General features: G+C 34.3%; 1 protein-coding gene across 1 annotated transcript; it reads right to left on the bottom strand.

The window, feature by feature from the left end:
* Positions 1–37,703: 37,703 nt before the first annotated feature.
* On the bottom strand, positions 37,704–51,735 carry LOC108768674 (uncharacterized). The gene is made up of 5 exons (XM_018519194.1): positions 51,291–51,735; positions 45,759–46,000; positions 40,284–40,424; positions 39,805–39,942; positions 37,704–39,165 (listed from the first exon to the last, which is right to left on the bottom strand). Exons 1-5 carry the CDS (start codon positions 51,610–51,612, stop codon positions 38,962–38,964), a joined length of 1,047 nt encoding a protein of 348 aa, XP_018374696.1. The 5' UTR covers positions 51,613–51,735; the 3' UTR covers positions 37,704–38,961.
* Between the last annotated feature and the right edge of the window lie 20,354 nt (positions 51,736–72,089).

Raw genomic sequence — 72,089 nt, 5'->3', positions numbered from 1 at the left:
CTTACTCATCCGCTTCACGATGGAAAGTCGATGTATCGCAATGTTATCAGCAGTGAAATGCAATAAGATGATAAATTCGACTGATATGATGGCCGAGGTGACGTTAATTCCGTGTGATTATCTCAGTGTTTACTTTAGTGCGACATGACGCGCAAATTTATATCCATTTACTACCTAATAATTTTGTTAATACATGCACATGTTTATCTTCCATGTGATATGGTTACGACAAAGGAGTTGTTCTCCGGCATAACAAAGAAAATCCTTCAACAAACTTAGATAATACAGACGAGATGACTTTATCTTATTTTTACACCTGTTCGACAACAACCGGATGTCGGATAGACTACAGTAAAGAGACTAAAAATAGAAATAAGGAAGTCTGCCGAATTTTGTATGGATTCGGAATTTATTTAGGTGTCGAATTTTTGTACATGTATTAAATTGTGTGCAATAATTTCCGTATACAACATACTGAATATTTTGAACCATTGTTCTTGATAAATATGTATATAATTTGAAAGACAATTGTGAAAGACAATTGTTTAGTCTCAGCAAATTAGACTTGCCATTTGATATATTTTTTATTGCATTTACTTAATAATATTAAATTAAAATTAAATATCAAATTAAAATTTATAAAATTAAGAGAATAAGAGAATTTTTTGAGCGTACGCATATGAAAGTATAAATGAACAGTTTTGTATCACTTCATGTTTAATACTAAGTACTCTTATGCATTAATAAGGTGAACTGATAGCATTCGTAAATCAGAGATAAATTAGGTCATCGAGCGGCACCTTTCGCGGCAGCAGATTATTTTCACCGATCATGCGGTGGCCTCGATTGAACCTTAGACCTTGGACCAGATGTTACCCTCCAGGATCTTGTGATTGATCCCTCCGACGGATACGACCTTGTTCGTAGGTGCTTCATAAGGTGTAAGGCGGCTTGAGCTAAAAGGGTCGATGACGAGAGAGTTCGGAAATGTACGTCCCACGTGGGTGAGTTAGTGCAAAGCCATCCTTCCTCGGCGAGTGCAGTCCTCACTCCGGTCTCGGTATCCAAAGTTGGAGGACTCGGTGCGATTCGATAGGCGTCGCTGGCTGGTGAGGGGTCAGGAGAGGTAAAAAGAAACGATGGTGAAGAGGTAAGGAAGAGGAAGGGTTAGGCTGGGACAGGACGAAAGCTCAGGTGTTCCGTTTCTCGTGCCCGACTTATCTGCGCGACGGTTTGGCGAACTCGTTGTCGGTGAACTGGCGGCTTACAGTACTCGTCCTCATCTTGCCCCACTACTGCATCTCACGTCCGTCTGCACGCCCACGTCTCAGGAGGAGTCCTTAAGGTCTTTCTCACAGTCGTACGTTGAACCATTCGCTGCGTCATACGTGTTTCTGAGATTGTATAAAGCGTGGAAGTATCTCAATTGTAGAAATTCCTGCATTGTTACAAAAACTCTTGCAAGTGTACAAAGTATTATAGATGGATATGGCTGATCTTCGAAATATTTATCTTTTTTATTTTATCTTATTTATTAAATTAAATACATTGGAACACAACTTAAATATGCGTAGATATAAAAACGAGTAGGTTTATCAATTCTGAATGATTTTGTAATATTTATTGTAAACAATTATCGTTGAAATATTGTGAGATTTAAGCTTTTAATAACGCATTACGATTGTTAATCGCACGGGGCTTTGTTATAATCCGCTATACGATCTCGAGAATATAAGTCTCCATAATAAGGAGTATAAAATAAGTAATTACAAAAACTGCTGATTGTGAGTAGAATAAATGAAAATAAATAGCAGACATGCCTTCGACCAGTTCTTGCAAAATCAATGCGCCAGGTAAAATCCCGATGGGATTTATTAAGTTTCAGTCCTCAATACTGGCACACGGTGCTTTCTCATTGATATGGGCAACCATATTTCTGCTTTGACAAACGATTCTAGTGGACGTACTAATTACTCCCCACCATCAATAACATCTTTCACGTTGTGTTCTATACCGGATATACCTGAGAACCGATTTCCTTGTTGGATCGAGCCTCTCCTTTGTCCGCGACTGTCGCTCGTTAATTTCTTAGCGCGCGCACTCTGCCGCGAGCCTTCCCGGGTGTGTAATGCAATAAAATATATCTCTTGATGTCGATCGGGCCTTAGCCTCCAACAAATTGTACATACGCCAACGTCGTCAACACAAACGCGATATGTAAGTACGCGTTCGTGGAGTATGGATTCATCGCGTAGAGCGTACAGTTCAATGCGGCCACGGGACGTCTTTGAGAAAGGCATGGGCGATTACAACGATGACTGCTCTACATCATCCAACTAATGCTGTATCCTCGCGTGATACGGCATAGTCCTGAACTAATACCGCAGGGGAACACGCATCGATAATATACACGTCTTGGTGAAGCTGACTGCCTTCGTATGCATAACTTATTGCCGCACGCTCGTGCTAGTGACAGATCTACTGAGGCAAACACCGTTCGAATATATCGTATATGAACAAGGTATGAAATATTAGTGAATAGGTGCTTAATGCTAACAAGGCGGCAAGCGAGATTGTGCCGCTCCATATACGTTGAAACTTCATAAAATAAATGCGTCATTTCAACGCGTCATGACTGGCGATCTGATAGAACGAAAGCGAAAGCGCCGTTGCGTTAATTTGTTCTGCATTGAATAGTCATTTGGATTACTATCTCTCTCAACTTTCCTTACGCTCGGCTCTCGTGTCATTTTCCCTAGTACTATATGTCAAGATGCGACGTAACCTTTAAATTATAATTTGTAAAAAATAAAATACATCTTTTTGAGTTTTTACGCATCCATTTTCTTAAGAAAAAGGAAACGTTTTTGAATCAATTAATTTGTAATTACTTTTTTATTATTAATTAAATCTTTGCTTATGTTTCTTTATTCTAATAATTTGAATCTTAAATACAATTATGTTGATAAAAAATTACTTTCTTATTTGTAACGCGCCCATTTTTTATTAACTCTTTTCCAAAGTTCTCAATAAATATTAACAAAAATATACGTCTTTCGTAATAATATCTTCCGAAAAGCGAGAGAGGAATTTGATCTCGCGTGGCATAACGTCGTATCCTTCTACGAATATTTCTTTTGGGACACTGTCAAACACGGGTCTTTGCGACCGCCCCTTTGTATGTACGCGCGATCATTACGCGTCGAAATGGTTGGTAGGTGCTTATCCTTGCAAATTGTAATACACACAAAAGTTTCGAGGCGGGTCTCTCGGGCGTAACCCGAAACCGTGCGCATCGAGAACGCTTAGAAGGCGTCCGTGAGTCGTCCGCATTTACGAGTTGTATGAATATAAGATGGTCGAGGTAGTTTGTTGGATGCATGCGACGAGGTATAATTTTTGTCCTGCACGCAAGGGGACTTTTGAAGGAATGAAAGGCGCGAGAGGTTCTGATGAGAGACGAGGCTTGTATATCCCGTGTCGCATATCTTGTGATCGATTCTGGACCACGTTTATCAACTCGTACGTGACTTATATAAACTCATACGAACGCATATAGCAACAATTTGTTTAGAGGGATTATAGATAAATTTGTACGAACTAAGAATATTATATTCTCTCTGTTTAAAAACTAAGAATATTTATATTTATACTTTTATTAATGCTTTTTACAATTCTAATTTATTGAATTACTTCATGAGTCGATGAGTTCATATATTCTCAGTTGACGCTCCCATAGCTATTTTGCGACTTTACTGACGTCGATAACGTCCACTTAAGGCAGTCGAGTCGTATATCATACCAACGTCCAAATAACATCTCGCTCAACTTTATGTTCGATTTTAATTTACGTTTATTATTTTGCGCGTATTTTCTGCTGACCAATTCATATCCACTACGTATGTTTAAACGCTAGCTTTTGGTTTTACGATCAATCGCGAGTTTATGTTGCCATTACAGCGATCATATTACGCGTACACGCGTCTCAATGCGCTACACAACCTGGTGAATCACAGTGTCCTATTAGCCCACGTTGCTGTCGCTGGAAAAGGTTTTGTCGCTTCTTCAAAAGATCTTCTGCATTGAGAAGATCTTCGCAATCGTGATTGGCGGGTCAATTTTAGCGCACCGGGAACATTATTAAGATGTCGATCGTTGATGCGAGTATTCCTCCTACAGGGTTAGGACGCAGGTTGTCTGCAATTTACATTGCTGTCCATTATGGTGTTCACTAGAGTGACAGAAGTAACACAGTTTCCCTGTGGTGCAAGGCTGAAGGCGGACGTAGATGTATCGCCGGCCGATGAAGATCGCCAACGTGCCGGGCGGTACCCCGCATTAGGGTGCATTGAAAGTTGTGTGAAAGGAACATCAATGAATTGATACAAAAGCCGACAAATAAATAAAATTTTCACACTGAGAAAAATGTCCGTTCAAAAAGTAACAAACAGATATTTTCGATTAATTTTGATCGGATTTATAGGACTATCCGATCAAATTTTAGGACTATCCGATCAAATTTATCGGATTTATAGGATTATCCGATAAATTTGATTGGATAGTCTTATAAATCCGATCAAAATCAATCGGAAATATCTGTTTGTTACTTTTTGAACGGATAAAGCCTGGAAATTTTTCTCAGTGCACTTTTGCATGGATATTTCTAGCAATAATATATAATTTAATATAACAATTGCAGTTTAATATAACTACACTATATTCCGGATAATTTGGAATATACTCTCTAAGTTCTTTGAAATGGAATCTCTAAAGAGTGAAAATTGAGCCAGTTCTAAAAAAGGAGTGGAGGACTTAATCTTCAACCTTTAAGAGTGAGATTTTACTCTTTAGAGTAAGATTCACTCTGACAGTTTTAGAGAGTAAAGTAATTTTATATATTACTTAATTAAAATACCGAAGAGTATCGCTAACGAGAGAAATATTACCGATGTTCCACAGTATCCGTTTATGAATGGGAAGAATTATAAAATGACGAAGAGGAAACTGTGAGAGGAGCAGCAAAAGGAAAAACGGAAGAGAGCGATCCGACCTCCGCGAAAGTTACAACGCCGCGAAGGTACGTGATATCATGTCGAGGGAAATTATAATACCCTCGTTTTTGCTGCGGATACTTTCTACGGCCGACGACGCGTCCGACTGAAGTACAGAAATCGCAGTTATATACGCCAATGTGATCCAGTAACAGAAACGTGAAAGTCCACCGCAATCGCGGCAGCGACTCTCTTAATTGCCGCTTTTCCCGAATAATGAGCGGCTGGTGCGTAACGCGTATCGCAGTAAGCGAGATAATTATTTGTCGTTATTAAGATGATGTGTGCTCGGGGTTGAGTGCGCTCTTGGCCGACGGACTGGCCCATATCCTCGGCGCCCACACGCTGGTCCCCGCTCTGGCATTGTCGTCGCCGAGTTTTACGTCGGGCCATTAACACTTCCCCGACAAATGAAGGCCCCTTCTCTTCCTGTTCGTGACGCGCACGCCATGCACCGGCACGAATGCAGTGAGCTGCGCTCGCTGCATCGCGAGAGGCAACCATAATGCGACGCCCCCGGAACGAGTAATTACGAGGACTCGCGTTCGCGGACACCTCGCCGCATGGCGAATTATGTCGCAGCAGCGTGGATACGTTACGCTCAAAATTCGCCGCGGTAATGAGCGACGCGGGCACGCGATAACTGCATCTTATGCGTATCTTATGACCCGATTTTATGGCTCGAGGGCCGTGCCCAAAGAGTGACGCTGCCCGTAGGTGGCGGTCTCGCACTATTGTATGCTTAAATGATGTTTAAAATTCCAGGGGGTTCGCTATACGCCAAAGTCATTTGTTGCTTGGAACGGTTCATGTAATAATATGCATATACTGGTAGCTTAGTAGTTATGGAATTATAAGTCTTCAGACATAAGCATATTTTCACACAGCTTAACTTTTTGTAAAGAAAATTATGTACTTAATTTTTAGAAAGAAATAATACATCTAGTTTAACACATAGAAATTTTATTTAAAATACCTACGATATCATATATTTTTTAAATATTTGTAATTTTTAATTTATTTCATCTTAGAAAGATAACATCTTGCGATCAAGATATCTTGCATTGCATCTGCAGATATGTAAAATATATTTCAATAACAAGATTATAGTTAGGCGGATTGTTCGATAACGATAGAATTTATTATTCTGTGAATATTTAATAGTGCTATTATAAGCAACGCAACTGATGACATTATCGTGGATAATAATTAATATCGCGGATATTAATTTGTAAATGAAGTCTAATCTCTAAAAAATATGGATGTAAATTTAATGAGTGTATTAAATTCATAATGTTATTGATGTAAACACATGAATTTTAAATCCATACCCACATTTTTTAGAGTGTAACAAAAGATCTTAGATTACGAAGAGGATCTACGCGGTAATAATCTGTTTACAAAATTAATTACTGCAATAACTTTTTTGCTATCCATCGCGACTTATAAAGGAAACTGAAATCATGTTCTCCAATTATGAACTACATTGAATTCATTAATCCATTACTTGAATTATTGCCCTTTCGTGTTCATTTGTAACGATAACACATTTATATGTACATTTAAATGTTTTTTATAACGTGCACATTGCATTTTCCACAATTATGATTTTCTGCGCGTTAATTTACAAGCGAAAGGAAAGGTTGTTCCATCTTTAGATAAACTACGTGATAATTTATCTATTGGATAAATAAAAGAATAAAAGAGTAACAAAGGAGTTGGATATTTTTTTCTCCTTGTATTCAACTATAATCGATCAATTCTTATAATTACAACTACGTTTACGCAATTGTACATAGATCGGGCTTAAAAGGATAATAACATAAAAGAGTAATATAGTGAACTGAACACGTAGAAAACGATTTTTTTTTTGCTCGTTTTGGTCGTTTTCTACGTGTTTTGCTTTGTCAAATTATCGAGCGTTTTATGTTATTGTTAACAGTGAGCTGAAGTTTACCGAAAGATGGAATCCAGCCAAAGAGTAATGAAAAGTTCTGATTTTACTTGAAATCATTTATAATTATATATTTAACGATATTTTGCACGAAAAGAAAAGATTATTATCATTTTTTATAGTAAATTTTTATAAACGACATTTCGATTGCTTTACAAGAAATTTTATTTTTGTGTATTATTTTAGTTACGTTTATAAAATTATTACATATCTCTTATCGTGTATCCTTATTCCAAGTACCAAATTTGGAGTGTTCGTATGAAGAGAAAGCGATACATTATTTGATGTATAAAAAAAATTTATTTGTGCATCGAACCGGAGCAGGAACTTATTTTGTTGTATGTTATAGCTTTCTGAGAGCAGAGGAAAATACTTTCATCACGTTTGTCGATAGTTGTGTAATGACAAGGCGCTCTGGATGCTGCAGTTGGTGCATACCTGCGTAATAAGTGATCCGTGTACATTTTCTGCGCCGGAGAAACGTTAATAACGCGATATAAAGGGGACCACCACGCCTTCACTCTCTACGAGATCGTTCGAACAGTCAATCCCACTGTGAGAAATTAAAGTCATGAATATTGCGTAATTTTATATTTAAAACAAATTTGTGAGTGAAAATACAGTACACAAAATAAGGATCTGTGAAGCACGACGTTCTATTAATATAAAAAAGACAGTTTCAGTAACGATTTTCATAGTCCTACAGTTTTATATAAAAATAAAAAAAAGTTCCGTATTTTTTATTTCCAAATATGAAAATATGGCGTGTTAACTTCGCGAATCTCGCATGACACTTTTTACTCTAAAATACAAGAAAACGAAAAATATATTATCACTTTTGACAAAAGGTTTCGTTAGTTATACTATAGTTCTAATAATATATACACGTTGAAAACAAAATTCCAACATTTATCAATTTTAAATATAGAAGACAGAACAACACTTGGAGAAAGTATCGTGCTGATTGCTTATAGCAGTTCTAGAGACAGTTCTGGTTAGTTCTAGCAGAGTTCTATGCTCTACAATCATTTTTAAACAGAGTTTCGGCCGCTATATATTTTTAATTAATTTTTTAATAACTGGATCTAACATGAGAAGTAGAAAAGTATAACACTAGAAGAAAAAACCAACCTTTATGTTTATTTGATTGGAATTAGAGTAGTAAAAAAATATCGATATTAAAAACATTTGCTTGAAGAAGAACGTAATTTAAAAATTATGTACATCGGTTCTAAGTAATATAGTATTTAAATACTGACTTTCAATGCTTAAGTGCTCTCGTAATCCTCATTATCTTATTAATGTACCGTTTGAAACACCTTATATGGAGTTCTTATACTATTCGATGAAAGACAGAGCCAGTTTTTGTAGCTATTATATAATTAGTTATAACTTTCACTGCAATTTATTAATTAGTAATTGCCACTAACTAGTAATAATAATCGAGTTTAGAAAAAAATAGAACATAGAGATTTAATTCCTATATTACTGTATATATAATATAGTAATGTTATTTATGAGCGGTGTTCGATTTAATCGAATTTCTGAAACTTTTATAGACATTTTTATGTTAGAACATACATTCGTGGATATACTTCTTTAAATTTAGTCTCGCTAATCTACAATTGTCATTTCGAAGTAAATTTATAAATCCCATTACAATTATCGATTGTAGCCGATTACATCGTTTATCTGCTTGCACTTGTATATAGAAGGTGTCAATTACCTGAAGCAATGGCTTAAAGCGTATACCTACGTATGATAGAATCAACGGTTTTTTGTTATTGAGGATCACGACCGGCGATCTGACCAGACAGGCTGGCAATGCATATTCCCCTAAGCAAGTGACGTCACTCCTTGTAAGCATACACTTTGAATTCTGCTTTTCTACGTACGGTCTCACTGTAACGATTATGCATTGCTTCGATGATCTTTGTACATCGTATTAGATCCTTTGATAATGAAAGATTACAGATTAATTTGGAAATAAGATGTAATTTGCATGGTTATCCTCTGCGATAATTTTATTTTTCAGCGAGGGCTATAATAGCGATAAAAACGTCAAGCGGGTTTCTCTCGAAAAATAAAAATAATGGAAGGAACCTGTCACACAAAATGCTTCATTATCGCAAGCTCGTAAAACGGAATTAGCGAGACGCGTGTCGAAAACAAAGTTTTATTTAATACACGAGTGTGCAAAGCATTCTTGATTATTACGAATGTATTTTAGATAAATGATTAAAATATGAAAATATAAAGTTAATAAGATAATAAAAATAAGAAGTACATAAAAAAAGCTAAATCTAATATACGTATTTTTTTTTATGTGAAAGTTTAACTCGCCATGATCGAAAAATCAGATCTTACATATTATTTATTGGTGATGTTTTTAATTTCTTAAAAAAGCTATTTTTTGAAATTAATTGAAAATTATTGAAAATATTTTTTGCTGTTCCATAACTCGATAATATATTAATCATTGTCGATTGATACAAGTTTAGAAGACAAATAATAATTGTTTGATAAAGGTTTTACATTTTTAAAAAATTTACATATAATATCTTAGTGCGAATAATTTAATTGATTTTGGACAATTTCTCGATTGAGATATATTATAGTAATAATTACTCAGTAGGAGATATTAATCTATAGTGACATGTCGAGACGGCTGCGACACAATGAATTGACAGGTCGAAATGAATCGTGCGGATACAATCGCGTGTGTCTGCTACCTTTGGTACCTCGTAAAATTAGAGCTGATCTAACCGAACAGGATCTCGGTGGCTCCGGTGTGCCTACGCACAACGGAATCCGTGGTCGATCGCGGTACGGTTATCGGGCATATTGAGTATCAATGATTCACTCTTGGAATCCTCGGCGCGGTGGTCTTGCGATGAATCAACCGGTTGCAAAGCTGATTTACACGTTCCTGAAAACGCGGTCGATATACTAATAAACTAATATTAGATTTTATTGTGAACATGCTAATATTAGATTTTATTGTGAATAAAATGCGCGCTATTCGCACAACGTTACCTTCTGCTTCTACGTAGATCTCGTTCGAATCCTTGTAGTCTACGAAGATTACTTTTTAACGGGACCGGGAAGTTATTACTTTTTCGATCCCATCGCCTATTAGTGCATATGTTGATGCTGTCTAGCACAACAATGTAGCCAAGTTTGTTTTGTCCGAAAGGATTCGTTTGGCTGAGAATTAATTTAAACTGTATGGAGATTTGTAGTTCCTAAAAAAGAAATTGATTAATAACGCCGAAGATGCAAGGTCAAAAGAGCCCAAAGGCCATTGAAAATATTGTAATGAGTACTATATTATGTAAGACATATATCAAATTGAAGAACTGTAAAAAGAAATATTTTCTACATCTATACATCTATATTGCAATAAAATTTTTTATATATCAATAACTATTTCTTTTAAATAAAATTTTTTATTTAAAAAAAGTTAAAATTAGTTTTATTCCAATGTGCGTATCTCTATTATTTTTAAAGATGTGAAAGAAATATTTTGAAGAAGCAAAGAAAACAATTTTATTTCGACAAGTGCTAAAAAATTCACGAATTTTGCAGTTTATTTTTAAATTCTCGTTTCTTTTAAAACGATAATCGCATATGCTCGCATATTATGATGAATCATTCGATTGTAATTATTGCGGCAAGATCAGATACGGCTTTCTGCGCCGTTATTTATCTACGAAAACAAGAATCTGGTGCAACATGTGTTTGCACGAAGCAAGTTGCGTCGAGTGTACCGTATTATATAGCTCCATGTCCTAATTGCAACGATCGTCTCGCCTTCTTGGCATTGACAGGTTACTGATACGGAAAATATCTATAGTGCTATCTATCTGGCGAGCGACGCGTGATGTGCTCAGCACGGTGAGAAATGAAAAACCTCAAGCCGGGTATCCTCGCCCGTTATTACTTGGAAAAGGGTCGACTTTTTGCCATGCATGCACTTGCGATGATAACAATCATGCAGGTGACATAGTTCGGACGTGCCGCGATTATGTCATCGGTCGCTCCAGGAACGTTGCTGCTATGGTTATACCGCATCAGACTTCCCGTGGATCAGCATCGAGACACCTGCAAGCGTTATCGTCTCAGTTTACCCCTCTTCTCGCTTCCTCCCACCCTTCGTGCATGAGCCCTTATCGGTGATGTTTACTTTAACTGCGTCATACATAACGTTGCACCTAGGCGTTTGCGAATAATCTCGCCAAGGGGATTCACTACATTCTCATCGTGTTCGTATATACAATGTTACTGAGAAATTAGTCTGATAACTTCGTGATTTAAAGTAGTTTATCGTTATTAACATCACTGAGAAATAAATAGTTCTATTATAACGTTTTATATATAAGATAATAGAAGATAAACACAATTTTCTAAACGTTTCGATTAAAATGTACTGAGCTTTTATACTACAACAGTAAAATGATAGATTTATGATTCGATGCTATCTAACTGTTACAAGCCATTGACATAATAATAAAACAAAGTGTCGATGGAAATAGATTTGATTAGTCATCTGTTTATTTCTTATAACTAGAATGAATTATGTTAGATTATTGTCAGTCTTATTTGTAACATCTTTATATTGTACGTTTTATTAGACTATCAGAATGTAATATTTTATATATTTTTTATAGCTTATTTTTAAATTATTTCAACTATTTTTGATATAAATTTTAATTTTTAAATTCTTAAGAAATGAAAGGTAATATCAAAATTCTCCTCTCTCTCTCTCTTCTCTTTCGTCAACGAAAATTTTATACTAAAAAAATATTTATGTTATTTGTTATATTTCGTAAAATGTACATATTGTACATATAGTGCATAATTATTACACAATCGCAACTGATACCATCAAAACATTTCAAAATACTCATAAACATGATCATAACTCATCGAATCTGTTCATCGATCTTATCAACATTTCTTATCAATGAGTATCAGGTGCTGTGTGATTATTATTTGTAATTCATCGAGCGAGGCTTATATCCGTCCTTCTGGTGAGTGTCTGTCAATCGCGGAGAATTTTCTTTATAAAGAGATGAGATATACTTGCAAACTCATTATTTGCTTAGTCCCGGTAAGGTTCACATTCGTAAGAGATCAAGCAGAGTTCGATGACAAGCAGCGGAAATCGCGACTTCTTTTTCTCAACTCACCGCGATGACGTCGATGCATCGCGAAAGTATAGACGGTAAAATCCATCCGGCATTAACGAGTTTATTCGCTCGCACCAAGAATAGGTAGAAATGTGAAGAAGGGAGCTTCTCGCCCTGTGTCACCTGGTAAGTTTACATGAAAGACACACCGTGGGCGGTTCACGAAAAGCCACCTGATATGACGTAGTGCTAGCTTGACGAACTGGTTATGCTCACGAAGCGATACTCAATGTCGCTCTTTGTTTACTCTTTAAACATCTTAATATCGTGCCTAGGTACTTCATCCTACCAGACTTTCTGTCTGTCTCCACATCTTGTCTTTTTCTATTTCTCTTACGCTATTTCTCTTATACTTGCAACAGAAGTTTATACTTCGTGATAGTAATCAGGGCATACTCTCTACCGACGATTACATATTTATTTGTTATTTAGGCATAAAATGCACACGTAGGATAAGAATATATCATGTAAATATTGTTTTAATTCGGCTATATCAGGTTCGATATAACTACATCAGATCTGATATAACCAAGTTAAAACATAGAAGCGATGCGAAAGAGTACTGAGGAAGCAATAAAATCTCGTTCTCCATCTACCCACACCCAACAATACGCTACCACAGTCGCAATGACGTCATTGTCGTGAATGCATGCACCCATCCCACATTCCTCGTGCTTCTCGTTCCTTTTGAGTTCCCCCGTGAGTGATTATCAATATAAAAATGCGGGCCGAATTTTGCACGATAAATCTGGGGGGAAAGTGAGGAGCCGCGTACCGTCAGGAATACCAATCAGCCGGTCGGACTAGATGTTTGCTCCCGATCTGCATAAAGATCGAGGCACGCCGAAAATTATGCCGAAACACACCGGTTACGATGCTCTCGCTGTAGCCTCGCGATCCATCTCGCTCGACTGTCTCGCCCCTTTTCTTTTTATCCGTCGAAGGGTGGGTCCATCGAAATCGTTTTCTCGAACAACGAAGTTGGCGCCCGAGCTTTGATATTTATATTTTCTCATTGCACAGAAGAAGGGAAAAATCAAATTTTTTTATATAGCTAAATATATCTGTAAATTTCCGTAATGTTTAGATTTATTTAACATGGTATTATTTAATAAGTAGGATATATTCATTCAAGATGTAATTAGCATGCAAATGATCATTTGTATGTAAAAAGATATTTAGCAAGTTTTATATAATGGCGATGACTAAGTTATATAATTGTTTAATACTTTTGCATATTCGACTGTTCGCATTAATGTGCGCATTCATGGGGCGGTACGCGCGAGACAGGCAACTGTAATCGCGAGTATTTGAAGGCGGTACCAAGCGGTTTGAACTCTTTCCTATATTCACCGATGTACAATTATCCAACAGTCATAGCATGCCGCCGAAGGCGAACATCTGGAGCTAGCTGTTCGGGTCTATTTGTCACTGAATAGTCATTAAGCAACGTCGCAAAAGAGAAGTCGATTTATAAGCAAGGTGGGAATAATTCTCAATCGGATAATCGTGCGAGGAAAGAGTAAGTTGCTACAAAAACATAACGTTCTTCGTAGAAAATACTTTTCCACTGCAGAATACCGATCATCATAAATAACTTTCGTTTCGCGATCACTTAATGATTGAAGAGAGAGATAGCGATCGTGACAAAGATAAACAATGTAGATTATTTAAGAACACTTGGTAAAATATCTTTTATTCAAGCAAAGTATTTGTTAATTATCTAATCTAATAGGATCTTGAAAAAAATGATAGGGCCCGAGGCAAAGTCATTAAAATGTATCAGATTGACATTATCGGATTGGAAAGGAACTCGTTGTAGGTGGAAAATTATCCTCTGCTCACTCCAGGAGTACAAAACATTAATTTATCTAGTTGACAAGAATTATTAACGTCTCACATGTTAGATCTCATCTAAGATCTAGGACAGATTTGACGTAATATAACGGAATGTATCAAATGCACTTTTTCGACTTCTTAAACTAAACATATTGTGGCATTAATCGAATAGCTAATTAAATAACATATAAATCAAGGTATAGGTATAGCTTACATCGAAATTATAACAGCTATTTTATTCAATGTTTTACCACGTAAAAGTTAGAATATAACTCTGATAGAAATAAGGAGTAATTATTGGTCAACAGTGTTTTTATGAATGTTGTTATGAAAAGCCTTTTCGAGATTTTATAAGCTAGTCGTAATGATGTTTTATCGTTTTCTGCATTTTAATTCTCTTTTTAATTTAATTTTTTAGATTTTATATGACAAATTTATTAGTTCCTTTTTGTAATTTTTCAAATTGAAAATGTTGTTTTGCAAATATATATAAGTGTCAGTTGCGAATAAATGTTTGCGTCGTCGTTGTAGAACGTGAAAAGTGCATTGTGAAGACGTTGAGTTAAAATCCCCGTAAATCATATGCTACATAAAGAAGTGATACTTTTATAACCCACTTGAGGAGACCATCGTCATCAACGTTCGAACGGATTAACTTGATCACCGAAGAATTCATCTACCTGCGGTTTTTGAAAGTCGACACGACCATTCGCTAAATCCTCACGATTGACGCAACCGTCAGGATATTTCTTCAATGGTGTAAATGTACAAGCGACAAGCCTGACGAGAAGTTGCCAGTCGCAAAATGCAAACCCGAATAACCCCAGCTGCTACAATATCGGTGTATTGCGTGCCATTTTCGGTAGTAAGCTGCATCATTTAAGTATCATGCGGCATGCAATGAAAGTGGATTAGCATTACGTGTACATTGTTATCCTGAAAAATGTACGATCGTACATTCGACTTTTCGACGCCTCAGAGATCGAGGCCGACTCAATGGTTCGCTGATTTTACCCTAATCTCTCTTTACGAAGTTCACTTACTCTTTGTATTGCGAATAATCTTAAGATCATCTTTTTTATAAACGTGCATTTTTTTGTGATTCCTATAAAGTCTATACGTGGTTGCATCGAGGATCCAGTTGTAAAAAATACGTAAAAAGGTACGTAGAATACCAATTAAATAATGCGAACGTTACAAATTTTTTATATCATTCATATAATATTTTTATTCTGCGTTTTAAGCAGATAAATCAATTTATTCTGTTAACCAACGTTAATAAAAACAGAGGACAATATATTTCTGAATAACTTCTTGTCATTAAATTTTGTTGCACGTGCTTTCGTTCGTTAAATACTAATTATAATTAATTTGTAATGCGTCGTCTATGAGAAGAAGAACTCAATCCCTGCTGCATTCTCTTCAAACTTGAGCGGACACGATAATCAGATTGGAAATTCATGTAAGTGTGTTAGTCACTAGCAGAAGCTAAAAGGACGACGTTGACCTGATTCTGGGGTAAAATTCGCTAAGCGGTAAAAAGTTGTTGATTAGAAAGCGGCATCTTATAGGGCCAATTCTGAGTTCGACCGGCGAGCTCTCGTTTCGATACGGGGAAGAGTCTCAGTTCCGCGGGAGACCAACCGCAAAAGAAGACAAGACCGGACGACTACCTTAGTCCAAGGACCAAGGACACGGCGGAGCATGGCGTAGACGGCCACCCATACTGATCCATCCGTGGTCCGGGGTTATGTTCCCACGTACGGCGCCCCGGGCAGCGGGTTCTGGCAAAACTTCCAGAGACCCAAATTAAAGCCATTGGCTGCCTCCTACGTTCGTGGCCAGTCCATCGATGCTGCATAATTAAAGGAACGTCATGTAATTGGAAGCTTTGCCTTTGTTCGCTATTCTTCTGCTCCCATTACGCGCTTTGCTCCGAATTACGCGCATTCCCGGTGCATGAGATCGATCTCGGTTTCAGCAGTACGTACAAGTCAAAATTAAATTACATGATCAAGATGAATTAAAACTTGCACGACATGAAATACATTGGCAAAATGACGAATCTATTTAAAGGCTTGTATAAACTTATAAACGTTCTCTGATCTTGCCGTTCCTTTGTCAAGTACGATTCGTGACTGTATAAGGTAGATGCGGTCATCGGGTGTCCCAACGATTAAAAAGAAGCACGAGGACATTCTACAAATCATAAAATATGAAATATATCGTCAGAAGACCATTGAGTTAGGAATCTATTTGGTTGCGGACCGCTGGAAGACTCATGGAAGAATTTGTGTCCGTTTGAGGGGGTTAGTACTGGCTGAAGCAGCAGAAAACGACAAGCGATCGCGGCTAGAAAAGGATCACCTAATATTTTTATTGGCCGTAAAAATCGCGCTGTAACCGAACATCGGACGCGCCATGAAACGGGATTGAAAATGGGGATATTCTCAATCGTTATCCGTAACAAAGAAGATAGCCCAGAAGTCGATGATCCCCTTATCAGTGAGATCAAGGTTACAGGCTGTAGAGTATTGACTAGTCATCCATTATGCTCTTTCTTATTATTTCGAAGATATGTCGAATTTATAATCGATTGCACTTTAATTGGAGGATCAACATTTATTTTGATGCTCCAAAAATCTTGAGATTAAGACAGAATCTTTTGTATGATAGATTTCTTTGCAGTGATGCGAAGAAATTATTAATGTATTATTTAAGCAAAGGATAAAATCTTATTCGCATAATCTTTAATGCATAAACCTATATTTTAATTGAAATAAACGAGTTTATATGTAAGTAATATGGTTAAACATTTTATTGATCAATTTATCTTAACGCTACTTAGATTCAACGCTGACATTTAATCGCCGAGCTAAACACACGTGATGGAACTGATGACTTGACGTTGGCATATTTGACTACATATATGTATATTACGCGTTGTATACATGCCGTCAACGCCAGTCGTTGAGCAACCGAGCACATTGAATCCGTATTAGTATGTAAATTATGCAGATTCATGAGACTGCATTAATCTTTGATGCATTCCTCGGGGGATTTGTCCTATTTTATTTGTTTTTGTTACACTTATATAAGAAAATAGAATTTTGCTTCCTTATCCACTTCAACTTATATTTTACAGTTACATTTTAGATTAATATGTAAAGTAATATTTAAATGTACTTATATATAATAAAGTTTTGATTTTAATTAATATTTGTACACAAATTTTTCATAAAATATTAGTTTTATAAAAAAAATACAAGTAATCACATTTTATACTTAGTGTGTTTCTAAATCGAGATATACTTTTAACAAGAAAATTAATAATGAATATATATAATCATATTGCACGACATAAATTAAGTGACTCCTTTAAAACTGTGTCTATACTTTATTTGAAAGAAATTCTAATTTATAAAAAACAGTAAAAGAAATTCTAATTTACAAAAAACAGAAAAAGAAATCTCGGGCATACTTTCCGTAAAGTCTATAACAACACAAAATACAAAATACTTTTAATCATTTATAATTAATACTGAAATGCAAAATATAAAATACATTTATACACTTCCATAAAATATAAAATGCAGAATATTTTCATGTACTCCGCTGAAATATAAAATACATGATACAATTGTCTTACAAATACTGATTTCAAATAAAAGTATTTTAAAAACATGCCCAGATCTGACCGGAGATTAATAAAATCAAAAATAAAAGCTAAAAATAACAGAAATATATGATAAATGAATTGTCAGGGAACAAAACAACTGAGCTTAGAAGCAGTGTTGTTAGATGAGCCTCCTTTTAGTGCATGCGCATTGGAGTATAACATCAACGCTGTACTAATGTCGAACTTATAAAGGCCCTATTTTGACGTTTCTGTAAAAATTATATCATTTTTTGTTTTTATTTATTATTGTTTTGCCAATATTGGCAAAACATATTTAGCCAATATTGGCAAAACAATATTTAGCCAATATTGGCAAAACAATTTTTAGCCAATATTGGAAAACAATTTAAAGAGGACACAATAATGACGTATAAATCATGAGCATAAATTACAGACGTTTCAACGTAATAATATATGACAGTTATTTCACGAAGGAACATCTTCTGTTGGCACATTGACAATTTTTCCTTAACTTATTTGTTAAATATTGAAAGAAGCTTTGATTTATTATTACCGTATAAATCATAAAAGGTCGTCGATGCACAAATCCACACCACAATCATCACCAATGTCATTGCGATCAACTAGTTTCGGATTAATTAGAAATTCTCTAACTAACCACCTTCTTTCTCCTTCCTTTTCGTTGCCTGTAAATTTAAAACAACAATGTTGACCATGATAATAGAAATCAATTAAGAGATAATTACCAATGTGAGCCAACACAAAATGTTTTTTGCAAATTATCATATATTATAAATCATAAGTATAAATTACAGACGTTTCGATATCATTATTTGTATTTGCTTCAAATGAATAAACCATATTCTAGATATAGTAAGCAACTTTACTTTATTTCATTGGGACGCTTACTATATCTAGAATATGTTATTCCTACATTTAATAGTGATGTTGAAACGTTTGTAATTTATGCTCATGATTTATAATATTGATAAAAAATACTATATACATATAATTATTATATGAATGTATAAGAAGTAAAAACAGTGTGTAACTGTCAATTAATGTAAGGCAAGATTGTTTAAAACTACTTAGGGCGACTGTTACCAACGCTGATTAACTTAATCGATTAACTCAATCAACAGTATAGCTAGCAGCACGTCTGTATATCGTTCTTATTATTATGTTCATGATATACTTTAATCTTTGCGTTCCTACTTAATTTTGTCTATAATAGAGTGACTGCTGATTGAGTATCGAGGTTGGTAACAGTTTCTCTTAGAATATTATAAGTAGTAATAATATATAATAATTACAGTAATATGAACCAACAGGAAGTCTATATATCGTTCTTATTATCTTCGTGAATCATACATAATAATAATTAAATAATTTGCGGAAGAAATGAAATATAATATTACTTGTGTTTGTTACATATTTGTAAATTCCATTTGAGAAAAATCTTATTGATATGCAATAGCTCCTGGCAGACTTGGGAAATTGTTCGTTGCAGATAAACAGATATCTAAACCATACGTGAATGAATTTGACAAAGTTCCAAATTTTGTTCCAAACATCTTCGTGTATATTGCACATTTGAGACAAACCTCGACAAGAAATGCATCATGAAACGTATCTTTAAATTACAAGTTACATAATAATGTACACGCAAGGTCGAACCTCCTCAAGGTTGATAAAATCATTCGACGCATTTTTGCACTACTGCGAACCGAGTTATTAATTGTTATTGTTATAATTAAAGTTGACAGATATCCAGAGGAAATCTGTTGCATCGATGGCATAAAGGAAAACAATTCTGCTTTACGTTCTGCTTTACAGACAAATATTTAACCAAACAAACACTCTGCTGTATAATCTATGCCATCGATATGACGGATATGTTTCCTAACCTGAATAATGATCAACTTTAACGATCTCGGTCCACTGAGTAAAACGATACATTTTTATTTTACTAGATTCGTTCATTTCGTGCAAATGTAGAAGCAGAAAATCACTTACGTGTCCTCTATACCATCGATGTGACAGCTTTCCTAACCTAATCATCAGCCACAGAAAACAAACACATGTGTGATGTGACCATGCAGTATGCACATTGCCAGCGCCATATTTGCCTCTAGCGCCGAAAAATCCAAAAGGACATTTCCCCCACCTCATAGCCCTGTCAACGACGACGACGTTTCTTAAAAATTAAAAGTTTCAATTCGGATTTTGCATCATTTTGCATCGCAATATCTCCGCTCGTAGAGCACGTAGAGAAAAAACAAAAACACTTTCATTATATATTCCGAGCGGATGCAATCGATTGAGCACACTTAGAACTCAATCGGGAGAGCCGTTATTGAGATCCCATAATCGCCATCTGGAAATCTTGACAGATTCGCGTAAAATAGCCACGGCAGTGTCGCTGCGCTTGGCTTAGCGCCAAGACACTACCAGTGTCTCCAGATGTGGCGGGTAATGCAAGCGGCATGAACGCAATACGTACTTAGTGATCACTTTTCGTGGAAGTGAGTCGGCAAGGACTATCGGCTTGCGACTCTGCGGCACGAGGAAACGATCGCCCATAAAAGTTCTAGGTAACGCGGACCTTTCCCACGATTTATTTAGGTGCTTGAACTGGCTTCGCCGTCGCGGGGAAGAGTTATATACATTGTACGACCTCCCAACGCCAGTCCGCGATCTTCTTTTATGAAATTTTAAATCATTCTATTCGGGAATCACGCACTATTTATTACCCATTCGAATGTGTGACGTGTCCTATGGAAGATCGCGCCCAATGGATAACTCTGCCTGCACAAACCAATGTAAAATATCGTCCCTGACAGGACGCAGCGAGACATTTACATGCATTCAACGCAATTTATTGTATTATCACGAAATCCAATTTATATGTCTCACACAATGATACTATAAAAATTTGATTAAAAGTAAATTTTGCAATTATATATCCTCTCAGTGTATACATTTTATCTTTTTTTGTAAATGGGTGATTGATTTATTGATTTGTTAAATGTTGGTACATTATATAGAATCGGTAACACACTTTCTTTTAATTTTCTGGCTTTTCAAAACTATTATACTTGAATTACGATGCTTCTACATTTTTAATTTAATTTTTTATTTCTTAAACAATAAATAAATTGCAACATAAAATTTGAAAGAGCTAAGAACACAGAAATCTTCATTATCGGTTAAGTATCTTCTGATAGTTACTGTAGTTGTCACGGTGGAGACTCTTCGTTGTATGAACTTTATTTTATATATCGAAAATTCAAAGAAAGAGAAAATTGAATACACTTATTTGTTACAAATTTTCCTTCCATTAAAATACAATTGTACCGAATAGAAAATATTTTAGAAAAATTATAATATTTTATTTTATATAAAGATTAAATTTTGTTGCTTTTGACTATACTTAATTGTATTTTATATAAGTAAAAATAAAATGGAGGTATATAATAAATTAAAATTAAATTAAACAAACTTAGCTTGAATTAGATTAAATACATCGATATATCGTAAAAAATTTTATTAAAAAATAATTAACAAATCAAATACGTGCAATATATGGCGCCTGGTAAATGCAACCGGATTCTCAGGACTGTTTTCTAGAAAACAAGTTTGAGGAGTAATTAAAATTTAAAGAATAACATGCCATATAAAAAATTAATTATATTTTATGTAGCTGCAAACAATTACATCTAGATAAAATTTTATACGTACATTGTATAATTTTAAAATACATTTTCTTATAAAAAAAATGATTGAAAAATTGATAACTCGAAAAAAAATTATAAATAATTTATCTTTATATTATTCTTAACCATTCTCAACAATACATCAAAATAATAATCGGTCATAATAATTTTATATTATTTGTATTTATTTAAGATTCTTCAATTTTTTCAACGATCTTTCCACGGTAATAAATGTGCACGAAGGTAGCCATCAGTTCTAAAATTTCTCACCGGTTACTATAAATCTGGTCGATTGTGTCGGGCGTCTTGGGAAAGTATGCCTTATCTATGTTCTTATTTGGTGTCCGGTGTGTGCTTCGAATGCAAAGCCGCCGCCGCTGTCGAGCTGTTATCGTCGCATAAGCATCTCCCACGAGGCGGTTTGTTTTATACGCAATTACTTGATGACTCATTTCTATAATTGGGGTATATTTTTCCGGAATTTATTGACGACGGGACCTAGCAGCCAGTGAGATTAGCATAAACCGAGGATGACTTACTCGGTCTGTCCACCAGCGACATTTTAACGAGCGTAAACTTGCTCGGCTTTATTTATCATCCGTGTTATCAGTCTTTTCTACCTCGCATTTTGCCCTGCGCTCCCACAAGCCTTTGTAACCAGAAGAAAACGCGGCGGTGCCTCCGTTTGACATTTGATCGCGCTTTTAACTGACCGAGGAGTTTATATCATAATCTTTCATTTATATCTAATGATCCAAGACTATAACGTATAATTTACAAATTGTATTAAATTTCTTTAAAAACGTAAAAATTAGAATAGGATAATATTGCCATGTATAAAACTTCTCTTTAAGTCTATCAATTTCTAAGTTGCTACAGTTAAAAAGTTATGGGGCTACAACAGTAATAATATATTTCTGAAATTAATCTTTCGTAATCATTCAGATGGACATTAGCAATCCATTAGCGATGATAGGCTGAGTATGGCGGATACTTACTAGAAAAAAATAAATTGAATAAGGGAAGAACTTGATCTCTTCCATTCGAAGAGATTTCAACTGTGGGAGTTTCAAGTCATTCGTAACAGCGACTGGTACTTAAGCACGGCACCTTTTCCTTTAGCAGAAGTGCTCATCGAATCTGGAGAGATAAATATTCATGTCTCGGGATCGTTTTCCGTTCGTCTTTTGCGGGGCGTGCATTAGCAAATGGTCAATCTAGTCTCAGGTCGGTCGATATAAACGGGGTATGAGCACCCAAATGCGTACAAGGTCGTTATCTTAACGCGGCACTACTAAAAACGGGAAGAAGCGGCAAGAGAGGCAAGGGAGACGGTGAGGAGTGGATGAAAAAAGAAGAAAAGAGAGAGGCAAATAAGAGGAGCGGAGGTTGTCGCGTTGGAGAGAAGAGGACTTGGGATTGAGTTGTCCCAAGGTGCCGGATGAATCCTCCATGAGCTTCTCGGGTAGGTTAGGTATGTTAACAAGTTAGGCGATACTAAGATAAGAATCCTTCGCGATCCTTTGTGGCCTCCACATGGTAACGCGACACCAGAACAACCCAGACCAAAACCAGACCGCTGCGTCGGCTTCTCTCCGGCTTCGCCCTCTTCCATCTTCGTTTCTTCTCCACCTTGCTGCCGCTCTCGCCCTTCTCTGTTACCTCCGACAACTCTCAAAGAGCAGAACGATGTAGGAGCTCAATGAACACGACGCTGGTAGCCGTAGGCAAGCGCCATTCCTCTCATTCATCCAACAAGATCGCGATCTGACCTCCACTTTTTCGCCACACTGCTTTCTCACGTCGAAATTTTATCTTTCCTTTGATTACCACCACGTAAGCGTGATATCATTATTACGGTAATACGAGGTAAACTCTTTTGGTGATAATAATTATTACACTTGATTTGCTATCGTTACTTAATTAAATTTAAAATATCTTGTTTTTGCTTCTGTTGCGTAATGGACAAGATTTTTGTTGGGCATTTAATTCTTCTACATGTTATCTTTTCTATATTAATTCCGATTTTGCATATTAGCCATTGATTTTCATGGATTTGCAATTGGAATTTGCGTAAGCACTTAAGCATTGAGTGTTTGGCATGTCATGAAATTTCTTTGTTAATGGCACGTGTATTTACATGCAGAACTTATGCATTAAGTGCGTTATGAACATAATGATTATAACTTTGTAAAGCTTTTCAAATTTTTTGTTTACCATAAACCATGTTAACGTATTTTTTAATTCTTCACGATTGTTAAATCACTCTTAACTGAGATATATGAGAAATACAGAGAATATACATGTCATGCTTAATACGTAAATTTATATAAATGTTGTATTAATAAAATAATAACTAAATATAATTATGCTTAATTAAAATAATAAAAATCTTGATTGATTATATACGTTTATATAATACATAAATTAAATGAGCCGATAAACAAATAATTTTTACCAATCATTCTTTAAACGATTGTTGCGTATGCTCTAAAATAATATAATCCAAGAAAATCAATTTTTCATTCCTTGTTAAAATTGACAAGCCATTAATTTCTGTATTGGCGGCACTTCTTTTGAAATTGAATGTGGCAAAGTAGTAAGGGAAAAAGGAAAACATGGCTCCAAAAACTTGTGATCTGAAGAATATATCGTACAAATCAGGTTTACGAGCTTTGTGGAAGTGTGATCTTTCATTGAATCGTTGAGCGTGAACATAGGGCGTTACCAACAAAAAAATATCAACGTATGTCAGAATGTTTCTCTATTAGCTTTGAGTAGAACCCCCGTGGTGTTGAACCTCGTATCCTTTTCTAAGGTGGTCAAAACTGCGGGAGTCTTGGCCATTTTAGAGAACTTTATAGGTCGCCGCATTCTAAAGCTAACAACATTATGATTTTTATTAATTTTCCTTTTTTTTCCTTTCTTTAACAGTCAGACGTTAAATTCAATTGTGTCAGTTTAAATGGTTTTTATGAAACTATATAAAAAAGTAAAAATTTTGTTTACTGTCGTTGTATTTATGCTTATTTTGAACAACACGCTTCGTCGAGAGCACGTGGAAAAAGGGGTGGGAAGACACCCACCCTCACAGGGAAACGACATAACTTCACGTCGCGCCCTAAACGTCTACCCCACCAGTGAGAGATTGTGTAGGACTTTTGAAGTTAAACCGGATCGAGATTATATGGCTCGATATCGTTCATGATGGAACGCAGCCTATTCTTTGGGGATTAACTGATTTTGACAGCCGCCATAGTTATCGTGCTTTTATACATACCGCTCTGTCATTGTCACTTCTACTTTTTCAGGTATACTTCTCTATCAATATCAAAATAGCACTGCGTAGTTTGTTTGCAACTAGCGCGACTAATTTTTAATTACACACACAAAAATTAATTCAATATTTTCTTTTTTTCTTTTATTTTTCTACAAAAAATGCAAACATTGGCTGCGTTCAGCAGAAAAAGCAGCTTTGCAACTGTTGTAAAATTCTTGAATATGATTGGTTTATACATTTAGATCCAATGAGGAATTAAGGGCAAGACCAATCATATTGAAGAATTTTACAACAGTTGCAAAGCTGTTTTCTCTGCTGAACGCAGCCATTGTATCGTAATCAAATAATTATTGATTTTAATTTTAAAAATATTAACAAACTAAGGATAAAGTACTAAAAACTGAGGGTTAAATATTGTAATTGCTTACTTAAAAAAGTAAGAAAGAAGAATGCAAGATAAAAAGCAGAGCGAGGAAGAAAGGAAGATAAAAAAGGAAAGAGATCAATCAGGGTGCTGTTGCATCCCTCTTCTCCTCCCCCATAAAAGAAGCCTAGTTCTGTTTCTTGCGTGCTCGTGTGCATCCGTGTCCGATCATGTTTCACGAGGTTTTAGTATGTGTCCCTCGCGGGCCCGACAACTCAATAGCCACACACAACACCGTGGAACAAGACGCTCTTGGATTCGTCGTGTTTGGTCCCGATGCTGAGTCCCTGGGGCTACTCAGGTAGGCCCCAACTAAATGACGAGGCTAGCCTCCAACGTTCGTTCCTTCCTTCTCTTTCTATCTCTTTCTAAAACATGGCTTTTTCGTCTCACCTGAGAGTTAGAATCTTCTGTCGGACACCCCCTAGCCTCACTGGCAGTCGACATTCTCACGCTAATTGGCCGGCAGTGCCCTCCCTGTAATTTCATTAAGGGGGTCTCGTGCCCACAGTGAGTTTAAGGCCCCGCCAACGCGCCTGCCTCCCCTTCGTCTCTCTCTTTTTCCTTTCCACTAGATCAAATATTTGCCAGGTTTGATGGCTTTACAGAGTCCAACAGAGTCGTGAACCGAAGAATGGGAAGCCGGTATATACCTTGAAGAGACTCCTCATATACTGCCGATCTGTCTAAGTTAGACAACCAATCCATCGTTTAGTTTCCTTTAGTTGCATTTATTTTTATCTATGTTGATCAATAGGCAAAACTTCCTACTTTATTGTATTAAAAAACCTTATTTTATTTTAAAAAAACAGAATCCAACGAAAAAGGTAAAAGTAATGCGGATTCGATCATTAATCAGGTCAACGCAATGTCTATTGACTATCTCTTCAACCGAAAAAAAGGTGCACTGTTTGCCTTGGCGCCTTACATCACCTCTTAGATAAATAATATACTGTGACAATGGAATCGGATTTCACAGAGATTCTCTTTAGTTTGAAATCTGTTTGGGACTTCGACTCCACGTGAGGTCCTGAATGCCACAAAGGCGGCAACAGCGAAACCTATTCGAGTAATTTACCAATTGTGTTGAAGTTCCTACCTTTATTTGTCACCCTATTATCTTTTTTGCTTATTTTTTGTTACGCATATTTTACTTTTACAACAATTCATCGTCAATACAAGACTATAAACCGGAATATAATTCACATTTTTCCTTTGGAAAACATTATCTTAATAAAGTGATATATTTAATCTGTACTATTTATTTCAGTCTTTCACGAATCAGTTTTTAATGAAATAACGCTGTTTATGATTTACTAATTATTCATTATTTATATCTTTGTATTTGTTCCGTTGTACGTACTTAGCTAAATGGTTTTAATTAATACGTACTATTTATTAAATAGTTTTTCTGAGCCATTATTAATATGTAACATTCTTTCTTATAAAAATAGCATCATACTTTCTGTTAATGTCTGATATTTTGTGCTGATTTCTTTATTTATTATAGAAAAGTCGCCAATACTAACATCAAGGTCTCCTTAAAAAATACCTTTTTATTTTTCGGAAATGTTGTACTTTATTAATACTCATAAAAAATATGATCTCTTTAGATGATTAAGGAAGTAAAAATCTATAATTTATATATTTGCGGCTTGTTTTTATACAACATTAGTTAAAAACGAATTCTAGAAATGCAAAAATATAATTTTTACGATTTTCTTTTATAAATTGCGTAGTTTAAATAATGATGGCTATATTATTGATAATATTAGATCTTTTTGAATGTCTGTAGTTTCTTAATCTGATTTATATTTGATTATTTCTTATTTTTCTCATAGTTTTAAAGATAATTTGTAAAAGGAAAAGAATAAAAATATATAGCATTACTGCTTACTATGTTAGTTTTAGAGCCCATTTATCAGATATTTATTTTTGCTTGTCTTACGAAAAAGTTAATAATTACAAAATTGTAAATAATGCTAATTAATTTAACATATTACTGATAAATTTTCTTATAACGATATTGAATTGCTGAACTTATTAGTTTTCGTGTAAAGATTGAATGGATCTTCATGTCGGATCGTGTGAACGAACGATGTGAATGTTGGTCGCCACGAAAGGTCTCGCGAATGGGCGATATACGACTTCCTATCGACTTGACTTTGCCAACAGTCAGCGTCATCGCCAGGCTCACGAACCTCTTTACGGTTTCCCAAGAGAAGAACCACCAGCAAGGTCTCATGGGCGGTCGTTTCGAATGCCTCTTGGTGAACAATGTGCCAGGGTGTGCATACAATTAACCGGCGCGTTGTCGACTTTGCACGTCCTGTGTAATTGCATCGCGTTTTGCTACGTTGTATGAGCCTCCTCCACGTTCTTTTTCACGGTCTATGTGGCCCAAACGTGCCTGAGCATACGATCTGCTTGCTAGCGGAATCGCGAGTGACCATATTCTCACCCCGACAACTGACGAACATGTATGGATAAGAACTCTTCGCTTAATCGTCGCGTTTCCTCTTTCAAGTGACAGGGTCATAATGTTTAATAAGTAACGTATTTTGTATCATGCATACTGCATGAATTATTACATTGTGCCATTAATACGTAATATATAAAATGCAAAAAAAGTGAATATGTTATTTGAATTAAATAAAAATGTATATTTTTAAAAATATATGATCAAATATTTTCAATGTCTTACTTTAATTTCAGATAGAATGCACAGGTATATTTAAAATTATGTTACATTAATAATCTTAATTATTTTAATTTTATTTGTGTTAGATATAAAAATGAGACGTAAATCCATTCATATTATACGAATATCTTCTTTCTACTTTATTATACACATGGGCGATTCTCATCCTCAATCTTATAAAAATCATCGCATTAGGATACTTGTAAAAACATTTATTAACGATAAATCTATTATGAGAACCTGAGATACCGAATTATTTTGATGATACAGAAGAAATCTTTTGGGGTATTAATTTCGTTCCATGTAATTTTATAAGTGGTTGGCGCCAGTGGACTGAAGCTTCTCAAATGACTGGTCGGCGTTTTTTTTTTTCAGATTGTCGGCACGTTAAAAATCGGGTACTGTTGTAGATCTCGTAGATCTCGGGAGAAGCATCCATAACTGACGAACCGTGAAATCACAATTTGCTCGCAGATTATGTTCGCTGATCGTCGAAGTTTGAGAAGCGTGAAACCGAGAGGGTGGAGCGTGACGCCACTTGATGCCGCTACTCAAGTAGCACGTGTATTTTCACACTATTGAGCTTGTTGTAAGTTAAAATATCTGAGAGCATCCAATTAAAAAGGATACAAGTGAACATATATAAGTGAATATTGTAATTTGATAATTAATGTGATACTATTACTATTATTGAATAAAACCGAAATTCTGATTATGTTTCAGTTATATAATTTGCTTAGATATGCATATAATAATAATTATTACAATCAAGATGTATACAATATTCATGAACCTTAAACGTATGGCATTACATTTTATCTCATATAAAACATTTATTGTATAAAAATAATCTACTTTAGTTTGTTTAGCATGGTTATTTTTGGATTATTTACATTAATCCTGATGTGAAATAATTTAAAGAATTTTTAAGACAGATCGCTTCGCGCATCGCTGATCATCGTTGGTGTCTCAAACTTATCATCACTTGTTGATCTTTAAATGCTCGGTGGTTTCAACCAATACAATAATAGTCGACCCTCTTACGAACTAACGAGAAACGAGATCCTCTCGCCACCCAAACACTACGATCGACTAAACTATTGCATGTTGCATCTGTTATTGTCGCGTATAGTATCGATCATTGCTGCTTAATCTTTATCAAAGTTATCCCTGCACGATTTAGTTTACTTATAATTTTATTTTAATTAACATTTAAGCAAAATAAATAATAGGACATAATTAAAAATAGTAACGAATTTGCCAATTTTTAGCACATATAATTTTTATTAAAATCATTATTACAATTTATTAGAAAGATTAGGGGAGAACGAAAAAGAGAAATAAATTTTTTTAAATTAATATTTTATGTTTTAAAATCCTTAAATTTTTTTATATTGATTAATAATGTTCACATATAATTTTAGAGTATCAACATCTTTTCAGTATAAAATATTAAATTAATTATTGCTATGTCTGCATATTTAATACGTTAAAAGGGTATATAAATAGACACTTGTACATGATAAAAAAATATTTAAACTGAAGACAAGAAACTGAGCACAAGAAATAGCGTTACAATTTTCGAAATCATATAATTTTTTCAGAAAAAACTGACAATAATTGGTCTTTAGTTGGTGTCAAAATTTCGAATGCATAACACGTTTGAATCTAGATAATATGGAAAGAAAGAAAAGACCTTAATCTTTTCTACTGGGCCGCTTTATACTTTACTACTCAGACCGCTAATATATTATCGCCGCAACTGTAATATATTTGACGTGAGTGTCGGGAAAATTAACGCAATCCTTCTGCTGGTACCGCCGGTGGTCCAAGATCGCGAGCCGAAAGCAGGTCTCTCTCATGGTAATCGGAGATGCTTGGATACAAATATGTGCGCATTAATAGAGAGCGGCTCCACAAGGAACAGGTCTCAGGTCAGTTGAGAAAAAAGTATCAATTCGCGCGGATCTAGTCTTTCTCACAAGTACGAGACGAATTAAAATTTGACTTAGATCAGAGAGATAATTTTGATCTACACAAACGTTAAATTTGTAAAAATCATGTATTACAGATTTATTAAAATGTACAGAAGAACTCAAAGAGCTCCATATTAAGTGAATCTTTTCGACGTAAGCCTACAGAGGATAATTTTGAACAAATATGTCATTGAAGAGCTATTTATTTCTTTTCAGTTTTTACAATCGGCGAATGTCTGACAGTTAACCGTCTTCGCTATTCATTCTTCTTTTTTTGGAGATATTCCCATTCCTTCAAGGGGACACTCATCGGTACAACATAGATCTCACCGACATGGCTTCTCAAAGTAAGCAGTGGGAGGATTGAAAAAAAGGGATGAGAGAGGGGTACAAGACGGGATAGGATAGAAGAGGACTTAAGACCCCCCACGGTAAAACCTCGCACTTTCCCACATGTGGGTGATCTCGTTTTATCCTGCCGACGAGGTTTCTTTTCACCTATGCATATTTTGTACCGTATTTTTGGACGATCAAACTATCAAGAATGTCCAAAAACTGAGCTCTCAAAGAAAATTTAAATATATATAGAGTACAAGTTTAAATTTTACAATATCTCTTTTCCATTATTTTATCTGTGTTAATTATGTAATAGAAAAATATATGAAGGAAAGTTATTAACAAAAGAAAGAAACTAAAATTGATGTTTATATCAATTATTCCAAAGTTTTTAACTAACACAGTAATCATACGATGATTCGTTTAAGTAATACATGTGTGATTCAGTCTCAATCAGGCCTCACGAATCTGCGTATACCTGTATACCTGTCCGAAATAGCTTTCCTCTTTCGACCGGATGTAATGTGACTGTTTGGAATTCCTGTCGGTCATTTCGCGGATGTTAACATCTGATGGTTGACCGTCGACAAGATTAAAAATTAGATCGATTTATAACTCAGAACAAAAAAAAATGTTCAAAGATATTAGATGAGTGATATATAGTTATCTTCCTTGCTGGTTTTATTGTTTTCACCTTGAAAAGTTTTCGAGTGTTATTTTACTGTTTTTAAAGAATTTATTTTCTGCAGTGGCCTTTCTCTCTCTCTCTCTCTCTCTCTCTCTCTCTCTCTCTCTTCCAATTGTGACAGTTAAGTAGAGTGCACCTTACAATATTTTTTCATGTGCTGTTCTGCCATTCTTTGAGTGTTGTCAAGACAATAATAATTCATTCTTTATGTATCATTGTACCTTTTTCTAAAAGAAGAATAAATGGAGAAATTCAAAGTCATATTTTTAAAAAAAAGTAATTTAGTATTTCTTTTTTAAAATATCATTTATCTTCATTGGATGTCATAAACTTAGAAGGACATAAATAAGATGCTAACGGAAATTACAATTTATAATAAGTAAGAATGGAAATATTAAAATTCTTGAAATTCTTATGCAAATGAGATTTATGATTCGTTTTTGATAAATCGTATTTATGATGATGAATGTATAAAAGTTTGTAAATTGTATCTTATATAATTATTATATTACTTCGCGAGAGAGAGAATAATTAATTTAATGATATAAAATGATTACAATGTAGAAATACTAAACTGCCAAAGTAGATACGATGCAGACAAATATTTTTGTCTTTATAATATTGTAAAAAATTATAATAAAAAATTAATATTTTTTAACAGAATATAAAATCTTCGCATTATTTCCTTATATGTGGCTTGTTATGAATTCACATATTATCATTTCCATAATTTTGCGCTTTTCATAATTTTCAAGCCGTTATCGCAGAGAATCAAATCCAGCTTGGGTTGGAAAGAACGTTCTAATCAGTGAAGAATCGACGTAGTTGCACGTGTGCATCCGAGGGAACGGCAGTAAGGGTGTCGCCGTTCGAAAAATGAGAATGCATTACCTCGACGCCTTCTCTCAGAGTTCTCGACGAGATCGACGTTGGTGGCTCTGCGGATAGCACCGGCGTCTGGATCTGGACGCTATTACCAAGGCAGAAGCGACCAAGAGAACATCCCAGAAGCGCGATGGGGAAGAGGGCTCCTCTCCTCGCTCTCGGCAAGGCATTCCAAAACAAAGAGCCGCGATGCTGGTTCAACGGTGGACAATATGTAAATCAGTGGCTGGCCGTGGTCACGATGTCGCGACCTCGCCGTCCCGCTTCGGGCTACCTTTTCAAACCTTCGCCACCGCTGCTACTACCAGCTTGACTCTGCTTCCCCTAAGAGTCTAGAAGATGTGTAACCATGCGTAATGGTCGCTGAAAGTTTCGTTTGTAAGAAACATTACGGAGATAATTGAGAGTGAGAGCAAGGGTTTTATAATTATTTTAATATATAACGTTACTCAAATATAAAACGTTAAGATCTTATTTACTCTATTTAAATATAAATATCTAATAAATATTTAAAATGTTAACCTGCAAAAATGAGAACTTAATAAATTTAAATTTATTATACATATAAATTTATATAATGTTTTATATTTTTAAAAATGTATCCTAAAAATGTACTCTATTTAAAATTATATTTTCAGCGAATTATATATTTTTGTATGTTTTTTTAAGAGACTGGATGATGTGCATTTGACAAAGCATTGTTATAACGCAATGTTGCATGATAAGTCACTCTCTTGTAATGCATAACTTTTAAAAGCAACCACGTTCAGTCAATTTTGGTGCATCGTCTGAATTGAAACCTCCTCCATGCTTCATGGATATGGCTGATGACGCATGCACCGGTCAGGATGGCTTTAGTTCCCATGCATTTCGCGAGAACGATCGACAATTTACCACGACTCCACGGCCAACTTCTTGATCGTTCCTATCTACGGCAATTAGCTGTTAAAAGTGTTCGTGTGTTTCACCGGTTATCGCTGTCCCACCCACGTGCCCGAATCCACACGTTATCTCGCGACAAAATGCATCTCGTTCGACCGGAACAACTTGCCGAAAACGATGGCCCCGAGCTGCCGCGGTAAAAACGCCGTCCGTGTACAAGGCGATATCGATGTTGCGAAAGAGTGGTATTTCCATAATGCCGTTCGTCCCTCTTCATTCGACTCTACAGTCCTTCTTTTTCCTTTCTTCCGACCGATATCTGCGTTGTGTTCACTCTTCTAGGAAGCGGTCTCACAGTTCCCATGAACGGTACCTCTTTTCTCTGAAGCCATCTTACCATTGACCGAGAGAAAAAGCGTTGCAATCGCTAACACGAGAAATAATTATAATTTGCGTTTCTATGCTTCTAATACGTATTTCCTATTTGTAATATAATATCAAGAGAAGATGCTTTTCTTTACTTTTTTAAGTATCTTTTCTGTATAGATAATAATACTTGTTCGCATCCATGCATATTTTTGTATGAAATAATATTCATCTTTTTAAATATTCTGTGCTCGCACTTATATTTAATTATATTTTAGCAGAATCTGCTTTTAGCAAAAAAAGGATAGAAACAATTACATGCAAATTTATTGATTGAGGAAAATAATATTCATTATTTGTCACATATCATAATGTCAAATAATTTTATCCGCTCAGATATATAATGAGAAAAATTACAGATAAATATGCGAAACATAATATGCGTATATTTTAAAAACGAATAGTTTTCAAGCAATTGTTATCATTAATATCTATTTAGCTGTGATGAGGGACGTGCACGCGTTTTGCTGACGAAATAAGAATAGACCCTTTGTACTAGCCTATTGGCTAACAAGGCAAAATTAGTTGTGAAATAAATCTAGACTGTTTTAGAACGCGTAGTACCCATGCCAAGAGAGCGGGGGATGGAACCTATTAGCACAGCACCGCCCCTCAATCAGCAACAGTTAAGGATGACCGTATACACCTCGTTTTTCTTGGGTTATTCTGATTAGTGTGACTACAAAATTCAATTTCCTTACATTTTCGCTGTTATCGAAGAAAAACAATTAATAATATATGGAGTATGATTACTTTATAAAATGAATATTGTATACAAATGTAAAAGTATTATATATACGAAAACTATATATATATTATCAATTATATATTTTTTCTTGTAAATGAAATAATGAAATAATTTCTGTATAAATAATTTATGTATATAATAATGAAGGAAATACTCAAGTGACATTTTGTTGGCGTAGTCGAGTGTCTGTTTCTAACAATGCCGCGGTAAGCTGCGAGAACTACTCAACTTTTGGAGTCTTTTGTCTCGACATTATTGAAAGTTGTCTTGAGGGCCACTAGGAATATAGTGGGAGGACGCCCTCAGGGTATTCGAGAATGGCGACGAGGCGAGGACGAAGAAGGACAAGGCGAGTTACATAGCGAGTGAAGAAGAAGAATGAATGGTGAGTGGCGAAGACTCCCTGTAGCTGTCCATGCGGGCGCACTATCCTAATTACAACGAGGTCTGGTATACTTCTTTTTTTTCAAGTTGAAAGGAGCCGAAGTATTTGCCCGAGGCAATGGCGGGGGCTAGATTCCGGACCACTCTCAGGGCTCATTTGGAGCGAAGTGCAAAAGGATCACCGTCGGCACATCGCCGCCGTTGATGGAGCAACTGAGAAACATGAAAGAATAGTAATAGGAGAAACGAAGAAGAGATGAAGCATATTTCGTAGTATAAAAAAACGTCGCAGTTTTCCCAGCCATTCATAGCGTTGACCGATCTTTTCGGCCTCTTCTCACGTCTCATTCATATCTTACCCTATAAGATTCGATCGTCGATCCCTACCTGCGCCACCGGCGAAGACACTGGCGCACCATTCTTCTTTGACGCTCTCTCCGACGGTATGTATGCGCCAGACTTTTCGAATTCCATTGCAGGAGACTCACCGACCGCTATCAATATTTTATCGTTTAGTATAACAAATATATTTTGTAATCGGTATCATTTGATGCAATTATTACAGCGTATTATTTATTACATTGTACAGTTATTATAGTGTTGTGATTGATATTATTGCACTAAATATAATGTATATTTTGATGATTAATTTATATTATTATCAACATACTATTTTAGATTAATTATTTTAGCATGCATTTATATTTATAAATAGCAATATAGTATATTATTATATGCATACGCAGTTTAAAAACATTTTCCAAAAAGGAACTTATAGCAAAAAATTTTAGCTAAGTATCGTATTATTACAGACTGAAAAATATCGTTCTTTTTTCCTACACCAAGCAATTATCCCAACTTCTGAAGTAAAATTCTAGAATCGCCCTTCGGCTGTCAAACGCAGCGTAGATGGGCTAACGATCTTAATGGCTAGGCAAAACATTGACACCTTGGCGGCGCTCGGGAGACCACCTGGATGAGGATACCAAAGGGAAGGCGGGTAGGGATTGTTAAATACAGAATCAGCACGAGAGAAGTGGAAATCCTTATGAGAAAGTAAGTTGGACGAACGATGACAATGAGCTAACAGCGTGCGCAAACACGGCGGCTTGGGACAGAGCCGTACCTGGGCCGATGATCATGTACTTACGCGTTTCCTCTCAAACACCGACGACGTCAACAGCTCCGGAGACACGGCATCGAACACTGATCATGGGAAAAGGCAAATCCCGTTTGGTCAGGTTGAAATATTCGAGCCGAATACTCGAGTAACACGTGCCAATGATCGAAGAATTGCTTTGCTAATAATACACTTATTAAAAAGCAAATAATGAAATATGTATGCAAGATAACATAACTAGAAAATTGTTAGGATTAAGACTTATTACATGTCAAATCATTAATTTTTATTTATACACATTTCTTTGTGAGGATTTTAAATTTTTTTTTTTTTTTTTTTTTTTTTGAAAGGAAATTATATTGAGGAGGAAAAAGGCAGTATTGAAATAACAACGATAAGATATCGAATGGTCTTTGGTTTAATATGCTACAACAGAATGGGCATTCTGAGGAGAGAGAAGCCCGTATTTTTAGATTACATATTTATACATAAAATTGTATAATTTGCAGTTTATTACTATATTAAACTATATTATCAGATCTTTTGTGTACAATATATGAAGCGATCGCACTAGTTAATCCAAATTTAATTTACCTTGTGTCGCGATATTACTAAATTTTTATTTTTACGGTCCTGTACGACATCTCCTTATTTACAATTATCGGAATCTTTTAATTTTAGGATGAATAAAAACATTTATTTAGACCGTATTTAACTTTTTACGCTAATTATTTATGTGTTCCGTGCATTTTTACAATCGAAATTGTGATAAAAAGAGACAGAGAGATCAGTTCGAAACCTATAAAAGTTATCAAATCTATTTTTAGGAAGCAAATATAATATCAGTCAATTTTTAAATCTTTAGTGTTACTTTATTTAAAAAAAAAACATGTTTTTATCAAAATTTACAAAATAACTTTTGCAACGAGATTTTTAGCCTCTCTAAAAAGAATATTTATAAAATAATTGATTTATTGATTATATATATACGCGACATAATGTATCAATATTTATAAAAATCTATAAACTATTTTCATATTTTAAAATAATAAAATAAAGATACAAATAATGATCAAAATTTGATACAAATAATGATATAAACATTTAGCTGCTATTTCTTGTTTACTTCTCTCTCTCTTTTCCTATTTTTTCTTCCTTTCATTTTTTTCTCTCTGTCTCTTTTTTTGTCGGAACGGAAGTAAGCGTGGATCAGTTCGGAAATGAACAATTAGTCGCCTGAGGGATGTTCTAAGATGCATATCACAGACGCGATGATAAGAAAATAAAAATATATTTTATGCGACGTATGTGTGCGTATAAATAATGATTTACGCATTAAAATTGCGTCGATGATATCTCGAACTTGTACATATGATTTACATGTTGCTACTGACGTGAAAATTAAGTATGACAATACACACTTTAATACATTATTTATTTGTAGATGATCGCACAGTAACTTTTTGTTATGACCGATCTTTTAGAAAAGATCACGCGACTATGAATCGTAAGTACCAAAAAATTTTTCTGGTATTAGTTTTGAAGACTGCAAGGGCGTAAGATGTACATATATACATATATATATATATGTGTATGTGTGTGTATATATAAATATATATATATACACACACACACATACACATATATATATATATGTGTATGTGTGTGTATATATATATATATATATATATACATATTAGGACATGATTTAGAAATTTATAAAAATATTTAAAATAGAGTAGATTATGATAGAAAAATATATATCATATGCATTTAAAAAATATATATATATTGATTGTCAAAATAGTATCATGATGGATTTATAGAATAAAATAATAAATTTGGATTGATGAAATTTTTATATGATATACCCTGTTGCCAATAGTCTTCAACAGTCTCGCATGTTATTATATTAATAAAAATGTCGATGTGGGCATAAAAAAAATTATGTAAAAGAATATTTTTTAAAAGAATAATATAGAGTAAAATATAATACTAGAAGGATCTCATTTGCGAGTGAAATAATTGCGATCAAAAGTGCGAAATTAACCAGCCTCGTTAAGTTTCTGTGTGTGATTAGAGTTCTTATACCCTGCAAAGGTACGTGAAGAAGAGAAGCAGTAGCAACAGCGCGACACACGACATATTCGTCGCGGGGATGCGTTCTTCTCCTTTTGCACGATGATAGTAATATTGTAATAATGAAACTCCGTACACGCGAGCAAAATAATCGCACGTATGTACGAGGTCTTAATTGTGATATAGCCTTCTCTCTTTCATATACACTAGGCACTTTTAAGCTCAACTAGATACTTTAAATACTTTAATTAATCGGAGTGTAAAATCTTTATAAAAATAAAATAAATAATCTGAATAAATATGGATATACTAATATTATATATAATGTTTTACATATAATATAATATGATTATATTATGTATAAACATATATATAAGTAGTCAATAAATTATTATATAAGATTGTGGAGTATGAATCGCTCGCGAAGAGAGTCCTTTCAACGGTGTTGTGGGAGTTTTGTGTGCATAATGTAATACGTACACGCGCATCTAATTACGAGAGATCTAAATTACTGCGAGGTCCAAAATATTTTGTTTCATTATGAACCTACAGCAAGATTGGATTCCTTCCTATTAACTATCTTCTTTCTCAGTTAATCAGTAATCTCTTAATCACTTTTCATTTTACACTGAGCATAGAACGTGTAATGTTAAGTATTATAAGTGTTCATATTTTCAAACTACTACAAGCAAAATACGATGTGAATAATCATTGCTTAAAAAATCAATTTAAATTTTTCGTGTAAAATTTACCTGTGACTTTCATTAATTGTTCCAATCTTATGTGTATTTTTATACTTTATGTAACAATCATTTATAGCAGTAGTGATTGTCACAAATCTTATTCATATTGAGGAATATTATTTAAAAATTTGAGTCTTTACTGAAAATCAAGCCAATTAAATCGTGGCCATGTTCAATGTTAATAACGTATCGAAAGAAGAAATATCGATCATAAAGGATATCACGTTCTTCGATTGTAAGATAACCGTGATATGTAATAATTATCTCGAGAGTTATTTTACGTTCAATGTTAAACGATTGAGCCATTGAACCTACATAAAGAGAGATAATCCTATTTTCTTTCTCATATATAGAATCAAATACGCACGCGCGTTTGTAGGGCATCTTCGCGCGAAATCATAGTTTGTGTGAATATGCACGATTATGTGTATGTGGCCGTGAATTGCAACGGCGAAAGCCAGTGGACCAATAACGACGCAGTTTTTTTTCTTTATTTCCTTTTTTTCTCCATTCTTGTTCCGTACGAAGTTCCATTAAAGAGTGTCGAAGAGGTAAATTGAAGTGTCGGGAGCATTGATGGCACTTCTATTTCAAAGTTATAGAAGCTTAATGTAGATACTGTGATGCGGTATATATCAGTCAGTTCGACAATATTGATTCTCATCGTCGATACCAACAAATAGCCCGATCCTTGTTGCAGAGACACATTTCGTTAAAATTGTGCTCTTTAAATGATAACTAGAAGATAATCGGAAGATCCTTCTATCTAGGGAAGATCCTCTTCCATTGACTTCCTCAGGAAAATGGAGCCATCAGTAACTACGTTAATTTTGTAAGATGAGAGCGTCGTCTGGTAGCCCTTCTTTGGCTTTTTACGGATCTTCATAATTGTACAGATTACAAACGTAGGCGTAGATGTGAAAATACTTGTATCACGTACTCGAGACCATTCATGTATTCGCGGAAAATCATCCAGTCACGCAGATCACGGGACGTCATGTCTGTCATCGTTCGGAAATCAGATGTCATAACATCTCGAGTGACGTCCGGCCGTCGCGTTACACTACGTTCTTCTATAGCAACTTGGATCTCACACAGAACCTGAGAAAAGAGAAGCATCAGGATATTAAAAACGCTTGTAATTGAGAAATATATTATGATAAAAGTTTTTAATAAAAATTGACGGCATTAAAGTATTTTGCAGTTTTTAACATCTATGTAAAGTTACTCTAATTTTATATGTATATAAATGGAATTACTAATTTAAAATTAATTGCCACAAAAGTAACATGTCTTGTACTTAAATACGAGGATCAAGATAAACATTGTTAATGATTTTCAATAGGCGGTGACTGATTTCTGGAATGTTTCAAAATCTGTGCTTTTGAAGTTGATGTACATAAAAAAAAACTGAAAAACGCAAGAAACTCCAATAGGAACTTGAGCACGTCCAAAGCTATTTGCCGGAATGGTCAATAAAATGGCAGTTAGCGACGATCTTCAACGTCTCAACCTTTACGTAAAATGATCGTAAAACTTGGCGAAACGTCTTTTATCGTACTTGCAGCAACAGAAGGCAGAATAATTCAGGCCAATTGTGCCGATGTTATTGTGAAAGTCGCGTACAGCAGTTCTTTTTTATACCGCACACCGAGAAAGAGTTACGGATCGAATACTCATGGCTCAACATAATTATTTAGGAAGATAACGGATTTAAGATAATCCCAAAACTGAACTTACCGCTCGAAGTTTCCATTCGGCTTCTGTGAATTTCTGATGATACTTAGGCTGATAATCCTTTTGATCCAAAACTACCTGCTCTAAGCCCACCGCATATTTCTGCATATATTCATACGCATCGACGAGAGATGTGTTAATCTGAAAAATATATAAATCCGAACATACCGTTAATCATCTATTTATAGGTGTGTAATTATTCATGTACATGTAAGTGTCGTGAAAAAATATATATTATACGTTTAAAGAAAAAGAACATATACGTATGAAATATGCGTATGTGTATGAATGTGTGTGTATGTACAACAGGTTAGTCAGTAAGCAACTTTAATTTTATCTTTAACAATCAAGATTGCAAAAATTAAGGTACTTATTGACTCACCTACATATATATACTTTCAATAAGTTATTGTATTGTAATAGATTGTAAACAATAATTACGCAGACAGATAAAACGACAGATAAATTAATTGATAACGTACATCCAATTTGTTAAGATGTTCCTTATCCAGTACCTCTCCCAGTTCTTTGGGTATTTCAGATCGTGTAGGCAGCCAAGCGTAATGATATTTCTTCCACATATTGTGGACGCTGGCGAAGTCCGTCTTGAAAGTTTGTCTGATCTGCAAAATCATAGAAGAAAAACATGAGCACGATTAGATACATCGTTTCTCTCAAAAAAGGAGCCGCAACATCGAAGAAAGATATGCGGGACTATCAAGTTTCCTTATCGTCGTCTTCTTAGTGCGTGTAATCTCGCGGAAATTTGAGAAAAATTATTCCGCGTGGGTGTCGCGTTATTGCTATATCGTTCTGCATATCTCTCATATTCGTTGCGTACGGGAATAGATTAAGGTATGTATATAAAACAATACGTGACATGCATGTATAAAAGCATGATGTCGCTGTCTATTCTATTTTCTTAAAGGGTATAATCATGCTTATTTAATAGCATGATATTAAATAATAAATAATACATTTTAATTAATAATATTTTTTGTAACCATATATGTTGTGATACGATATTGTATACACTTTTTGTTGAAAAATATTCTTTGAAAAATATTAGTACAATTTAGCAAGAACGCAATGCGTACACAGCCGGCGCTTTTATATCTTGACAGCAGTGTATCTCACTGTCACTTTATATTGTCACTTCGCGAAAGGATCACGAACTAGTGCACCGCGTTGCTCTTATTGTATTTCCAGGTATCCGCCAATTGTGCCAGCACTATTGCCAGCGCAAGTACCGACTCGCTCGCGTTAATTTCTCGTAATAGTGCAGCGAAGCGACGCCACTGGATGTCAGCGAGTTTAGTCACCGATTATACGCCGTGCAACACCTCGTATACGATCAGTCTCCCGATATCCCTCGTTCCTGGTACGATGAAAACGCAGTCGGTCGTGCGAACTGCTGCGTGAGTAACGCACGACAGTTCGTGCCGGCTCTCTATGCGGGAGAGCGCGTGCCACAAGCAGCCACTGGCACGCTGACTTTTCGGGAATACCGAGATGGGTCAGCTAACAAAAGCCAGCTTAGTCCTTTACCCAGAAATTACTTGGAAACTCGGGCGCCAGCCGAGACACACTAATTGTCCCATCAGAGATCGCTTACATCGGACGAGTCATTATGAATCATCCGTTGAGCCGGGAAGTGCGAGAAATAGAGAGCGAGGGAAACATGCTACATAAGCTTGCATAACATATTGGAAGTCACTTTTCGCGTTTCATTTTCGTATCATAATTTGATGTAGAAAATTGTTCCATTGCATTTGACATCAGATTCTAAGGAAGAATAATAAACCCTACTGTTTACTGTTACCCTACTGTTACTCTATAAAATTAAGATTTATTATATACTACATAATAAATTATATAATTTTTATATTATCTTGTATTTATGTTTCACGATACACTGATATTTCAGTCCCATAAGCCTTCGAGGCTATGGTATAGGTCATCGGCCTCTTATTATGACGAACAATCGCGATATGGTTTGAAGACTCAAATAACCGTTTCACAAAAGAATTCCCGTGTTAATATTTTACATTGACACATATTATCCAGAATTCTGCACATGTTATCCTATGTGCGGAAAAATGATTTGGTCTCATCGATCTTATATCTTGGATTCCAGTGTAGATAACGCATTGTAACACTTATCTCAAGTAGGAATAAAAGTGTATCATCGTACGACACTACTCTTACTACTCTCGTATGACCTGCGAATACGATAATACCTTTGATCGCAAACAACATTCCTAAGAACCACGCTGCCAAGAACCACATATTGCATAGCTTGATAAATCATCTATCCTCGAAGACTTCTCTCTAACGCATATGCGACGCCACGGAAAAATAAGAATGAATTCACGTGCAGGTTAATGAACGAAAATATCGGCATGTTCAAGTGGAAAGTAAGCATACGTGACGACAAATGGATTTCGAAGGCACGATAGCGGCGGAAATTCGTGGCTAGCAAGGGTAGCCCATAGAAAGGCGGCATCGCGGTAGTCATTCATTAAATTCATTCCCTCGTTATGGCATGTTCGATCTTGTGTACCTGCGGGCACTCGTGCGCCGATCAGTGATCGGCCCTTCTCACGCCCCGGGTTGTTACGAAAGCGTCCAAGAGGATACAAAGATAACTTTTAAACCCACACTTTGTATCGAAAAATATTAAATACTCACGGTAACCGGCCATTAATTGCGTCATCGTGTAGGTATACGTAATGAGGAATCTGATGGGTAATTAAATAGAATTTTACGGTAATTTTGTGTAAGCAGTCTCTAATAAATACATTAGCGAGACCTACGCGTCTACCTACGAATGGAGTTGAACCCGCGTCCGCCTTTCCTCCTTTCAGGTGCCGAAAAGAACTCGTTTTTATCGTCGCGTTTTATGATGTGTTGGTTACATTCACGATGTGGTGGCTCTCAATCCGCTTAGGAATCGATACTTCGGCAATTTTTGTTTTAGTACGATACGGAAAATAGTGTTAGAAGTCACGAAGTTCCAAAATGATCGCCGTGATCTTTGTTTCACGCCTTGAATATTCTCCATGCATTTTCGCCGCGAGATATATAAATACGAGGAGAGATTGCGAGAGCAAGGAACGAACACGGGAAAGGTGGTAAAGCGAAACAAAAAGGGTAGAATGAAAGGAATTGTCGCTAACAACCACTGACGGCGGACAAATCTGTGCCGCGGGTCTTTTGTGCCTCGTAAAAGTCTCGTCGGCCACACTGGAGCACGAATAATCGTAAAACCGGGCTGGAAGCTGGCAGGAAGTAGGCTGGCAAGAATAGGTATGGTCTCCGCGCGGCGCTGCCGAGGACCCGTCAAAATCAATTAGTCTTTCAGTCTTTCTTCTAGCGCGGCATCACTACTGCACCGCTTATTAGAAGTTATAAAATTTTGGTGTGATAGCTTTGAGAGTCGATCGAATAGTTCACGTCCTATAAATAAATCTCTTGAGTCGATTATTTCTATAATGTTGTTGATAAATTCTAATTGCAAGCACTATATTGATTGAACAGTTTCTTAGATTTCTGCTGATATAGAAACATTATATTAAGTTAATTCTGATCTTTGTGATAATATTCGTGAGATCCGTTTTTTCATAAGTCTGTAGACTTCATAAGTTATATTGAACAATCACGATCGCGTTCGAAAAATATATCATCGTGCAAAGGAACGATGGGAGTGGACATTAGAATACAGCAGTATACCATGATAGGAGATATGTGTCGTATGTATCGAGGCGAATACATGCACTGGCAGGTTGTATATCCGGTCTGGGCTTTAGTATGCAGGCGGTGTGCCAGTGTGGCGTACAGGTACCCATCCTCGGTGGAGAGGGGGCAGCTTCCGATTCTGATTTATTGGAATCCTTCGCTTCCGATATTTTATCCGATTCCTTCACGTACTGGCGTCTGCACACGCGCGAAAACATAGACTATCTATCGCTATTTGCGAATTGCGAATTGCAGACGAATAAATTCGATTTATAAATTATTCAGACGGTATAAAGATGATGAATTGTCGTACGTCGTATGAGAAAACAATAAAAATTTAAAGAATGTACGAACGATAGAAAGATGTAACAGATAGATCGAGTTGACGATTGTACTTTAAAGATTTTCAATTATCCCGGAAATTTCTTGGAAGAATAGTTTTGTCAGTTGCAATAGATCGCGAGGTTCGCCGCGGATGATTTCCTTCGCGTTCGCGCCACGCACGCGAAAGATACATGGCCGTGAGACTTCCGCCGTTCTCAGTATCCTTGGCTAATCTACTCCTTTCTCTCCCTGCCGGTAGACGGCCTACGCTGAACCGATAACGAGTGTCGGACGGTGAAGACACTGGACCATCAGACAGTGTGTCGCCGCAAGTTGATATCAGTGGAGGAAGGCGCCCCTGGAGCTCATAGCCTCGCCGCGAGCACAGTGAGCCCGAACGGCGAGGAAAGAAACTTGATTCTTCCCTGTCATCATGTTCAACTATGACTTCACTCCTTTTCCATGCCATCTTTTATATGTCGCAAGTGGCGAGGTATTTACACGTGCGCGATTTATTGTCTTTCTTGTCAAGGGTAGAAGCGAGCTACGGCTGGTATGATATCGGATTATGCGCTGACTTAAAAAACATCGGTATCCGGTATCGCTGCGCGATGATGTAACGGGAACGCTTTTTAACCGCCTTCAGCCGGAGCCCTAGGGCGAAACGGACCCTATAATGCGAAGAGGCAGAAATACCCTTTCTCGATGCACGCGACGAATGCTAATTTACTCGGTCATATACTCGCTTCGCCTAGGTAAACACCGTTCACGAGAGTGGAGGACGGTCTTTGTCTGGTCTTAACTGATGTTGTTCAGCGATCAATCGTGAGTATTTATTTCTGGGTACCATTATTTGGCGAAACGCAATCGTTTAGGAAATTAATCAATGGCGTTTTCTCATGTCTGGTATTTTTCAAGTCTAAATCTTTTTACATCAAAAATCTAAATTTTTTATATATAATTGAAAGGAATAAAGTCAACAAGTGCGTTTTAAGCGGATTACACATAAAACTGTCAGATAATATTTCTTGAAAAACAAATAAAATTTAAAATGCGAAACATCATCTCTGTTTCTGCGGTTTTCGAGTCGATCTCTTTTTTGGATTGCTCTTAAAGAGAAACCTTGAGAAACCGCTCGGGTCTGGTGCGTGATTTATTGTCCTTGGTCAGAGATAATAAGGTACGATTGGTTGGGAAGATTCTTTCGAAATAAAAATTTCTCGCTGTCGTATGTACCTATCTGCCTTATAAAATCGATTATTTCCAGAATTCAAGATTCAATCGCAACTTTAAAATGCATAATAGTTGAATAGATAATTCAGAATAAAGAATAAATAATTATCCAACTATTAAGTAAAATGTAATATAAATAAAAACTTTTCAATTTAACGTAAATTTAGAAAATTTGATACAAATTTATAATTTGAAAAGGGAGCTGTACTGAAATCAAATTTACATCTTCATTTTGGAAATTTAAAGTAAACTATAATGTTCATTATTATATATATTACACTTTTACAATAGGCAAAAATAAAATTCTTAATGAGACGTTTGCAATTAATATAAAGACGCAACACGATTTATAAGATTGGAATCTTCTAAGATCTAACTCATGGAACTGCGATCGAACGTTTGGATGACCGGAAATACTACCATAACCTCCTTCCGCTCGAAGTTCCTTCACTCTATCCGATCCCCTCCAAGAGGTCATATTAAGTAATTATTAAAGAGTTGATATTCATAATTTTTCAATAAAATATCGTATCAATTTCGTATCAACGTGAATTATAATTAGTACACACGAAAAACAAATACACAGTCAAAATTCTCGAAGAAGACGACAATGTAGAATACATGACAGAGAGAGAGAAACATATGTATTCTATATTACTTACAAATTCATCTCTAAATAGTTGTGCATGTTTTAATGCTGTTCTCGCTTGGAGTACTATTTGGTTGAGGAGATCATGGTCCTCCAACTGAGCAATGTCCGGATTGGAGCCGTTTGTTCGTAATTTGGTAGAGACGCCACAAGGATTCACCCATTTCATATCGTCCGTTTTGTTCGGGGAATTCATTATCGGAGCACTTCGCACTGACAGCGTCGTTAGTATAATCACCAACGCACAGCCTAACCCTGGAAACAAAAATAGTCACTTTAGATTTCTTACTTTAATGATCCATATTATATACATTATAATTAAATTAACGATCACAGTATGAAATCCGTTTTTATTCTATGCTATTAAAGTGCCACTTGAATAACTAGCTAATTAAATATTAAAATGTTCCAGTTTCTTATAGTAAGTGCTTTCACCGAATAATCAGAATGATTCATATATCTTTTATTTTTTAATGACATTAGTCTCGCCATTTTAGTACATTGTATATACGATAGTAAGTTCTATAAAGATTGCGGAAACAGTTACGTTAATATGGCTCCATCGAAGATCCGTAGCAGCGAGCGAGTGCCACAGGATTGGACCCTTTCCGCAATGAAGATTAACTTGTGTAGGGGCATCATTAACGGAATTGTCAGAATCTTAAAAAAGGAAAAATCGAAGATACTGCTCAATGATCTGGTGGTAATCACGATTTGACGTGAGAGCCGCGAGATGCCTGCGTGAAATTATCATTGAGCTTCCGGCTCATTGGCCCTCTGTTTCCACCCTCGGGGACTCACTCGTCGATAGTAAGCGCCTAAATGGTAGATTCCGATCGGGACCGTCTTATGATCATCCGGCAGTTTCAAGATCACCGCACGTCGAATTACATCCCCGCGAATTCGTCGTCGCATTATTACGCGAGTTACGACCCTTGATGAGGGGCCTCGGATCACGTGCAGCGGTACGACGACAAACCATCCACAGTTGCGTACGCATTTGAAGGATGTATAACGACGGGAGGCCACCGCATACGTGTTGTCCGCGTTTAATCCATATTCCCCTTCCCCTTCCTTCCTTCATCATCGTTTTGAAGGTTTCAAAAATCGAGCGATGTATACATCAAACGGACACTGCTAAGTGCAATGTTGATTTGAAGTTAAATCAAGTTTCGTAAGATATACAGCATTCTACATTTATCAATATTATAGATTTTATCGGTTACCTATGCATATATTATTTCGGAACTTTTTCCTCTTCTCTGAAATCAACTGTTATCTATTAATAAGAAAATTACGAAATCAAACATTATTTTCTTTTATCGATTGATTTTATCATTATTATTTGATAACATTTATCGTATTTTGAACACTTATCAGGTCGAATTATCAGTAATACAGTGTTTTGCAATCAGTAACGATACTGTTTTAGAATATCAAAGAGTTGAAGTTTTACATAACTTCAATTCTTTGATTTATATCGTTAGTTCATCGGGACGAACAGGCGTGCGACCGAAAACCGGAGGTGTGTCGTACCATCCACAGGCGCTAACGAATTTAATTTTAATGTGCATGAACGCATGATGCAGCCGACGGACGCGCCGTACAAACGAAGGGAGACAGAAATGCAGACGGAAAAAGAGCGAGATGTAGAGAAAACGAGGAGTGGGACGGGGCATAGGGAGACGCCTCGAACACTTAACGCATATTAATGAGCGGCTCTTAAGTGCGTTCTGCGTTGCGATGAGAGAGCAATTTGCCGCAGGGAAGTTTGCGCCCCAAAGTGACGACGCAAAACCGTGTCGGTCAACGGTGAACACATTGTCGTAATTTTTAACGTTAATATGCTACGATGCGTTACTGGTTTACAGAATCAATCGCAAAGACGTGATAAGCGTTTAATATGTGCTGGAATTTACATTTTAATATAGATAAGTCACACAACCATCTATAGGGAAAGAATAGTTTTGCTGAAATGTCGAAAAATTTAGTTAGACAAATCTAAAAATTATTTTCAAATCAAAACCGATTGCTAAAATGTTACTTTTGTAGAATTGTTATCAACGGCTTAAGTGTTTTACATAATTATTTTGGTGATCCAACAAAACTATTTTTAAACGTGTATACCTGTAGTTAAATTTTTAGATATTTCGGTAAAACCGTTCTTTTCGTGTATGATACATGGAATAAGAAATAAACGGGGAACTAAATCATGTGAATTTTTTGATATATATATGATATTATTGTTGCAATGACGTATATTATAAAAGCATGTTGTACCGATTCCCCCTTTTTCGTAATATACAACGCAGTTGTGTAATATACAACAATCAATAAAAGCTTTTTACACTTTATTTTTATTAAAAAGAAAAGAAGAAGAAATTTCGAAAGGGCAACAATCCTGGCGGAAAGCGTCCAATTAATGTTCGCTAATGATGTTAGGAGAGACACGTGTACTTGCAATATATTTTTCGCCATATACGAAAAAGATCGTATCTCGAGAAACAGTCGTTCGATTGCAAGTATTTTTATCGCTCCGCAAATCTCGCAGTAATCCACGTAAATAATCTCGGCTATTCACGAACGTATCTCCTTACTTGTCGGTTTGAAGACATCACTTACTTTCTCTTATTTCTTTAATTACTCCGTCTTCTTTTTTTCTCATAGGCATTTAATTGCTATGCGATTAGAGTTCCACGATCGGTCAAATTTGTCAGCGGAGAAAGGGATACGATGATACAGGTATACTTTCAAACGAGTTCTTATTCTTGAGCAGAAAGAAATTTAAAAGCCGGCTGCGATCTTGCCGCTCAAAACTTATTCTCTCATTTACCTAATTCAGGAACTACGCGTCAGGATTTTAATTGTTTTTCGCAGAAATACGTCGATGTGCCGTATGGCGGAAAACTATTGTTCTCAAACTATTTCTGATGAACATTACTTTTTTTTATGTATTGGTCAATCCATTATGTATATCAATATTTTCTTAATCTACATAATTCTCTAAAAAGAATTAAATATATTAAGTGTATACCCTCTTTGTCACAATTACTGTTATCAGTAAGAAAAGTTCATCTCTGTGAAACATTCGGCAGATGATGGGGTTTGATGCGATTTTACCTTTCTTTATACTTTCCCCAGTGCCGTCTACATATCATCGATATTACGAGGGCCTACCTCAACGACGACTCTCAACGACGGCGTTCCATCGAAATTCCTAAGAACCCGCGGCCGCGTTGAAAAAAGTATGGCGCGCAAAGCCGGTGAACACCGGTGCAAAGCGCATCTCTGCTGTCGGCCAACAAGAAAGATGGTGAAAAATGCGGTAATGACGCACTGTCCTCGCATTGCTTGCGACAATTATACCCCATTACGCCCGACCCGCTACTCCCTTTTCTTCCGTTCGTGTCTACGGACCGAAGCACGTTGCGGTAGGTCGCAACCCGCGGTGCGCATATATGTTCGACAATTTATTATAAATTATTCTATCACATACACACACAATTTCTCATCGTCATAAAAGAATATAGTGAATACATTAAGTTCCCACTATTGTAAATATGAAGTTGTATCAATGTACCGGCTTGTTCTGAGAAGTTTCGTTTTATTTAAGAATAAAAGCAACGAAACGCTATATATTATGTCATTTAAAAATACAAAAATATATAGACATCTAACCGAGATTCCTGAAGGACCAACTTGTAGGTTCATCTTTTCACAGTTCGTAGAACTTAAGGATTTAAACCACCTGTAGGACCCTCGCTGTTCAACAGGTGGGCGGACGGAGGCAAATATACCGCACGTCCTGGCACGTGCCGTGTTTTGAATTCATTCTGGGAAATCCAGATCTCCTATTATACGCTCTTCTCAATTTTACTGAGAATTTGGAAGAAGCTGATAAGACAGTAAACGAAAACGCGTATAGACTTAAGATTCGCAAACTTGCAAACGAAGAATCGATAAGGAGGACCGTTACAAGGCGGATGACTAATACTTCATCGGCATGCTCGAAAATGACGTCAAAGTTGCAAAAGAGAATGACATGAGCGACAGTAAACTAAATAAAAAAAAGCGTAATGTCACGCTTATTACATTTTTTACCTTATCAACGCGTCAAAAGGAGATATTTTGTTATTATATATTTCTAAAAATAATTCATATTAAAACATTACTTTTAAAATTAATTTTTTAAAAATAATTTAATTTAATTTTTGCGATATATTCCTTGTACAGTGATATTTACAAGTCAGAAGTTATTTATAACAGGTATTATGCAATAGATTTTAATATTATAAAAAAATAGTGAATAAATATGTTTAAAAACTCAAAGAATTGCACAATGTTACTAAGATGTTAATAAGAAAGTTGCTAAACTTATAATTTTCATGAATATAAAAAATTTGAAATTTTCATTAACGCTTGAGGAAAATAAAACTACGTATACTTGTAGATCGATAAGTGTACTTAGACTCGTGTATTGTAATGATACTTATCACGAGACGAGCACCGTTCAATGATTAAGGTTTCGAGACACACGCGGGTTTTACCATCAGGTCATAATCCGTTTCGAGTGCAGATTTACGAGTCATACTCAAGTTTATCGATGTTAGTCAAGTAATAGGATTCTCGAGTTCTACTTTTACATACGAATCGGTATTTCTCATTTCGAATTGTGACTAACGTACGGAAGTTCTCATAGAAAATTTGGCTGAATCCTAGAGATACAACATTTATATTCGGTAGATATACTCGCGAAGTCAATCTATATATTTCCTTGTCGATGTTGCGAAAGGTTAATAAGAAGTGAGGGATATAAACAACTGGCTTGATGCAAATGTAGCAAATCCTGATATGATTTCTAAATCAATTCGGAGAAAGCCTTGCAACCGGAAAGAGGATGCAACTTTTATATTGACAACGACCACGCTGCAAAGATAGAACAGTACAATGCAACAACCGAAATATTATTAAAATTACGTAATGCATTTTGCTGCATTCACGACCTCGAATCAATCGACGTAGCATATACTGTATCAGAACACAATAAAGATATTTCTTTCGTGTGACACTCAATGTTGCACCTGCTACAACTCATTTTATATTACATTAAAAAAGAAATAATTTACTATACATATCCCGGGTTCACAAGTCGATTTGAAATCGATTGATTTTTAGGACCGTTTGATTTGATATCTACTACATGTTCTATTGATCTTCGAAAGAAGATCGATATTTTATCGATGCTGATGAAACGTCGATCTTTTTCGAAGATCAATAGAAAATATAGTCGATATCAAATCAATCGATATTAACTTGATTTCGACTTATGAACCAGGGTAATTTGCAATTAATTGATAATTTCCCGGTTAAAAATCTCAATGTATCTTCTTTTTAATTGTAATAAACGATTTTTTAATATTTACAATATTGACGTTTATTCGTATATACATTTACAATTATCGTTGCTAGCATCTAGTGCTTTCAGTGTCATCACAAACTACAATTGTATATGTATGTGTATATGTGATGGTAACTTTTGACTTACTTAGAAATCTGAGTACGCTGAAGAATGCGTTAGAATGTTGTGTTCTTCGGTCATGATAAAATGTTGGCATGAGGTGCGAATCACTCTTTTTCTCTCGTTTGAGCATTTTCGCGGTTATCGCTTTAATGCAATGACGTCTCGCGACGATGCCCTGATATTTGGTTTGTTCCAACGATGAGATCGCCGACTTTGATATCAGCGCGTTGACTCGCATAACAGGACTCGCCTGGTCATGGACCCGGTGAGACGTAGTCCTCTGATCGCGGGTGAGTATGATCTCCATTGGCATCAATTGATTTTCTATCGCGTTCTTCACAATCATCGTGATCGCATAACGCTATCTATCACGCGAACACTCGCGAACGCACAGCCTCAAGGCAGGAGTAATGCCGGTGTATCCTTCGCGGGTCTCCTCGCGTCAGCGATCAGCACGTATGTATGTAAGTAATAGATACACGTGCGTTATATACATCTACATATGTGTATAGACATGGATACCGCGGACGGTGCGCGTGTGCTCCAACGTTCAGTCGCACGATACGCCACCGATTCTGATCACCTGAAGGGTTGTCACAATCGAAAAACAGTCTGCACAGATTCACAATCCGTTTGGCACTGGTCCCAGCACACGCGATGCACTGATTCTTATATGAGGGGGTAGAGGGGTTATGGGATCCTGAGAGAGAAAGAGGGGAGAGGGGGTGCTTGATAAGGTGGCGGGGATATTCGAGAAGAAGAAAAAGATCAAAGGGATATACTGTTAAGGGTAGTCCTTGCACGTTTTCTTCTATTTTTTAAGATTCTTCTTTTTCGGTTGTCCTTCACTTTCTCGCTGTCGATTGTCTGTTTCCTTCCTGTATCGATTCCAAAGCCCTTCACAGGGCTATATTTCACTTTCTAATTGGAAAGGTAAATTTGCTTTCAAAAGATGCTGGCCACTAACTGATTTGTCATATCCAAGGTACGAAGTAAGAGAGTTCGCGGTCAATCCAACGAATAGACAGGACAAGAAGGCGGGCGGAGTAAATTGTTCGTTATAATAGAAGTGAACTTGTCTAAGGGGAGACGGTAGTGATGGTTTATCCGTTTGTCTTAGACGTACGTAGATCACTTCTCGCAGTCTTTATCTATTGTATTTTCTTTTATTCCTTTTCCTCCTTTTTCTCTTTCTTTCTTCCTCCCTCTTCCTTCCTGTTCGAACTCAGTTCTTTCACTCTTTCTATCACCTCGTGCGCCCCCGGTGTATGACTGTCAGTGTATGGTACTGGCCACTCCGTCGACCGGTGCCTATATACGATTGTAAAGTCACCGTAGCACGTGGCCCACACCCCGCTTTCGGCCAATCCTCCCACCATTTTCGCCCTCCCTTGATCACCCGCGCCACCTCCTTCGTCATCCCTTCTCCTGCACGCTGCGCGGCTTTTACGCCCCACCATTAAGATCCGTGGTTCAGGACTCGCGACCAACTCATTCATAACTCCCCGCGGCCACCTTGGTATCCACTCTTTCTGTCCCCACTATATGTGCGTAGTAGGTGATGTTAACGTCGACTCACTGTCGATCTGCCGCACATTGTAGTTTTATCTCTCGAACCTTTCTGGTGATGATGATGACGATGATCTTAAGCATCATGAACGGATATTGAGATTTAGTGTACTTGGTAATTAATATTTGCAAAAAAATTGACTTTGATTTAATATCGGGTGAGAAAAGATGACAATTTTATTAATTTTTAATTAAATTTACTAACCATATTTTTTTAATTTTATAAATTATCATTCATTTTTATCTTTATATTTTTGCTCACGCTTTGCTCTATTTTATTGAATGTACATAAGAGTAAAAATTTTTAACATGAAATTTCTATTTTTAATAATTTTATGAAAAAAATACATTTTATTTTGTTGTACCCTATGAATCAAATACGAACGTATTTTTTTGTTCAAAGATAATTATACAAAGATATCTAACAATATTGAGATAAACAAAACTATCTTTTGTATTTTTGCAAAAAGTCTTATTATCATTGAGAAAAAGTAATTAATGCAAAAGATAAAACTAAATGAAATAAACAATACGAATAATATTTGCAAAATTCTGCAAAAATACGAATACTTGTTATTCAATAGTAAGACTTTGCGTTCCATCCGCTCGTTCATAGTCACCACGTGGTCCGCACGCTAGCAATGACCGAAAGAGAATGAGTTCTTAGCACACGAGAGTATCAGCCATGCTTGTCGACCATTTTCCCGCGCTATTTCATTAACATTAAATTTTTTTGTTAAACTATTAAATTAAATTCGATCGGCTAAAATTAATAGAGACATAGTTGTATGAAATTATTTTTTTCAGCAATTTCAATTTCGAAAAACATATGAAGAATTTAGATAAGTAGTTGAATAAGTATCTTAAAATTTTTTCCTATCAATATTACGTATCTTCATAATTTATATATAATAAATAATTTGTCTGTCAAAATATTTTCCATAATCAAAAACTAATATATTTTAGTATAATATTTGTTAAAATTACTTTTTAATAGTATATATGCAGTTTTCAATATAATGATAAAATAAAAATAGAATTAAAATAAAAATGTTCAATTTTTATATAGAAATTGTAATTATGCGAAAAATATCCTCAATAATCACGTGCAAAAAATTGGCACGTGAATGCTTTTCCAGTCTTCACATATCGTAGAAATGTACGTAGTTGATTCATGTTCTTCATAAAAATCTGAACTATATTGTTACAGATAAAATGAATCTGTCGATAAAGGTAATTATAGCATAGGAACATTCCGCCTGTAGAGATGAATGTGTGCGTCAACAGCGTGGCCGTACGCGCGATTCCGCTAATTGCCGAAGGCGTGACACCATTCGTTATTCCCGGTCGAGAATCTCGTACGTCCGTAACATCTTCGTTATCATTGTGAAAAGTTCATGGTATTAATGAACAATGTTAATAATGGTAGCCGGGAATCTCCGTCATGGCAACGTCAGTATGTCCATATACATTTTCGTAGACACAACAATGATACTGATAGTATTGACGATGACGTTAATGGTAATTATTATGACATTTTCCATGCAACAGTGTTGTTGCCAGATCTTGACATGTCAGATTAAAAAGCTCGTAATAACCGAAACTTGTTACGGATACACGCAAGATATTTTTTTATATAAATATATCTACTTATATATATTTTTTATCTTATTTAACAAAACAGGATTTTATATAACTGTAATATAATATAACTGTATAATATCGTTTGAAATTATGATTTATGAATTTCAAATAGTTTTAATTTTTTTCTTCCACGTTGTGTGGCCAATTAATTATCGTATTAATTATCAAAATTCATTAATTAAACTACATTTGATGGATAAAATGTTTTTGCAGAACGGAAAGATTTCCACCTGATCCAGGTTTCCCTCTTGCACTTCGAATTTTCTCACCATGGCGCATATACTCCCCACTCAAAACTGCGTTCATATCCTCTTTTACCTCCCACTTAAAGTCAATGATGACGTCTCCTTTCACTAGCTCTTGAACGCTTACGTATATTCATATCTTCGTATTACTGAAGTTGGAAGTATACACGCTTATGACAAATCGGTCGTACTTCCGAAAGGATTTTCTCAGAACGAAGGTCAGATCCTCGGGACAAGATAGGATTCCAACTGACAAATATTTTCGAGGAATCTAGTCCAATTTTCGTCCGGATGCGGTTAGTTATAGTTAAACGAAAAAATTTCGGGGAGATTTTTAATTAATTATTATGATAGAGTTAATTGTATACAACACGCACGCTTGACGTTACGTAATCTAATAAATTAATTATAATAATTGTACGATACTTCAAGAAAATGATATTTGTTTCTATATCCAATTGAGTATTAAATAATCAATAAGACAAAGTGGCATATCAGTCAAATATGTTAATGAAAATTTGTTAATATAAAACAGAGTTGAAAAGAAGTTTTAGTACATATACATCATGTATAATATACTATCCTTGCATCAGTCATTCGAAAAAGCGAAGGAGAAATCATATGAGTCCCGTATATTTAAAGTCTCCGATTGCATCACATAACGTAATCAATGAATCAGTATAACGGAGTCTTTACCTTTTTCAAAATTGTACTGGATTTCAACTGATTAACCTTACTTAATCGAATCTTTTATATCATCCGTTTTCGATATTATTCTGGGCGCTATTTTTATATTACCTTATTAAAAACTCCATATTTATTCAGATTTAACTTGCAGGAATACTAAAATAGTGGATTAAAAGGAACACTTTGATAAATCGAAAACAAAAGAATTGCATAAAAAGTCTTGAAATTGTATCTCACAAGTCACTCGAACAATTCTTTTACTTAGGATTCGTGTGTATTTTGAGACATGTGTACATGGTCTTTTATTGCCTTAATATTCGGGTTTTCAACAAATATTATAATATTAGTATATCTAAGAATTCTTATTTTCCTCGACGATTTTTAATGTTTTTTTTAATGTGAAAATAAAAAGTAGAGTTTTTTCTAATCTTACAATTGTCATTTATTTATGAACATATTAATGTGAAAATGTTCATGCGATCTCTAACAAACAAACTGATGTTATTTGTCGCTTATTACATTAAAATAACAACAAATAACGGTAGCTTGTTTGCAGAGTCATGATCCGAGAAAATGCAACTTCCACTGCTTAACTATCAATGGAAAGCGACAGTATCGATACTAACTATTGCTTACATACATAGAATCGGTAAAAATCATGAACCATTATTGATAAAACAACGTGCTACAAGACGTCGATGCCGAAAGAGTCATCAATAAACGACCTAGATTAACAAGGCAATGTATACCATTATAGACGAATTAAATCGATGAGAAGAGAATATAGAATTTATTGAGATTTGATATGCACGCGCGCGATGAATACTTAATATTTAGACATCACTTCAGTTGCAAGAAGGTAAAGTTCTTATATTTTATATATTTTTCAAATTACATATGTTAATATTGATTGAGTTATACCAATCTATATTTATATAACTCAATCTAATAATGAAAATCAATATAATAATGAAATGTCTGTTGTAAAACAATAATATAAAAATGCATTATTATCCTTATTATTAAGATTTGAAATAATTTCATTTAATTGTAATATATATTTATGTGTGTATATTAACATAAACAATTTAAATTATATTATATATATATATATATATTCTGTGGAAAATATTTAAATAAACTACACGAATATTTAGAAAATGTATCTCTCGATAATTTTTTCTCATATGTTTTTGCATAGTTTATATTGAGAGTTGATGAGTGGATACTAAACTGAATGCGCAAGATTGCACATCATATTGCGCACTTAATTAGTGAAGAAACGTATACGAATAAAACATTGAGAGAAGCATTTTAATATGAAGAATGCTCTACGTGACTGTCCTCATGGTTTCGTCTATCAATTTGACATAAGAGATCACACTATGCAAAGTCACTACGTGCTCGTAATATGACATGATGAAACAGTGCAATGTTGAGCAGATGATGTGATTAAAAACTGCGTGGATACTACGTAAGATACGAGCGCATACATACGTCATATCACGTGTGAGGAGTGACTATAAAAATTTATCCTCGATAATAAATAACATGTTGAAATTATTCTTCTCTTGCTTATTAAACTCACAATCAATTTCTGTTATTATATGTATAATAATATTAAATTCTCCATGCAATTTTTTATTATTTGTGTTAAGCCGAAAAAAAATTATAATGAAATTCGATAGACATTTAATTTATGTAAAAATTTCTTTTATATGTTTTGCCCACATAAAATGTATTATTGCTTTGTTATATCATTTTTTATTTATCACACATGATATGGCGCCGGCGCGTCCCCTTCTTCGAACGTACGTGATTTCCTAATGAAAATGCAAGAATAACATCGCGGTATATATCGAAAATATGGATAGTACTTGAGAAATTTTTAGATGAAAATATTTTTTCGCGGTAGATGATCTCGTTTGAATTTTTGATATATTATCATTCTCCGGGAATCGCAATATTTAGACAATAAAATTTCTGCATTCCAAAGTAATTATTTTCATCGTTATTTTCTTATCACTGTTTATATGTTACTCTATATCTTATATAATTTCTAGAAATGAATACAGCAAATATTCTTACTGGAAATGTTACGTGTTTATATAATATTTATTGTAGACAAATAACACACATAAAGATGATGAACGATTAAAAATTTTGTTATTCAGATTAATCTGTTATTTCTGATTCTTTTCGCGCAAACCATGTTTGTCCTAAGTTATTGCTTCAAAAGTGATGCTAATCGTCTAAGATGAATGGATTCATGTTTTAAGAAATAGACCGTGATTCGTGACGACAATACTACATATGTTTCCTGTCAGTAATATGTATGCGTTTCCTTCCGTTTAAAGTTTACGACGAGACTAGAGAGAGTTAAGTGGTGACTAGACCGAGTTTACGCAGAAAACGCACGCGGTCGCGTGGCCCGCAAGAAAAAAAAATGAAACGAGAGCCTAACAGAACGTCCTGCTTAATTAATGAGTCAATGTGATCATTGTTTCGCTAGAAATGTACGCGTTTTCCGCCGAAAATGTGCGCGATGTGCACGCAGGCAGCGTGTGACGAATCTATCCTTGCCAGCTTCTACAAGATTGACACAAAGGACTCGTTACTTATGGAAATTAGTCTAATTTCGCGGTTGGCCATTATGCTCGTAGTCACGCATCAACGCATAATGCCCATCATCATAACCGATAATCACTTCGATGGAAATACAAGAGGAGAATCGCGGGAATTGCGCGCAACGAACACGTGCACAACGCCATCGGATATCATTTCTCAGATATTGTTTCTCAAGGCAAAAAGGCTCAAAATTGTGTAATATAAATATATATTATTTATAGGTGTATTCTCAACCGCAATATGCCAATCGTTTAATACAAAATAGAAGAAAACTTTCCCATTGCATATGAGAATCTAACGATTACGATTAGATAATATTGCGATTATGCATATATAACATTAATTGATTCTGCAGAATATGATATATTTGTGGAATATCTTTCAATTAAACTTTACCTGGTCATCTTCAGTGATCTTATTCTAAGTCTTTGAAAATTATAGTATAAAAATTGTTATCAAAAGATCGTGATGTTATCGATGTCAATTGAATATTTTGACTGTCTTTGAAGTTGTCATCAACAATCAAATATATGTAAAATTCATCCTCAATTCATCAAAGTTAAAACACTAATAGGTTATCAAATCCGATTGTGCATCAATCTATTAATAGTACATTAAATACACAACCAAAATTGAATAATTAAGTTACGTTAAGTAAAAATAACCACCTAACCAGATCGGGAACAAGTAGAGAACCTTTGAATAACATTTTTTTAAATGTAATCTGAATTTTGCAACAAGTAGAGAAACTTTGAATAACATTTTTTTAACCCTTACGTACCATATACAATTTGGTGCCTCATCCATCTATCAAGGGTCACTAGAATCTCTTCGTTTTTTCACTTTTTCAAAATAAAAAAATCTCTTCAAAAAATCTCTAAAAATTCACCAACATACTTTTAACTTTCAAGAATTAATATTGACTCTTTAATTTGGAAAATAATAAAATGTAACATAATTTACAATTACCGAAAGACTCAAAGAAACTTGCACGAACAGGAATCGCTCGGTCACTATAGTTACCCATATTGGTACGGTGAGGGTTAATGTAGGTCTGAATTTTGCAATATATTATAATTTACGCAGAAAATTTTCGCAGAAAATTTTCCGTTATAACGTAATGTGATTATAACTATGTCTTGAGAGCGTGTGAAAGGACGTTTCGTATTCGCAGTGTTTATAAGTATAAATGTTAAACAGAACAAATACCAACATAAAAATCGACACGACACAAATTTATAACTTATAAAACAAGGAAATCGAATAAATACCAACATAAAGCATTAAAACGGATCATCGTTATGTTGAGTACAATGTAAGTTTTATTTAACTAATATAATTAATTTTAACACATTGACTACGAATAGCATTTCAAAAATTTCACATATTAATTCGATTTTAGTTAAATTACTGAATTCTTGTTTGGGTATCCAGTTAAGTACAACGATAATGAATTTCTTAATTTCGGACAACTAAACCTAACGATGATTCAATGACTATATTTGCCTATCTTTTTACAACGTATTAATTTGACTCTGATATTGTTACTGACACACTGAAGAGGACCTAATCTTGTGGTCGAAACGTCTGTAATTGATGATTGACATATATATTATATTTATGAAAAATATATTTAAAAAATCAGTTTATCAGAGCCGACATCAGCTATTCGGAGGCACAGAATCTCTTTATTATCGTGTGAATGTAACAAAAACGAAATAAACGTTTCAATCCTTCAATTTGGGTCCTTATCAATATAAAATATAAATCTAAATTGCATGAGAGTAACCTTATTTAAAAATATAACTACAATTAATACCATGCAATTTTCAAGATGGTGAATCCCGATAATTTAGCTCTTCTTTTATCCAAATACCAATTTGCTGTGTAATAAATAGCCGAGTGAATATCTAAATATTGAAATTATACAATAATATTATAAAAATTTACATAAAAACGGTGTCGTATACATTGCGTCAATAGATAAAGTCACATCGCTCATCAAATTGTCAGATTTGTTATGTAGTCATTCAAAAGAAAAACGAAAAGCGAAAAATTAGAGAATTATTTAAATTATTTATCCGAATTTTAATTTTATTAACTTACATGTAATTTTATTAATTTACATTTCGTTAATGATCCATATAAAGCAACAGAAACAGAGTTTGAATTTACGGAATGATACTTTTTCTTTTTAGACCCACTATATATGAATTTGTTTGCGAAATCGTGACGTTGTTTTTCTCCCTTTGTTCTTACTTTTATTTTTATTTCAATAACTACATGACTTTATTATTTTGACTCTCATTTCGACTTTGACTGGGCCAATCATTACATGTACGATAATAAAATTACAATTCAAATAAATGATTAAAATAATTCTCTATTTTTTCGCTTTTCGTTTTTCTTTTGAATAACTACATAGCAAATTTGACGATTTGATGAACGATGTGACTTTAGGTGCGATCCACTTCACGCTGCAAATGCTTTGAAGCATTCTTTGATTGGTCAATTCGTAAAATTCTTTCTTCTGATTGGTCAACGAAGTATTTGCAGCGTTAAGTGGATCACACCCTTTATCTATTGATGCAATGTATACGACATCGTTTTTATTTTATGTAAGTTTTTATAATATTATTATATAATTTCAATATTTATGATATTCACTTGGCTATTCATTACACAGCAAATTTGTATGTTTGGATAAAAGAAGTGCTAAATTGTCGAGATTCACCATGTTGAAAATTGCATGGTAATGTAAAAAATTGTAGTTATATTTTTAGATAAGGTTACTCATGTAATTTAGATTTATATTTTATATTGATAAGGATGAAGGGTTGAAATTGAAGGGTTGAAATGTTTATCATTTCGTTTTTGTTACATTCACACGAGAATAAAGAAATTCTGTGCATCCGAACAGCTGATGTCTGATAAACTTTTTTATATATTTTTCACTGATAGATTCTATCGAGCCTTATTTTATATATTTGTTTATATGTATTATATTTGATTACACACGTACAACTGTGGCGGCTCTCATTGGCATTATTTTCCTTTATTGATTTAATCTTTGGAGCCTTTTCAGTTTCAATTGTTAAATAAATACACCACGTTCGTGCTTAATTTTTGAAATATACTCTAAACGCTATGAACTTTTTAATAATTTTATCGTATCCAGGAATTTAAAATTTATGAAAAACACTGTTTCTTTTACTTACATTGTTTTTGGGCAAAAATTGACCCTTTTTTAACATCCTCTTTTGCACCACACCCACAGAAAAAATTGCTTCGATTTAAAGAAATTTTTTTTGCTATACGATTAAAAAAAAAATTTATTTGATTTAAAGAAATTATGTTCAAATCCAAGAAATGATTTAAATGTCATTTCTTGGATTTGAACATAATTTCTTTAAATCAAATCAATTTTATTTGATTTTAAAAAATAATGTTTAAATCAAAGAAATTTTTTCTTTAACTATATAGTAAAGAAAATTTCTTTATAAACCGAAGCAACTTTTTCTCTGGGTGCAATAACTAAAATAATTATATGTTTTGCGTGGAGATTTTTTTTATTAGGACTTACAAGCCTTTGTGATACTGAATGATAAAATCTTAGTATTGTACATAACTAAAAGGAAAAATCTTTTGAAACTTTTGTATTGTATATATCCTTTATCTTATTTCGGATTATCTATTGTATATAATACAATCATGGATCCGGACCGAACCGAAATTAGAACCAAAAACCGTTTCAGAACCCTTTTTTTTTAGTAAAGCGAAACCGTATCCAAAGTTTGTAAAGTTTGTAATATCGAAACCGTAATTGAACTGGTAAAATTTTACGGTTTTTTTCGGTTTTTTATCCTTGTTCTTAATCTTTGTTCTGCTTATTCCAAATCACCATGTTCAATCCAGTATCACTTTCGTCAGCTCTCTTAACAACCGGAATACAAATACTTCCAACACCTCATATGATATAAGAATTCTAGCGGACATCGCAAGACATATTTAATGTAAACTTTTTTAAAATGCTAGCATTTTTTAAATTTAGATTTTGCTAACCAACAAGTTGCAAAAATTTATTCTAAGTCATGGAATTCAAGAATATATATGTAAGCTTTATGTAGTAAGTGAAATCTATCCATAAGAATCAAATAAGTTGTAAGAAAGGACCGAGAGAAATGTGCTTAAAATAATGTTTACGTAATTTTTGTTCGGAGTGATCAGTTGACACCTCTCTTCGATTAGACTCTCTAGATTGAACGGGTGAACACGCTCTCTCTCTCTCTCTCCCCCTCCTCTTTTTCCCTCTTCTTAATAAAATAAATTTAAAGAATAAATAGAATAAAGCGAGTAAGAGAGTAGAATCGAAAAAAGCCGTTAAAAAATCGTAATTTTACGGTTTCGATTTTCTTTACTAATAAAAAAAAACCGAAACTGCAACCGGAACATTTATTTGATATTTTATTAAACCGGAACCGAAGCCGAGCCGAAAAAATCTTTCAATCCGGATTCTTGAATACAATAGATAAAACTTGAATACCAAGTCACAATTACACGGATATTCGAGTTTTAAAAAGTCAATTGCATTTGAATAGATTATTTATAACGGTACTCTGTTATATAACAGCTATTTATAATAGACCTAACCAAGGCGAATCGGATCAATTTTTGTTCATTGGTAAAAAAAATGTAATAAAAAACAAATTTTATTATTAAGTTTTATTATAAATTTTTAATGTTTACAATTATAACTTGGATCCTACAATAAAATAATTCATAAAATAAATAAAATAATACATAAACCTGATACTTTTTATTGTACAAACATGGTATTTCCTATTGCACTAAAAAAATAAAAAGGTAAATATCTGATTTGCCCCGAAATTGAGGGGCAAAACAAATCATCAGTTTACTGATTTAGCAAACTATACTCCGTAAAAATTATTATACTCTGGATAAATCACAACATATCTTTTCGTAATACAAAGTTCATAATTTTTTAAAAATAGTGATTTTATATGAAAGACAAAATTTCTTCTTGCACTCACGATTTCTACGTTTGTAATGTCAACTGATACCAAAAACATAGAGCATAGACTGCGCCATCCTTATTTAAATGTGTCAACAAAAATGAGAGAAAGAGAGGAGCGTGAAGATGGCCAATCTCCCTCTCTTTCTAATAACATTACACCTTTGAATAAAAAGAGACTGGTCGTTTTCGCACCCTGTTTCTTTCGTTTTTGTCGATTAATTGTACACGAATTGCGTAGTCCATGCTTTATTTCTAATAATAGATCACGCAATAAAAAACTATTATTGTTTCCGGTGCAAATAAAGCGCGCGGAAGTAATTAGCATGATAAAATAACGTTTAAAAAAAAATTAATTAATGTCGACTAATTGTCTTCAGATTCATATAGATCCGATTCGTTCTGTAATTTGGTAGTTTCGGTTTACCCTATGATTTATAACGATACTCTAAATTGTAAATGTCTAGCGATGTAACGTAGTAGAGTCGACAGTTGTCGTTTATTTTTTCAAGGCTACAAACTGCCTTTCTTAACAAAAAGCCTGCTTTGAAAAATTTTACTCTTTTGTATGTAAAATGCAGCATAAAATTTGTTTTGAGTAATGCTACACATTTAAAAGGTAAGACTGACAAAACTGTCAAGGTTAATTAAGAAAAATCAAAATATACTTTAGAATACATAGCTTAGATCCCTAGTCTGAGCCATTTTTTGCTTGAGTAGCGTGGAATGTGTTGTTATTCTAAGATGCAACGACAATAGAGATGAAACGGAACATTTTATGAATGATATATCTTTAATGGTATATCTTTAAATAGAATTTAAGGCGTGTTTAAAACACAAGGATCTTTTCATTCTTTCTGGTGCTTTCCATTATTTTGATGATATGCTAAATTTAAACAAAATATCTTTATAAAATACGAAAAGTAAATAACAATGACTAAACAAAATATTCTGTGGAGATCCATAAGTTTTCCCACACACTTCAGTTTATCTTCGAATTAAATAGCTATTCTATAATTGCGTAAACGTAATTATAAGTGGTTGTAGTTGAAAAAATTGATCAATCATGGTCAAATATTCTTCTTGTATTCGATCGTCATTGGTGAATTTTTACAACTACGACTTACAATTGCGCTACTGGTGGAAAAACAAATCCATCTATAAAAGAGTGCTTCATCGTTTTGAAAATATAATTTCATATTTTTCATATTATTACTAGGGACGAGACCTGAATTTATAAACTAAGCGCCAATTGTCCGTTCGAGTTCTTTGTAATAAAATTTTGTAGAAATGAAATAAGCTTAAATCTATAATAACTTTGGAAAATGAGTGATGCCTATATATATTTTTAGAAATGGTTCCAGCAGAGATGAATTAAAGTGTCAGAAGAATTACTTCGAGAAAAAATAATAGTTAATATTGATTAAAGATGCGATTTTTCATTGGCACGTATCTTAAAAGTTTTTTAGTTGATTCTCGTATACTTAATAATTGGTTAAAAATCTGGTTAAATTTCCATCGGAGATATAATATGGAATCATTAATATTTTGCACATTACAACAGTTACATATGCATATTTTTATTTGAATATGTGTTTGTGTATTTAGATATATATATATATATATACAGATTTTTATAATTTTAATTTGTGTTTTCTAATTATAAAATTTTTATGTAATGGATACATTTCTGAGTAGACGTAAATTAAAATATAACGAATTAGTCACTAAACTGGCCAGTAAGAAGATTCGTGAAAATTTAAATAGAAAATTAGAAATTTAAAATTAGAAGTGTAAAAATTGAAATTAACAAATCTGTATACACAAACATTCAAAATAAATATTCAAATAAAAATAAAAATTCAAAAATTGAAATTAATAAATCTGAATATATAAACATTTAAAATAAATGTTAACATAAAAATATGTATTTGTACTAATTATTATTTGTACTAATTCTATAAGTACTAACTAATTATTTCTATAATGAAATATCAAATAATTTTATATTATATTACGCGATAATCTATCGAGGGAAATTTAATGTAATGCTAAGTTTTTCTTACAGTATTGTCGGTTCTTATGTAGCGTTGGTTAGAACCATAATTATGAAATATATGAGACATTCAAAATGTTATCTTATTTTTACAATTAAAGTTCTGTATAATATTAATATTTCGTTAACTGCTGCAAGATTTGTAATAATTAAAGTACTCATAAGAGTTTATGTCACGTCTACGATTATTTACATATTTGGCGTGGCGCTCTAGATCTCGCGTGTGAGTCATTAATTCTGAAACGTGCGAGGTTTTGAGTCATTAACAGAGTAACTAATAGAATAACATGTTACAATCAAATCTTGACTATACTTAGAATTAGTATATTCTACATACATTTTAAGCTTGTCATTTATTATGGAAATTTCAGTTTCCTGCTTCCTACAATAATTACAAATTAAAATACATAATTTCTAACTTTATAAACAATTATCTAAAAACTGATAGTATATGTATAAAAAGAAAAGTACTCCAAAATCTTTGAAATTTATCACATATAGTGTTAAAGTAGATTTTGCTCAAATTGGGCTTTAATTTTACCGATTGCAAAGAATCGGTTACATTTGATGAAATGATAAACACTATCAGAGATAACAGGCTAAATCGATCAAATATCGTGGCGTGATGAAGTTCATCGTACTCGATCGAGTACGGTAATCTCGCGGAGGAGAATACAAGAGGATCTCTCAAGCCGTAACCGGTTAGGAGTTTGTGCACGGCATTATGTTATGCGAGCAAGCGCATTCGAAACGCGTACGAACGCGCGCGCTAAAAAACGGTATTTAGCTGTCCGAAGTGGAAAAGACGGGTGTAATTTTTTGAAAGAGGCAATTATCGATTCGTGTGGTCCCCGTGATGGTGGGAATTACAAGAAGCGGATAGAGACATCACATTCCATTGGTATAAAAGGCACGCCCGAACATCGATAGGGATCGCGTCCTTCGCAATGATTTTCACTCGACACCTTGCTTCTTTTGCTAACGTTTAATAATATAAAGACCACCCAGGGCTTTTCATTATAACATTTATGTCCGTGAAATCTGAGAAAAAGAAACCCTACAAGAAACCAAACCGGACCAAAATTCTATGAGATCTGTCTTGCGATTTCAAGTTGTACAGACGGTCACAGAAAGGTTGCAACACCTTTGTTTCGATGGGTTTCGGAATGCAGCTTGCTCACTGAGCGATTGGTTCTTATTCATGGATCTACAAATAAGAATCAACTGCTCGGTAAGTAGGCTGCATTTCGAAACCCATTGAAAAAAAGTGTTGCAATTTTTCTGTAACCGGCTGTACAATGCTTTGACAATAATATTGATGTACGTTCTACGACCCGTAAATCAGGTATAAAAAAACTTACGGCGAGGGGTTTGAAATTGTTGCACGGTGAAGGATGCACAAGTCTAAGGGTTAAAATGTTTCAACAGACTGTGTATCAAACCGCACATAGAATGCAAAATTGTTACCATTTCCCGTAAAGTGCTCATCAACGCTATTAATTTATCATACTTGAAAGATTTTGCCCGCGGTTAGTAATCATAAGATATTATACCGTCAGGAATAACGAAATGAACGAATTACTATATCCATTTAATAAATTTTTTTTTTTTTTCATTTAAACTGAGTGTATCAAAAAAAAATTATAGCTTACCATTCTGAAGAGGGCGGAATTTAAAAATATCTTGCCGTGCGATATCAACAGCAGTCATTTATCCCAACATTCACAGCAATAAGTTTGTCTCATCTCAAGAGATGCATTGGTTAACGCGTCTACCGTCAGAAGCACTGAATATATTCCGACAAAGTACAAGAGCCACGAAATAATCGACATGCCACTTTAGCGTGAATTTTGTGACGATGTAACAGCACAGTTGGAAAAACCGGGGTTCGAAGGTTGGCAAGGTTCGTTTGCTTTTACCAGCCAACGATATTATGACACATAACGAGAAAAACAAAAGGGTGCGCGTGACCATGGTGGAAGTATATTAATATAATATACTCAAGTATAATATACTTCCACCATGCGCGTGACGATACATGGGAGTATAAATTCTTATTTGGCAGGTCTGTATTAATGTTATGATTGTACAATTAATCGTTCATAACAATGTATTTACAATTATTTTCCGTTGTGTTTCGTAATATATTTAACATGATACAGCAATTTTGCAAAACGTTATTATAATTTCAATGTTTGCACCACTCACACACACACACACACACACACACACACACACACACACACAAGCAAAAGACAAGTGATAATTGAATATAACTCTTATCTGAAATAGAGATTAAAGTGACGGGAATTTTAACAATTAATATTATTTAATGATATTAGATTTTTTATAACAATTAATTTTTCTCTTTCTTTTAGTCTAATCAATTGATGAAGTTTAACTTTCGAACCACACACTGGGTCTTTCGTGTCCATGCATTAAAAATAATCATTTTTATACTTTAATAAAATCAAAAACTGCTTTTTTCTTCAAAAATCGAAGTTACAATTTTTATATCAAAACTGAATTATTTTCTTTTTCTGGTGCAGAAAGTAATTTCCATAATTTTTCTAAATATTTTTTTCCAATATTTGCATAGCATGATAATTTAATAGAGACCTTAAAGAATATGTGTGAATTTTTACAGAATTTTTCAAGCACTTAAGAGCCTTAAAATCGAGTCGGACACGAATGATCCATGTATGTCGTCCAAAGGTATCGAAAATAAGTGTGTGGTTCGAGGGTTAATATAAAATTGCACACAAATTAATATTAATTCCACTCGATTATGTGATACTATCTGCAAAACATGTTCGTAAATTGGTTATTGACGAAATAATAATTATCTGTGATGCCCTTTGTTAACATTATACTGAGTAATAAGGAAGTATTTACTGTGCTTGCGTCACTACACTAACGAAATTTTTCTACATAAACCAGAATATCTTCTCGATACGAGCAGTTACATACATTAATCAATGTGTCTTCAATGTTTTAACATCTTATGAGCGATGACATTCATTAATATGCGTCCAATATCGATTGCGAAATTGCTGCTGAATGTACTTTGTGGTTTGAAATTTATGATTGTTTTTAGTTCCTATATTATAACATAGATTTTTATATTATAACATAGATTTGGATATTTCATTCAGTTTTATGTTACGCGCATCTTAAATATTAGTAGCATTATCACACATTCGGTTAATACGACGTATCATATCTTTACGCGGAATCTATCATCAAACAACTGGAAATCATTAATACAAAACATTAAAGTATGAAGTAATGCAACGATTCACATTATTACATCAACAGATATTGACGTAATAATGAATTTAATTAAAGATTTTTTTTTCTAATTTAAAAACAAGTTCCGAGTTACGTTATAAACATATCTGTAAATATAATTACATCATTATATTTGACATGGTTATTATATGATTTTTACAGATTAAATAAATTCAATAAATAAATGTACTTTTAAAACAACTATAGAATTTGTATAAAATTTTGTGTACTTTAAAAATGTATTTAAAAAAATTGTTTATATTTGAGACACACGGTTTTAAATGTTCTGTAAAAGGAAATTACTTCGTTAATAAATTGTACTAAATAATCGTACTTAATATAGTATTGATATATTAAATATTTAGTAAAAGATTTAGCAGAGATTTAACTTTTATCGTATATTTAAAGCAAAAATGTATGAAATTGTAGGATACATGTATAGCGAAATAATTTATTGCTTACATATTCAGAAAGTGTCTTAAAAATTGTTAAGAATTTAATTTTACAATTAAGTATGCTCGATAGTTATGGATAATTTTATTCATTATGATTCTTAATTATTAGTATGTTCCTTTTGCATTAGCAAAAGATAAAAGAAAATTGAGAATTCTATTGCTAACTTAGACAACGTATATTCTTCGGATGTTACCTGCCATCATTATGTCAATCTTGATATGTAAATACTACCTCGTTTACACTATTGATTACTAATTTTCCTGAAATACCTAGCATTATAAAAAGCATTATAAATCTATCTCGTTTTGCTGTCATCATCTCCAGAAATGTATTTAAGTTTTATCGCAAACTTGCGCTAGGTAACTTAATATTTAATCATATATATTTTTTTAGAGATTCCAAAATTATTTTTGCATAACAATCAAGGTTAAGTAAAAAAAAAAAAATAAACAGTTTTAACCGATCAGTTTTAGCTTTACTAATAAGAAAGCGGAAACAAATTTCAATAACATATTTATTCAATCGTCAATATGATACTAGCACCATGTCTACTATGTTATTCAAAAAACAGGAAATACGTTCTTGACATGCTGATCGCTTCTTATCTCCCTCTGGTTCCGGTTAAAATCATCTGACTTTTGGATTGGATTTCGACTCTCGAAAGTGCACTGACGGTTTGACAACGAACTGATGCCTTGATGCGCTATTTTAGTTAGTTTCAAGTATACCATAGCAGGAGAGGCATATATCTTAAACTTAAAGTACATCCGCGCCGTGATTGCCAGACATTGAGTTATGAAGAAGTATTTGCACAGTTAGATATACGATAGAGGTAAATATCTTTTAATTTAAATAAAAATGTTTTATTGATTATTCTATTATTCATGTGTATATAATATTTATATTTGACTATCAGAAGTTAAAATGTGTATTATTGCATAATATAGCGTGAATTAATGTGACATGAACAATTGTACTAAAAACAGAAAATATTTTATAAATAATTTTGCAATCAATTGTGATTTTTTTATACAATGTGGGAAAGAATCGGATTTATTTATATGTAATTTAAATGCGAATGACCTTAAAGATTTAGTCGAATAATCCACATAGTGTGAATCACATACATAACCCTCAACTCATACTTCCTCCAATCTTTGATTCACGCACGCCTTCGTCTTGTCTGGTCGTAACTGTCTGCTATTATTTTTAGCGCGTGATCACTACGCCGCGCGAACACGAAACGAAAGAGGGAGGGATCGTTTGTAAGACATCTCTAATGCCGACCGAGTATATTAGGTCATCCCGCGGGCTTGGCTTGCATAATTATCGGCTCTTCTGTCACCAAAGGCCGACCCGCGTATAACACCATTGCGTTGCTCTTACCGCACCTTCAGCCGCGGCACTCATCAACGTGGTATGCGTAAAAATAAGCACTATGTGTACACGATTGTGTGAATGTAACGCATGCGATGTACATTAATTTGAAAATTTTTATTCTGTTATTAAAATTCTAATCAAACTGCTATGTAAACGCAAATTACGATAGCAAACTTATAAAAGTTTGAATAAATAATAACGAATGCGTTTAGAAAAATATGTTAATTTTAGCTTGCGTATACAACCTAAGTATTTTTCATACGACAGACCGTACTGTACTTGAACGTTATTAATTGATAAAGTTCATCGATTCAAATGTGTGCAAGCGCAATGACACATATGGAAACTCCTGGTAACGATCATTGAACACTCTCCCGAGTCTCATAAATTACGAGGAAAGATCCTTCTCTATTCTATGCGGGTAACTACAATGTGTTATAAGAAAGCCTTGCCAGGATTTTCCAATTGTGTCACTACGCAAGTCTATTTTTCTATTAATGAACGCTAAAGAGGCTGGCACAGAAAATACAATAAAAAATTTAATTAATTATAGTTGTCAAATTAGCACTTTGTCAGTAAAATATTGATTAATGATAAGGTTTTTACGTTTTATGTCACAAAGATCTTACTATGTCATAATATCGTAATTTCGAACTAGTACATCAATGAGTAAGACTTATCGAGAGATCTCTTTGAATCATAGGAAAAGCGTGGGAAAATAACTGAGTTGTGCTATTGGAACTTCAGAAACTTTCTGTCCACACAAACGAAAGCAGTACACTTTCGTACACCACAGAGTCGAGTACGAATTTTCCTACAAGAATATTTTTATTGAAAATTGCATTATAATATAATTTTATATTACGATATAATTCTATATATGTCATATGCATAAGAAATTTGGTTTGGTTTTATAAATTTTCGGCTTTAATAATAGTGCATTTTGTTTAGTGACACGTAGTTTTTTAGATGTAGAAAGAATTTTTATTAAGTATTAAATAATCTGCTATCTAGTGAAGACATTCGTGTGAGGTACTAGAAATGTAAAAAAAAGCTTTAACAGATAAGAATATTTTTATTCTCTATGACGATAACGATCTTGTCAAAATCTTTGCAAAAGTAAAAGCGATAACCCGATTCAATAATGCTATAGGTATATGCTTAATCATTCCCGATTTTCACACAAAAGTAAGATATGTCAAATATTTTTTAATCTTCTTTTGAGTATATAAACATGAATTAATAGTACTGACGTAATATATAAAATTAATAATCTCTATATATTTCTCTTTTTTTCTCTTGTTTAACAATTATCTTAATTTATAGAGAAGATATCATAAACGCGATATTAATACAAGGCTATTTGGTTTGTTTTGTTTAAATTAATATATGACATATAAAACTTCACGAATATAACAACTAATATTTTATTTCATATTTTTTAAATCTTACACTTTTACAATTATATTAGCACACTGTGAACGTACGATTTCTTTTTACGTAAAAATTGTTGTTATACATACATCTTCTTGTAAATACTTTTGTAAACTGATATATATATATTTTACACTATTTATTATCTAATAGATATAGAGGAAAGGCTCCTATTATGAGATATCGAGTTCATTTTTGGTAAATGCTAGAAATCTATAAGCAGAATTTAAAAAAATAATAGGTCATTTTGAAGGAAATTTAATAAGTTTTAAGATAACGTTACGTAAAATTTAATTTAAATCCATTTTTTTTTAAATAAAGAAATGTAAAAAGTGAGCAAATCGCAAAGTCAAAAAATTGTGCTTCTAATATGAGATGCTTCGAGAAATCGTTAGTAAAAC

Source organism: Trachymyrmex cornetzi, unplaced genomic scaffold (assembly GCF_001594075.2).
Source record: "Trachymyrmex cornetzi isolate Tcor2-1 unplaced genomic scaffold, Tcor1.1 scaffold82, whole genome shotgun sequence".
Lineage (NCBI taxonomy): Eukaryota > Metazoa > Arthropoda > Insecta > Hymenoptera > Formicidae > Trachymyrmex > Trachymyrmex cornetzi.
Note: the sequence above shows the minus strand (reverse complement) of the source record. Positions and strands in the feature narration are given on the sequence as shown.

What these genes read in the sequence shown, in the direction of transcription:
- LOC108768674 (XM_018519194.1), bottom strand. Translation starts at nt 51,612, where the DNA reads ATGATTGTGAAGAACGCGATAGAAAATCAATTGATGCCAATGGAGATC. An exon ending in AACATCTTAACAAATTGGAT is followed by an intron (nt 39,943 to 40,283) that starts GTACGTTATCAA and finishes TATATTTTTCAG; the next exon opens with ATTAACACATCTCTCGTCGA. An exon ending in CCGAATGGAAACTTCGAGCG is followed by an intron (nt 39,166 to 39,804) that starts GTAAGTTCAGTT and finishes CTCTTTTCTCAG; the next exon opens with GTTCTGTGTGAGATCCAAGT.